Here is a 70,941-nt window from a genome sequence, read left to right as displayed (position 1 = left end):
AAACCTTTCGATTGCAGGTGCATAAAGCTCATACCGTACAGGTTATAGTCGATGAAAAACTGTAAAATGTACGGCACGTGGGTTTCGTGCACTTGGAACGTCGTTGAAAGGATGGTTCCGTTCATCAGCAACTGTGTGGCCTTTCGTATCAACAGCGGATTGTACATATGAACCTTGAGAAAGTGATGCTCATGCTTGTGGTAACCGTAGATGGGTCTGAAACGGGGAACGAGCGATTAGGAAGAGACTAACGAGACAACAACGAACCGGCCGGTACTTACGTTCCTTTCACCAGTGTTATGCTAAAGACGTGCATAGCCCGCGAAGTGGACTGCCCGAGTGAGATGTTGATTGCTTTGTCGAGGGCGGAAGCAAGTTGATAGATGCGTTGGTCTACCGTAAGCCTGTCCACGGTAGATCCCTCGTAGGGGATGTAGAAATAAGGCAAAACACCATGAATGTGCACGCAACTATGGGTACCGGTAGGGCTGGACCCAAACAAACGCACCACCGGAACCTGTTTCACTTCCGACCCGCGAAATTCCGAGTAGCAACTATCGAATTGCGGATCCGGTTTGCTCATGTAGTAATCGACACTCACGATCCGAATGGATGTTTTTTCGTCCTGATGGGGCATGGTGTCGTGGTTTTTTCGCCCTTTTCACGTCGAATCGATTGCGTCGTACTTTCCGGCGTTCAATTACCGCGTCCACAGCAAAGGGCGCGAGCGTTTGAAAGGAAAGTGACAGCCCAGCATCACTTGCTGTCATGTTGAAGGACTGCGTAACGCAACGCTAAACCAGCGCCAACCTCGCAGCTAGATTTGCAAAACTAATAATATAAAATTGAGCATTATGTTACGTGATATAAAAATCCCGTACGGTTTTGCCGACTTTTAATGGTAAAAGACCTCATTGGGAGAAAAATATATACTTTGAAAAGAGCCATTGACAAACCCCTCGGTTGAATGTTTTGATTTTGCAGCGTTACGGTTGTAACGTCAACCACCGGGCTTTTGATGGCCTAAGTAAGGGTCACCTTGAGTTTTGAAAATTCTCTTTAGTTCGACCATTCTTGCGCGGAGTGGTCGGTTAAATTGGCTGGAAAAGGTAAGTGAGTCGCTACGGTTTATTTGCCACGATAAAAGTAAGTTATAATGCGCCATAGTGCCTCAGATTGCGGACAACCTGGTTATATTGGCTCGCTATCGCCAACTTTGACCGGTCGAAGTTACTTCCTTCGCTGTGAACCTTTCGGGAGACCGAATCAGAGTCGTTTGAAAATTACCTCTTATTGGGTTTATTGTGCTTTTGAAAATTCTACGTGAAAGGTTCTTTCTTCCCAAAATAATCTGTCGACAAAGAATAATGCGTTCTGTGCAGGTGGCCTAACTGCTGAAGAGCAACAAATAGTGTTTTGATTGACGGTGGCAGAGCACGTGAATTATATTTAGCCGACAGACGAGAAACACCTGTGTGTTGAGGGAATGAGTGTAAGCGTGCATGTTTGTAATCAATCGGATCGCCCCAGTGGCCAACATACGAAGAAGAAGCGACACCATTGACACACTGCAACCTCGATCAGCTGAGCAGGCTGCGAACGCGCTGGCGATTTCTCGCCGCCTTTGATTTGTAAACATTCGCGATGGCGCCTTTCTGATAAGGTGAACCGGCATAACGGGCTATCAGCGAAACGGGCGCTTGCCACGGGCGGACGGATCAGTAGTGTTGCATCCGTTGCTCTTTGCGTAGTATGTCCGCGGTACCCCGAAGACTCTCCAGTGCCTTCACTTCGCTGGTGAATCCGAGCCTACGAACAGCGAAAAAGCCGAACGATCGCCTGATCGCCTGATTTTCCTTCTCCTTTTCCAGAGCGTAATCGAGGAAGTGACCGAATTCAACGCCATGGCCGACGGAGTGCTATCGATCAAGCTCGCCATTCACGACTCCAATCTCGGGGAGGGTGCCCTTTATCGGTTGAAAAAGAACTCTCTCGTCCATGTGCACCCCGGTGCATCGCTGCTGGGCCGGCGCGTGGCTCTCTACTGCAATTACCCGGCCGATGGTAAGTGGCGTTGGTGGCGTGTGAAACCGTTGAAGGTGACCCCGAGCGTGTACCATTCGTTACAGATAAGACAGCGTTCGATCGGAAAGCATACCGACGGCTTGAATGGTGCTCGTCCACGGGATCACCGATCGAGCCGGCAGCAGACGGTTCGAAGCATACGGCCATAAAAGACATCGATTATTACTGCAATGTGCACCTTACGCACTCTGGAGCGTACCATTTCTACGCTCTGTACGAGGAGTGCCCGGACGCGGGTCCGCAGGCCGGTCTGTACGTGCAAATCGAACCGCAGCTCACCGTTGGCAAGGGTGAAACGGCCGCCAACCTGCCGCTCGATGCAATCCGCTGTCAGACGGTAATCTCGAAGCTTCTGGGCCCTCTCGGTACCTGGGAATCGAAGTTGCGCGTGGCCAAGGAGTCGGGCTACAACATGGTCCACTTCACGCCGATTCAGGAGCTCGGTGGATCGCGGTCGGCGTACTCGCTACGAAATCAGCTCAAGGTCAATCCGGAATTTCACGATGCACCCGGCAAGGAGGTTACGTACGATGATGTGGCCGCGATTGTGCAGAAACTGCGCGAAGAATCACACGTGACCTCGATCTGTGACATCGTGCTGAACCACACCGCGAACGAGTCGATCTGGATCCGCGAGTATCCGGAGTGTAGCTACAATTGTTTCACCTGTCCGCATCTGCGGCCAGCGTTTCTGCTCGATGCGCTGCTGGCCCGAGTCAGTGACGACGTGAAGGATGGCATGTTGGCGCACGTCGGTGTGCCGGAGGTGGTGGAAACCGAGGACCACCTGCAGGCCATCCGTTGGCAGATTCATTCGAACTATCTGCCCCAGGTCAAGCTGCACGAACTGTTCCAGTGCGATGTGGATCGGTACGTGGCGCGCTTCAACGACGAGGCTGCCAAACGGAGCCCCAGTGCCGCTCAGGACATCCCGGAGGGAAACATTAAGCTGCGCATGGACACGGAGTATCGGCGGCTCGGGGCTGAGATTGACTTTGAGCGGGCCATGCGCATCTACAACGTGTTCCGGCAGGACAGCTTCGACGAGGACAGTCGCAAGCGGAAGTGCGCCGAAGCGTTCCGGGCTCGGTTGCAGCACCTGAACGAGAACGTTCGGCAGGAGATTCAGGATCACATCGATTACGCCATCGACAACTGTCTCGCCGGAACGCGCTACGAGCGCGTACAGGCGGATGGACCTCAGGTGAAGGGCATCTCTCTGAAGTATCCACTGTTCATGAAGTACTTTACGCAGTACGGATGTCAGGGCAAGTCGCTGAAGGACATCGAAGCCATGATGTACGGTGGGCCCGGGAAGCTGTTCATGGCCCACAATGGGTGGGTCATCAACAGCGACCCGTTGAAGGACTTTGCCCGACCACAACCCGGCACCGGGAACGTGTATCTTCGGCGTGAGCTGATCGCTTGGGGTGACAGCGTGAAGCTACGGTACGGCGACAAGCCGGAGGACAGTCCGTACCTGTGGAAGCACATGCAACAGTACGTCGACACGACGGCACGTATCTTCGATGGCGTTCGGCTGGACAATTGCCACTCGACACCGCTGCACGTGGCCGAATATCTGCTGGACTCCGCGCGGAAGGTCAACCCGGAGCTGTACGTAGCGGCCGAGCTGTTTACGAACTCTGACCACACGGACAACATCTTCGTGAACCGTCTCGGCATTACGTCACTGATACGCGGTGAGTAGCATCGGGATGGTGCTGTTTTAATTGGTGCACCCGTGCCGGTGGCTTATCTGCATTGAGGAGGGCTTAATTGCATCGTGGAGATTGTCGATCGCGAATTAATCACCGATCGTGTTCCGTGTTTATGCTTTGACTTGATCGCGCTCTCTGTCTTTCTTTCAGAGGCCCTGTCGGCGTGGGATTCGCACGAGGAAGGACGGCTGGTGTATCGGTACGGCGGGGCACCGGTTGGCGCCTTTTTCCCCTGTCCGAAGCGCATCCTCGCGCCGACCATCGCGCACGCCCTGTTCATGGACCTCACGCACGACAATCCGTCGCCGGTGGAGAAGCGATCGATCTTCGATCTCATCCCGTCGGCGGCCCTCGTGTCGATGGCATGCTGCGCGACGGGCAGCAACCGTGGCTACGACGAGTTTGTGCCACATCACGTGAGTAGTGCGTGGCCCCGGACAGTGAGTCGATTATATGAACTACGGTTTTGCATTCCAGATTCACGTGGTCGATGAGGAGCGCCAGTACCAGGAGTGGGGCAAACAGGTGGACAAGACTACCGGACTGATCGCGGTGAAGGAGGCACTGAACGTACTGCACGGAGGATTGGCCACCCGCGGGTTCGACCAGGTGTTTGTCGATCAGATGCATCCGGAAATTGTGGCCGTAACACGTCACTCGATCACGAACCACGAAACGGTCATTCTGGTGGCGCACACGGCCTTTGGCTACCCTACCCCATGGGCCGGGCCGACCGGGGTCCGTGCACTCGAGTTCGAGGGAGAGTTCAAGGAGATCGTGTTGGAGGTGCAGATCTACAAGAAAACCGGCCAAACGTTCGAGCGGCCCACGGAGTTCGTTAAGAACCAGGAGTACATCAACGGTGTCAACGAGTACGTGGTGGATCTGAAGCGGAATCTCAAACTCGCTGAATCGGACATCTTCAGCAAGGAGGCCGTCGTGAAGGGCAACGTAACTCAGCTACACTTTGCCAACCTCAAGCCCGGCTCGGTGGTGGCGGTTCGCGTTGCGCTAAAGGAATCGGTGAGGGCGCACTTTGATAACCTGCAGGCGTTGGTCCACGAGTTCCACCAGGACCGGGGCTCACGGTACGCCGAGTTGCAGCACATTCTCTCGAAGCTGGACCTGGTGGACTTTAACAAGCTGCTGTACTGCTGTGCCGAAGAGGAGCGCGACAATGGCGGCGGTCCGTACACCGTCGACGGCTACGGTGACCTCGTTTACTGTGGACTGCAGGGGGTGATGTCCATCCTGTCCGACATCGGACCGAACAACGATCTGGGCCACCCGTTGGCAAACAATCTTCGCAACGGCGACTGGTTGATCGGTAGGTTTGGAACTCGTGCCGCGGGGAGCCATTCTGATGCACTGCTTTCCATTCGACAGATTATTGCTCTCAGCGGTTGTTGAAGTACGAGAAGCTGGTTCCGATGGCCAAGTGGTTGGAGACGAACCTGCGGTCGGTGAAGGAAATTCCGCGCTACATGATCCCGAGCTATTTCGATGTGATCATCACGAACGTGCACCGCTTGGCGGTCAGTGCGGCCTGCAATCTGATGTCGGACTTTGTGCGCCACGGGTCAAACTTTGGCCGTCGCCTGGCGCTCGGTTCGGTGCAGTGTGTGAGCGTGTGCCCGTCGGCAAACCTTCCCAAGCTCAGTCCGCACGTAAGCGATCCGAAACCCCCGGGCCACTGTGCGACAATGGCCGCTGGGTTACCTCACTTTGCGACGGGCTATATGCGGTGCTGGGGTCGCGATACGTTCATCGCAATCAGAGGTCTGACGCTGTTGACGGGTCGGCACGATGAGACACGCTACATGATACTCGGGTTCGCCGGGTGTCTGCGTCACGGGCTGATCCCGAATTTGCTCGATGGTGGCCAGAACGCACGCTTCAACTGTCGTGACGCCGTTTGGTGGTGGCTGTACACGATAAAGCAGTACGTCGAAGAGGTTCCCAATGGGAAGAGCATCCTCAAGGACAAGGTGTCCCGGCTGTACCCGACGGACGACTCCGAAGCCAAGGCTCCCGGCGAATGCGTAAGTAATGACGGCAAGGATCGTGTGTGATCGTTTCGCTCACATTCTGTCTGCTGTTGTAGGATCAGCTGCTGTACGAAACGATCCAGGAAGCGTTGACGGTGCACTTCCAAGGACTCGCGTACCGGGAGCGGAACGCCGGCACCCGGATCGATGCTCATATGAAGGACAAGGGTTTCAACAATCGCATCGGAGTTCACCCGGAGACCGGCTTCGTGTTCGGGGGCAACAATGCCAACTGTGGCACGTGGATGGACAAAATGGGCTCATCGGATAAGGCCGGCAACCGGGGCGTACCGTCGACTCCGCGCGATGGTTCGGCGGTCGAGTTGGTCGGGCTGCAGATGGCGGGTTTGCGCTTCATGCAGCAGATGGCCGAACAGAAGGTGATTCCGGTGGCGTCCGTTGAGCGATCGTCGTACAATGGCACCAAGACGGTTTGGACGTACAAGGAGTGGGCCAATCGGATTGCGGCCAGCTTTGATCGTGAGTTTTACGTGGACGAATCAACCGACAGCTCGTACGCCAACAAGCGGGGCATGTACAAGGACACGGTCGGGTCGGAGATCCCGTGGACCGACTTTCAGTTGCGGTGCAACTTTCCAATCGCGCTGGTGGCCGCACCGGAGCTGGCCGACCCGAAGAGGGCTTGGCGTGCGCTGGAGAGCGCCAAGAAATATCTCCTCGGCCCGCTGGGCATGAAGACGCTCGACTACGAGGACTGGGGCTACCGGGGAAACTACGATAATTCTATCGACTCCGACGACAAAACGGTGTCCCACGGTGCCAACTACCACAATGGTCCCGAGTGGGTGTGGCCGATTGGGTTCTACCTGCGCGCCCGGCTTATCTTCGCCAAAGCGAACGGGGTGCTGAAGGAAACGGTGGCCGAGACGTGGAAAATCCTGCAAACCCACCTGAACGAGCTGCAGCGTTCCCATTGGCGCGGATTGGCCGAGCTGACGAACGAAAACGGAGCGTTTTGCAACGACTCGTGCCGGACGCAGGCCTGGAGCATGGGCTGCGTGCTCGAGGTAGTGCACGATCTGGAGATGTACGAAAAAGAGCTCTAAACACAGACGCTAGCCACCTATCTATACTGCCTCTGTCGCTTAAGAGCGATTAGATTGTTTTTTGTTTTTGGTTTAGTGTCACTCAATGCCATATTTACTCAATCAGATGTTGTTTATTTTATAGCGATAGTTTTGTTTTGTTGTTGACTGGATCGTGGCCGTGAGTTTATTAAATTAAATGCGAAGCTATATATTGTTGAATTTGTGGGACACATGGTGTAGAAGTTAAAATAAAGCATCAATACTCAATTCGCCCCCCGTGGTCACGTAACGCGAGTAACGCTATCACCATAGTAAGTAAAATCTAGTAATCATAGAGCGAACGTCAAACTTGCGTTCAGTCGAGTTGTGGAACAATTGGGTAAGTTATTCCCGGAAAATATCGCGATCAAAGTAATCTATCAATTTCGTAAAACGTCTCTCTGTCATCGTTCACCAGGAATGTCTGTTTTTCACATCACCCTTTTTAACAAATTCTTGTCGAATTTTCTGAACGTTGACACGTTTTGCGCCTTCTACGGAACGCACTTTTTCGGGGACTACGAATATTTCCTATTCGGTGTCGGTTCGTTCGAACGTGACAAAATTGCACCATGCCGAAGCACGGTGACGGGCACGATTACGACGTACCAGAGAGGGATTTCGAAAAAGGGCCAGAGTGGCTTTGTCATGGCCCGAACCATCGGCTGATAAAAAAAACCCGGCCACGATCCGCAACGCGAAGTGCATGTGACAATGTTAATTAAAACGAAATGCATCATCCCATCCGGCGGTAGCGGCGGCCGCGACTGGGAATCCGCTTGTGGGGAGGGCCGCGGATAGGACGTGGTTGAAACGGTGTGGTTTAAGCGGTGGTTTGCTTTGAGTAGGTCAATTTTTCGCGTTGGCCACTGCTGCTGCTGCTGCAATAATCCAGCGAAAAGTGTGACGATAAATTATCACTTTCCAATTACTATTAACAAGCGAGCGGCGACCATTCCCCCGGAAGGGGCCCGGGCCAGTCCGGGAAGGGTTCGGTTCGATTTATAGAGTGCGCATCGAATTTCGATTTCGTTTTTCGGGTCGCCACTCCGGCCCGGGACCGCGGGAATAGGTGAATATTTATGCAGTGGCATGACACGGAGAAATAAAGCTTTATTAAAATGAGTGTAAAATGGTCAGTCCGTGGCCTCTTTGGTCGCGGGCACCGGTGCCACCGGTTACTGTGTGAAGTTTATGCTCGTGGAAAGGGATTTATTTTGGTGCACATGTTACGATAGCGTTGCATAGCGGATTTCCATTTTTTCGGAACACCCGCCAGTTGGAGGTGTTCCCAGCAGCTGCCAATAAATAATAGTGATTTAAATAAACTGAAGATAAGAATGTGATCGGAAAACTGTGGGAGTTAATTGGCATAAGACGGCAAATGATACGCACTTTCCGAACCACGGATTTCGTTGGAACGTTTAATCGTTAAAACCCCCCAATAAAAGAACTGTTTTTTGATATCGAAAATCAGAGTTGCGTTGGCCACGGTTTCAATTTGCACCAGCATCAGCATGCGATTACTGCGAATGCAACTTCGTGGCCCCCTTTCAGCCATCTGCGGGCTCTCAACGATTAACACAAACCGAGCACGGAACAAAAGCGACCAGCTTCGCAGCGTTCCATGCGCATTAAAATCTGGTGGCGTTCCGTGCCGTGCCGAAAAACTGCACCCCAAAAGTTACATCATTTTCAAACTCAATTATCCGACTGCGATGGCTGCGGAGGCCCCCTTCGCTGTGCTGGCCAACTTTTGGCCCCCCCAAACCCGACGTGAGGAGCAAGAAATTAAATGTTGGAACGCTGGAACTGGGGCGTGAGGCCTTTGGCTGATTTTTCGGCTCCTTTTTTGTGCTCGCCCCACTGTTGACAAAAGTTCCTGAAATCCTGCCTGCTCCACGCGCGCTCCGGCTACGAGGTTTGGGGCCGTGTTTGCCGTAGCGCGTTTCTTGGGCTGCTTCTTAGAAGGCCGGGATTTGGTTGGCAGGGAACTGATTGGGGGCTAAAAAAAGACGTACACAACACAGCAGCCCCGGGGGCGTTGGAAGTTCGCAGCTATTCAATAATTAATTCTAATTACGATGTAGCCACGGTCAAACGGTGACTTCAGGCGGCTTCCGGTGTCACGTTAGCTGTTGATTTCTAACCTCGAAGTTGCCGCCGGATTGGCGTCGCTTAACCAACAGCACGGGAACCTTTAATGGGCGAATGTCACGGGGCGCTTTTCAACTGGACTCAGCGGAGACATGATGGGTTGTTGGACCGACCGACCAGCAAATAGGGCCCGGGGCGCCTGCCGACAATGAAAATAGAAAGGAAACAGTTGGAGCCCCCGAGAGCAAGGGGTTTTCCAGCGAATATTTTCGGATTCAGACGACGAGCGACGGAATTAAGGTGCAAATGGGACACATAATCAAATTATGTTCGAACGAACTCGCCCGAACATGAGCCACATAAAGTGGGACACAATACTATCGAGCGCGCCGGGGAACCCCCAGGAACACCACAGCCCTGGAGAAAGTTTATTTTCCAACCCAACGCCGGCGCATGCTGCGATGGCAAATGGAGTAGCAAAAGGGACCTGCCTGCGGTGCCTAACGGTGCCGATTGTGTGCCAGGTACCCAGCACTCCGCACTGGTACTACGAAAACCTTTTTAGCATTCGTGTCGAGCGGCGCCGTTTGCAAGGCTGGGCTGGGAACCGGTATCCTTAATAAGTGAACCGCCCAAAAAATGATGTCCAAAATCAATTTCTTTAAACCACATTAGTACGGGTCGGTAGCAAACGATTATCGGTCTGTACAGCTCCGTGCGCTTGCTTTGTTTTTAATGAAAGCTTGTTACTTTCGACGCAAAACAGCGAATTGGTAGGTTACACGTAAAAAAAGAATCATCAATGTAAATAAATAAATAATGAAAAATATATCAATGCTACTGTTTGTGAACAGTGTGCCCATTTTAAAGTAAATTTAAAGTGAGTCTACTTAGAATGTGGCAAATCTACATTTATTTAACAAAACCCGATTGTTGTTCTAAAACATCTAAGATGGCTAGGCTAGGGCGGAATGAATGGAATGATTGAATAGTTTCGATGTGATTAAGTTCAATTTTTATTATTTTTTGGAGTTTTGGACAATGGTTTTGAGTTCTTCTCAATTCTCTTGTGTAATGTAAGAAACCGAGTGGGAAGACGGTGGCCGCTCAAGGCAGATCCCATTGATTAGTTCAATGCCTTATCCCTCAAGTTCTTTTGTTGTCACTTTTGCATAAGAAACGGTTACCCCAGATACAAGCGATGGTCCAAGCGAGTGTCCAGTCGATAAAGGTAGTATTGGCTGCTTCCTGAAAAAAAGGAACCTTATTTGAAAACGAAGCCATGCGATGTGTCACGGAGTGACGATGTAGACGTCCGCCTCCGAACATCCGGGCAGCCAGGATCGGGGGCCAGTGCAGAACCACCCCGAACAGCCCCGGAGCAAGAAATAGCGTACTTAGGGAACGGAGCAATAAACACTTGACGTACGTGCCGAGGCGACAACAAAGTGCAAATCTCGAGCCCTGGCCGAGCTAACGTCGTCTCGCCGGACGCATCCTGCTTCGGCCGGATGATACCTGCACACGGATCAGATTCGTTCGTTGCTTCCGGCCCTTCCCTGGTGATCCGGGTGTAACGGGCCAATTGCATTCACAGTCAGCAATCAGCAGCAAGCTCCCCGAAGAGGTGGCCAGGAAAGAATCGCAAAGGTGTGTCTGTGTGTTTGGCTCGGTGTCCATGCTCCTGGTCCCGGGGAAACGGGAAACGGATCGATGGCCTGGGTGGGGATTTAAATGAAAATTGATATGGAAATCGTTTGCACGTGCCATATTCTCATGGCGGTTTGGCATCCAGGGGATGCCCGGCCCGTTTCGGGCAGCGGGCCAATCGGAAATGTGTTCCGGATGAAAGGCCGGCTCCCCGGGATTAAGCCGGTTCGGGAAGGCCGGTTGTCGAATGCGCTGACCAATCATTGCGTGCGGGCCGAACGGACGACGATACACCGCCCGTAATGGAGTCGAGAAAAATGAGCTAACGCCTATTGACCTCGCCGTTGAGTGGGCGGCCACACTTCCGGGTCTTGGCCACGAAAAACAAGCACATGCAGACGGGGGCGGTGGGAAGGTCAATCGTATCAGAACGGTTCTCATCTTCATCATTTTTGAGCCACCCCCCCCCTGAGCCATTGAGTCGATGAGGATGAGCTTCGGCCAAGGAGCCAATTAGGGGCTCAAGAGGGACCCCGAGAGGGCTCGGTGCGGACTTTCCGAGCTTTGTGGCAGCAAAACGCCAAGAAATGTATCCAGAGAACTGGGGCGCCGGATACTTTCTGGGAAGAAAAACGTTCCCGATCGCGCCGTGAAAATGGAAATTTATTCAATCATCTTCGCATTGATATTCATGCGTAATGAACCTCTCGAAATGTCGGGAGGACGCCACATCCAGGAACCCGCCAAAGGAAATGGCCAAGGTGCCCGGATCCGGATGCAGTAGACGTTCGTTCCGTCGGAGACAGTGGCCGCAGAATGGGAAAACTATGGGCGGCGTAACCTTCGCAGGGTGTGGTTGAAAAATCAAGGAATTAAATCAACGGAATTATGTAAGCAGATGAGGGGGCACCCGGGTGGCGGAGAAGACGTGCGCGCCCTGGCCTGATTCGGAATAAATTATGGGGCCACATCCCTTCGTGTGCGTGAGTGTGTCGGTTCCTTGATGAGGATTTTATAGAACCCGCCCGGGTGTGGGCGTTGTTTGCCGCCACGAATTAAGGACTGTTAACGGCGAGGGCCGAGACACACACACTCAGGGAACCGTATCGAATCCTGGTTGAGGACCGTACGGTTACGGTTTGTTTGAGTAACACAAGGGGGTCCAAGTTGACCCCGGAAGGCGGAATGGCTACAAAGTTTGCGGGCCAAAAGGTACGATGTTTGAACTATGTTTCCTGCTTTGTAGTAGTTTGTAGTTTGTGTTTATCGAGTAAGATCCGTCCCTGAAGTTGGTTGCCATTATTTTTGGAAAGTGTTACGTGACAAAAGTGAGTAATACTTTTTTCAACAGGTTACCCAACGCCGGTGGTTTCATCCGAAGGTCCTTTCTTGGGATGAAAAATTTAAATTTAAAGGAAGAAAAAGTAATGCCGACGAAGATGGCGTAAGAAAATGTGGAACAGAAAAAGCAGAAGCTCCATCACCTAGCGCGGACAGTAAATTGATTTAGTTTCAAGTGGCGCGGTTTGTTTGGCCTCGATCCGAAATTATTGATTGCCGCCCAGATATTGAATTGAGAAATGTGTTTTTCGTCGATCTTGCCTTCTCGGCATCATGGCCACGGCCACCAGCACCGCCGGCAGCAGCAGATGGCATAATTCAGATGGATTGCAGCACAATTTTTATCATTAGAATAATGTTGTTTACCGTCCGCATCGATACTTATGCTCCAACGCAAACGCATGGCAGCTGCCCAAAATTCTTCTCCGGGAGTTCCGACACGGGACTGCTTTTTGGCATCGAGACGGCCTCCGGCTGCTTCACGCAAATCGCAAGAACAATAATCCAATGATGCTTGGGGAAAAGTTGGGAGCGAATCCGGAGCGATATCGATCGTTACATATTTACGTTGTGCCATGCTCCGTGGGCGGATGAGTACGGATTGATTCCGACGCCCGTTTTACGACCTTACTCCCACAACCGAAACGAAACACAAAAGACGAAACCCCCGGGTGGTTCAATTTCTCCTACGCATTAGTCGTTTATTTTCAATTTTTATGAACCTTCACACATGAATCATCCTGCTGCCCTCTCTCAACCCTCTGCGCCACGTCACCCGTGATGATAATGATTTTCGATTCCGAGCGATCCTGACCTTCGACCCCGAAGAAGCCCCTGGAAGCCCCATATGTTGTGGCCGCTTGCCCTTCGGGGCTCTTCGACACTCCGCGAACGCTCCGCGACTCCGCCCAATGATTGTAGGTTTTGTTTTGTTAAATGTTTAGTTCCATTGTTTGTTTTCCGGTTTGGTTTCCGCTCACTTTTGATTTATACAGAGATTATTTGATTTATTCATCCTGCTCTGCTCCTTCCTGCGGCACCGTCGACCGGTGCCGTTTCGGACTAAAATATTTCAAAACAAACCGAACGTTGAGTTTCTCGGTGATCTAACGCTTACGATACGGATGTCTGCAGGTGGAACGACGACGCGAAGGAAGGTCGTTGCGCCGGGATGGAACCTTAACTCCTTAGGTTGGTATCTGTGGGAAATTCGACACGACCAGACGAATTGAGTTCACTGTGTTCATGTTTTGGTTTAATGAGATTTCCTGTATTGCCTACGATTTCGAACTAATCTTTAGCCTTTTCTTACAGCTTAACTCCGCTCCACTATAGTGTCGTAGTTGCCTAACTCAATTCGTATGGATTCGCTAAAAGGGAAGGAAAACCGTGGGACCTCCGTGCTTTCTTCCCTCTCTCTCAATAATTACACTCCGTTCGTTTGTTTGATTCAATCATCATCCGCTCATCATGTTCATTTGGGTGGTTTTGTCACCCATTCTGTTCTGGTTTTAGTGTAAGAGTTTGCCAGCGTCCGGCTTTTACTAAAATTTATTACAGTATAAGCGTAACGCTTCATGGGTTTTATCGCTCTGGTTCAACTAATTACTTTACACACGCCACCCGTTCCGACTGGGATCAAGATTCAATTCAAATTCGTTCGCCTGCGCACTGTACTGTCCTTCGGTCCTGCATTAGGACACACATTCCAGCATCCACCAGCATCCTAAAACGTATTCGCTGGGACTCTATGAATCCCGCAGTTTGAATCATTGTCCGGTACAGCCGCACCCGCTCGTTGCTGGCCCTTCACCTATCGTACTAATTATTAATTTAATATTATTTTATCTGTAGTTTTAGTACTATGAAGTAGAAACTTAACATTTATACATTTACAGTTTTTCGGAACGAAAAACACACAGCTCGGTGAGTGCCCGGGGTTAACCTGTCCGACAGGGACCGGCCTGAACCCTGGCTCCCGCAACCAATCCAGTGCCTGCCTTAGTGCCTCTAATTCTCACTAGACTTTTACGGGACACTCTTTCTCTCACTAGTCCAAAGGTCCTTTGCTGGAGATTCGGCACTGGCCCGACAACAACAACGTTCAGCGGATTCAGTGAAAGTTGGCTCGCAGTTCGATCAGCGCTGGCGATCATCTCCTCTGAGCCCGACTCTGATCCGGATCCGACGGAACGATCGGTGCGGCGGGTCGTAGTGGTCCGAGTGCACCGAACTCGCTACTCGGTTCAAAGCGGATCGCACGATGCCAAATGGGGCTGGCAAGTAGCGCAGCTTCCGGCTGCCGCTTTCCCAGATTGGCTAACCTTCGCAGGTGGAGCAGTAGTGTGGTGGTCGACGCAGCGAGCAGGAAACGGGCCGCTACGAGCAGGTTTGATATGAAGTAGATTAACTTACTTAGATTACAACTATTCAATGATACAAAGAGAAGGATAAGTGCTTGATGTGTCGGACACGGCACGCCGCTGCTCGTCTGCATGGCAGCTGGGTGTTCACCTATGAGGTCAGAAGAAGAAGAATTATTTGGAAGAAAATTACTTGGAACTAAAATGAATTTCCAGGATGAGTAGCTCGTTCCGTCGCCATGACGGTGACGGAGTCGGTACTTCTTTCTGGAATGACAGCGCCTACTAGCGACATGCTGTCAGTTACATGATTGGTTGGATGGCTTGAATGCTTGGATAAGTCTATTAGGAGAAGAGGCCACGGTCGAGCGCTTACTTACCGTTCAGAACGTGAACCTGTACACTGGCGGATATTGCACCGGTCGGAACGCAGGTGTAGTTGCCGGAGTCGCGCAGGGTGGCCCGGGTAAGCATGAGCCGGCTGCTGGTACCCCCCTCGGTCTTCTCCGTCTCGAGGCTAATGCCACCGCGAGCGGAATCAAAGTCAACGATCGACGATCCATGGTACCTAGAGGGACGATTCGGAAGCATTCGAAGTCAGGAGGAGCCCATGCTGAGCGGTCCGATTGTCGGCCAGGTATCACCTACCATGAGATGGACGATGCGTGGACATTCACAACACATGATAAGGAGATGGTGCTGCCCTTCTTGACGTGCACCTCCTGGGAGCCGATTATCTTTGCACGGGCCGCTGTTGAGAGAAAGTCTATAAGTGACGTGCAGCCGTTGCGTTGGGGCCATGTTTTCGAGGGGGGGCAGGGAAAAGAACGGACTGTTACTATTTTGGTGACACTCAGTGTGGTTAGTGGGGTAGAATTCAAGGAAGGCAAGGCGCTGAGGGATTGGATTAAATAAAAAAGCGGAAATTCAAACATCTAAACAACGGCGCGCTGCGGCCGGTCACTGCTGGTCCTTGACATCAAACGGGCGCACAAATTTGGTTGTAATTACGTAAAATTAATGCACTTCCGAGACTGCCCAGGTCCCAGCTGCAAATTCACGGTGACCCATCGGCTCCCTCACTGGTTCATTCATTTAATTGGTAATTCCGGAGAAGCGTCTGGCCACGGGGCCGGGGGCGATTGGTTCCGGACGCGGAGCACGAAAAGTGTCAATCGCGAATCAATCCCAGACACCAGCTGCGAACCATGCCCAGCCAGCGGTCCAGCTGTGGCCCCGTCGCACTTTTCACCAGCAACTCATGCGGAAATATGAATCGCTCCGCGTTTGCCGGAAAAGCTGCAAGCTTGATATTTATCGTCGAACCTCGTCGAACCACGGGGCATGTCGACAGCTAGCCTGCAGGACCAGTGGACTCGCGCGGCCAGACTGGAGAGTGCGCGAAAACTCAAGGGTCGATGCCACTCAAGCGGGCACCCGGCTGGAAACTGAAGAACGATGAATCTGGAATTTCCCTTTGAATGGTTTCCCCGAATGCAGTGGTCGCCCCTCGTGGACATCATCACCGGCGCACGGTCCGTTGCGCCAGTTGAAAGCTGGCAGGATCAGCTTTCAGAAACTGCAACTTTTTGCACATTCTCCAGCAGCGGTTTTTTTTTGTCCCCGTTTTTGTTTTGCAAAATCTGTGGCCATCCAATCTGAAGAGGAAAGTTTGGAGAACATCGCAGAACCGGACCGGAACGGCACTGGGTCGAGTTGGCTGCAGTAATTTCGACACGTTTCACAATCCCCACACAGCCGTTCGACTTTTGAACGAATGACGACGACGACGACTGGAACAACTGGCACGGAACCGGATTGCGTCCGTTCGGTCTGTGCGCTGCGATGATGGTGCTTGTCCGCTGCAAAGGACATCCCCCTTGCTTGCGCACCGATCCCTGGTGTTGCGCAAGCAATTGACCATCAACGCCAACGTGGCGCGGCGTGTGCATGTTCCGGGGGCTCTGATCCGGATTTGAAGTCCGGCGTACTAGACACGCCAGACGGCGAGCCGGCCAGGGCCGGCTCCTATCTGTATTGATGAGTCTGTTCATATGACAGATTTGTTACGGTGGTTTTGCTAATCGAACTACGGTGGACAAACTGGCACGAAACTATGCTACGGGCACCGGGAATGGGTTGGGTTTTCTCGAAATTTTCGTTACGACAAATGGAGCGCTGTAACCGTCTGACCCGAACCTCGACTGATTGACGGGAACGCCAACCGGCCAACCGACAAAGTTTCCCCCAAAGGCATGAACAGCCGAGAAGAATGTTTAATCAATTGGCCGGAGTTCGGCCGGAGCCGCATGATTAGCCCTCGAAGTCCAACAAGTGCCCATGGAATGCCAGTTAATATTCAATTGAGTTGGATTGCTGCTTCGCTGTTGGCCCGGAGTGCCGACTTTTAGACACAGCAAATACTTGCCGTCGTGCCTGGTGCTGGTGAGCCGTATCGAACTATTTGGGCACGAAACTTTCGAAGCTATCGGATTGTGTGTTTATTGGAAAAATAGGGCCATGCAAATGGATGAATTCCGCATGAGAGGAACCGTGCGTAGGTTTTGCTGCTGGCCCTTTGTGCAGAAATCAGTTTACATGAACAATGTGCCTAACCATGATTTCTAAATCGTATTTATTCGGAATGCTTTCACAATACCCATTTCCCATTTTGTTCGGGTCTTAATCGATCGAGGACGCATGGTTTTGATATTTTTCGCAACACGCAGGACCGGAGCCAGATCGTAGCCAATCACATCCAGGTCTCGCCAGCACTGCTACTAGCAAAGGCCAATAGAAAATGCTGTACGTGGTTAGCCCGAAAGAAAGAACACTCAAACCTAATAAAGATTACCGCACTTTGTTAGCAGCGGCGAATGCAGCTTATCGATCTGCGGAACGATGCTTCGGCAGCGGCGTCGGCGTGGCTCACGTTCCTCATTAGAGAGTGGCACGCCACGAAATTTCCGATGCCACCCAGAAGTGTGATAAAAGACGGATAATGGCAAGATAAAGCAGTGGTTGGCGCGCCCGAAAGGGGGCGAGCGAAACAGGACGCGGCTGGCCCAGTCTGGCTAGGACTCGCTGTAACAATAATGGAGCGCATTAAAAGTTCCGAGGAGCCGAGGAGTGGAGCACTCCCGATTTGTCCCATTGGCCGAGGCCATGCAACAGCGAAGCAACATGCGTGCAGGACTCACTCCAGGACGACGTGCCGGCGTGGCGTGCAACCCGGCGCGCCCGATCGATGATCTTCGCCAGGATAACGATAGCGTGGTCCTGTGGGTTGTTGGGGGGGTCGCCGCACTGGGAACAAAAGATAGACACAAACGCCATCCAAAACGGCAACAACACTAACGACAGAGAGAGAGTGAGAGAGAGAGAGAGAGAGAGAGAGGGAGCGGGTAAAGCATGACTGAACATAAAAATGCTTATCCCTCGCCTCGGATGCTCGGCGCTCGGTTTGCGCTCTGGATTATGAGCTTTTATTTCGCCGCAGGACGCAAGGGAGCAGCGGGGCGCAGGGAGCACCGGGGGTTGTACTTTTTATATCTTTTAATATATGATTTACGATTGTCGTTTGGTGGAGATAGCACAAACAATAAATGGTTTTAAAAGCTACCCTCGACGGAGGGCGTCCAAGGAATGAGTCCTCGTTGGCGAATCGATGTCGTTGTGACTGGGGGACGGTTTGCAAACAGACCCCACCAGGGGGCGAAGAGAAATGAAAAATACTTCAACCAACCTGCCGGCCCGGCTTGTGGGGCGGCGTTCGTTGTGAATGATTCTAATGGAGTTATAAAGCCGCACGGGGCACCGGAGGCCGGAGTGGAAAGATTTCCGAGGCAGCGCTCTCCGTGGGCTTCGGATGCGATCGATTGGCGGCTTTATCCTTTTACGTGTGGGACTTTTCTCGCCGCCACCCCCCCCCCCCCCCCCCCCCGGCGGGGACTGTTTATAAATCATGATTGGATTATACTGCGAACGGTGCGTGCGTGGAAATACGTGTGCCGCCGATGGTTGGCCACAGATTTGTCTACGTTCATTCAACAAAGAACTCCCCCCGGGTCAGAACCGGGAGTTGGAATGATGGCAACTTCATTTCCAACATCCGGGGACAAGACAGTAAATGAGCCCGACTAAGCTTGGCATAGAAAACGGTTCGGCTGTCTACGGCTTGAGCCTTTGGTTATACATTATTCTTCGAATGGATTCGGAGCTTTTGTTCTAAACATTCGCACGTTTGTTTGGAGTAGTTAATCCGCTGTTATTTTCACCCTTCACAGTGCTTGTTGATTGCTTGTTGAATCTTAAAAGGTGATGAGCCAACAACACAAAGTTTACTTTACATGTTATCATTAAGAAAGGCTAGAGTTGTATATAAAACTATTCGAACTCATTGTTTGTATCCCCAGGCGGTAATCATTTGATTGATTTTGTTTCTAAAATGACAGTTCGAACCCTGACAGTGCATCAATTATTCGTATAAATATTAGGTTTAAATAACACCCATCAATAAACTTACAGCTTGAATGATTTGATTTATTGTTATTCCGCAAAAAACTTTAATTTCGAAAAAAGAGTGTTGTTGTTTTTGCCGCTTAAATCATGTAACGGAAAAAATCGCAATCGTCAGGCGTTTGACAACCAACTGACATTTGATGACTACCAACGCGTTTATGAATCAAAGTAAACATTGATCGTTTTCAGCCATTTCACGAGAAGCTTGTAGTGTTACCGAACAGTCCAATTGAAACTATATTAATTCCCACGAAACGGTTAACGGTGAGTTCAATTTTAATTGAAATTCCTTAAACACATTCCATTTCCGGTGTTTGGTCTATTTGTCTATGATTCGACGCTATCATCATCATTGTACATTTCCCCGGGTCGACGGCCAAAATTGCAGCGTATCGTAGGGGTCCGGCTTTTTGTTTAGACTCCATTACTACTAAACGAGTCCATCTGAGTACGCAGTTAGCCCGGTACGTGATGACTGCAATCTGCTCCGACGACCCCGAGTCCGAGCCTCTCTCCCCGGGTTTTCCGGGAAAATTGCAAATGCATCCGTTTGCCCGAAAAGTTGCTGATGTACGCTGAAAAGCAGAGCCCGATTCGGGAAATAGACCGACTTTCGGGCTTCGAAGTGGGTGTGTGCATCAAACCGAAATAAGCACCGGTATGAAATATTTTGCATAAAAGTGAAACATTAAAGAAACAGCAAACCATCAATTTTCGTACACTAACTTTTTCGCTTTCGCCCAGCCTAGGGATGGATTTTCCGGACAGGTCCAGGAATGGTACCGAGCTGAGAGCAGGCAACACTATCTGGCCCCTGGCACCCTGGCCCCGCTCGCATCGCCATCAAAAAAAGGGGTGAGTTCTTATCCGGTGTTCCTTTTATTTGGCGTTCAATTGAAAGCTCTCTTCCGGAGTCGGCACCCGGGCCCAGTCCGGACCTTTTTCGCCCGGACTTCGTATCTCCGGAGGGGTCTTGACTTTTCCATTCATTTTCCCCCGCCGTTCCGGGTTCCGTAACGTATCATTATGTTTTTAGCATTCATAGCTCATACATAAGGCAGCGGCGAGTCGGGACGTGGGGCGAAAAAGTTCGCGAATGAGGCCGTTTCGTGCCGGGTGGGGACCGGGGCTCCCTCCCGGCCGCTCCCAGCGTACGCTTAATCGCACGTCTTGGAAACAAATAAATCCTTTGCCAAGTATCGTATCATCACAACACTCGCCCGGGAACCTCGTTCCTGTTCGCGTGTGTATCGTTTGCCGGAACACCGGAACACCGGAAGTGCCCGAACCCCCGGGGTAGTTTTTATTTGCCTTTTGTTCGCAAATGGCCCTCACCCCGTGGCCCCTCGCGAGCGGAAGCGTGAAGAAAGGCCAACCAACGTGAAAGGAAGCAATCGATACGGCCACAACGGCACCAAGGACGCGCTGTTGACTTTGTAATGGGCACGGCACGGAAAAAAGTATGTTGCCGGCGCACGTAATCGAATGTTGACTGAGAGAACAACAACCTGCCTGCCAAGCCGGTCCGGGTACGTACCCGTGACTCTGTGGCAAAAGTGTTGCTTTCTTCGGCTATCGGTGGCGCCGGTGCCCCATCATTAATATCACTTCACGCCGCATAAATTAGAACCGACAGTGATAGTTCCACGCTGGCTGGGGCGCCGGCCTGTCCGGGAGGAAATATACTACTTTAATTTGAGTTTAATTTGCATGTCAACCTCTCAACCGGCTCAAGCCACCCTCCCGCCCCAGGGTCTGTCAGAGAACGTTATTTATCGGAACGTTCGTTCGCCGTCGGTCTGTCGGGCGTTCGGAAGGACCTCAAACCAATCGGCGTGTGGCGCATTGTGTGTGTGCGTAACTCGTCCGCACGCCAGCTCCAAAACCCTGTGCCGGGGTCCGGGTAGACCCGTCGGCATGTTGCTTTCTCGATTGACAATTTCAATTTTTATCAGCCGAGACCGACGTTGTGTGTTGCGCTTTTTTCGCGCCCTCCTATCGTCAGGCCACCCGGTTGCAGCAAGGACCCTGTTTGGATCCGGTGCACGGTTCCCACGGTCCGGTCGGTCGGTCGGGTTGGTCTGTTGTGTTGTGTGCGGGCGAAAAGTGCCGAGCGTACTTTAATGATTATAAATTGAAAATGAATTTTAATGAAAACATGCAACGCGCTCTGACGCTGCAACAAATGAACGTGGGCCGGGCCGTGGAAAGCGGGACCAGCGCTCCCTCCGCGAAACGCGAGGTTTTTATTTTCCCCGTTCTCGAGTGGCGTTTTTGCCGGACGTCCCGGTTCCCAGTGACTGCCGCCGGTTTGCTCATTTTCGTGTTTTCCTCGTTAGTTTCCGCGACGACGGCGCGACTTCTCGGCTGGACCGGCTGCGTTTGATGTAGTTCCGGCGTGTGTTTTGATGTTTTGTGCCGCCCCCGGGGGGGGGGGGGTGGCACGTATTATTTTTGAATCAACCGACACGATGAAAGGCGGACGTAGTGATAAAAAAGGAACAGACGAGGATGATAAGCGTCTTAGGGTGGATCGGGCGGACGGCGTTAAGCCTATCACAAGTCTTTATTTGAGTTTTATGGACTTTATAAGGTTTGAATGTGTTGGTGAAGTGAATCAGTGTGTTCAGGAAACTGGTTTTAAATGCATCTCTACGTTACTGTTGATTTTTTTACAACCTCCTTTTAGTTTAGGTTCTCCAATTTAAAGAATAGTGAGAGTCACCGCCTGTGCTCTCATTGGTGAGAAATTCCGTCTCACTATAGAAAACATTTGGATCGGCTTATAGAATTTAATTTAAAAAAATCCTTTCATTTTAGATACTGTGGCCCAGACAGTTAGCTTCGAATTCATTCACCACAAACAATACTTGCCAGCCAGCGAGTGGTCAGCGACTGGAAGCCCAAATTGTGTGAAGTGGTTTATGTTGTGCTCATTAAAAATGCCATAAAGGAACCACAAAAAAAAACACACGCGAACTGCTAATGAATCGCTCCCAGAGGCAGTCGCAGCAAAGCTGGATCCGTAAAACCCACCGAGAGTCGGGATTGCAGAAAATATAAACCCCCGTCCGGTGTGTGTTGGGTGGCGCATGATGGATGCTCTTTCTACTTCCTTTGCATAGGTCCCAAAAGAGGGCGAACGGGCCAGGAAAGCCAGCACAGGGTGGTGATTTTAATCTCGTTACGTTCCCACTCCGTCGGTATCAAATTCCCACTCCGTCGGTATGTGGAGCGGTACAAAAGAATGTGAAACATTTTGATAGTGTTTGCTGGGTTCGTACTACTTTTTCTGTAATCACCCCGCTTCGGCCGCGCTACTTCTTCGGAACTCGCCTTCTCCGGTTTCGTAAGCTGTTTCGTAAGCCCCCCGTGTACCGCCGGGCAGTAACTCAATTTTGCGCTTTCCCCACAATGAAAAGCGTTCTGCGTTCTGTGCTTCTCCTTTGTCCGACTGTTTATCTTAATCATTGCGGAGTTTCGCCAGTCGGAGTTTTCTCGCTTTCCGGGAGGCCAGCGGACCGATTGCTAACGATAATGAAATGTCGCTTTGCACCTGCACCACCGGAAGCCGCGGGTCATAACTCAGAGGCAGAGCCAGGAGCCAAAGTTCCTCCTCCCACTTGGGGGTCCGGAAAACACGCGCTGCAGGGTCCCGATCCACTGAGTACGCCCGTGCCGGCATCCTTATTGATGGGGAGCACTGGTCGACCACTTTTTGCCACTGCCGATTGTTGGCCAATTTAAGAGCGGGTGACAAAAACAGCCGACCCACAGGCTATGCCTCAGAAAGTCAGCTCTGTTAATTCAACCACCGAAAGGCGGATGTTTAATGGGTGGAAAATAAAGTTATGCAGTTCCCCCGGTGGGTGTATGGGTGTTATAATATCATTATAATTATCCCGTGGATAGTCCGGAACATGGCCACCAGGCAGGCAGGCCGGCAGGCGAAGCTACACGAAATTCAGGATTTTGCATTGTGCATGTCGACCCCGAATTTCCATTTTTTGTGCCGCTTTTCTAGCCGCCCGAATCCCGAATTGTCCCCATCGTCGTAGTCGTCGTGGGCCCCCGGAATTCGGATATCCGCTCGCTATCGACCGAGACTTAAGGGAGGTAGGCAGATCACTACTGGGATTGTAGTTGATAAGGGTGAACTTTTCACTTCGCGCACGGCGTTCGCGAGAACTTTTGGCCGCGGTGCGCGCAAAACAAATTGAATCTCCGGAAGGTGAGCTCCGGTCCAAAGCCTCCCCCAATTTTCTAACTATTTTCAGGCCGGCGTGTTTTCGAGAGAGCCCAGGTGAGCCGAAACAACAACAAACTACATCATCGTGACCCAACCCCGGCCGGCGGATGGTTTGGTATTTGATAAATTGCTTAAGCAAATTTTAAAACGAACACCGGACCATAAATAATGCCATTAAAAATCACTTTCACATGGAGCCCAGTGGATCGCCCTCAGGGAACGCCGGCCACGGTCGTCGGCTCTAACTCGTTCGGCGAAATAAACAAAACGAAACTTCAAAAACTATACGTGCGATGTACGCAGCAGGCTGTGGATGTAATGCGTTTATAATGTCGGGGTTCACGGGGAGCATCCTGCCCAGTGCAGCCATTAACGAACCGGGCTTTTGGGGATTTAGAAAAACTTTGTCCATCCCCGGGCCGCCCGGGAAAGCTCTCCTGAGGGAAGATAAGCCACCGGCTCCGGATCCGGAGATCACAGATCACACAGCCCGCCGGGGGACTAAATTAGCCCCAGCGTGCTAAGCGAAGCGCGATCGATTGTAATAAATGCGGCGTGATTAAGGTGGATTTGATTTATTGGACACGGAATCGGATCCCCAATCGGCCGCGTGGTCTAATCCGACCCGGCGGCGTGCTCCGCCGTATGGTGCCCGAGCGTTTTTATGTACCGCCGGTGGCCGGATGATAAGTTATTTTCCGGTTCGTGTTGCATCGACCCGACCCGGCTGGCTGGCTGGCTGACCGGCATGTCACAGCCCCGGGACTGCCCCGGGAGCGGATTAAATGGGCAGTGTTCAATTAAACGGGTTATAGTTATTAACTGCACCGGTCGGCCGGTCCAGCGCCTGCGAGAGTTTGTTGATGGTATTAAACAATTTATCGGCGAAAATCGCAGGTGCAGTTTGCTAAAGTCCACCAGCCATCGCGCCAGGTGGACTGGTTTTTTGTGCTTTGTTGCTCGCGCGGGTCGGATAAATCCGTGAGTGAGCACGAGGCACGACTCACACGGCGTGGGTAGATTTTAAGAGCATTAAATTAAGTGCAATGATCCGAGTGTGGACCGGTGCAGCCCGTGATCTCATAAATAGTGCATTCGGGCCGCTATTTTACATACCAACCCGGGCGGGGGTGGCTCAATGGCGATTTATGCAAACGGCGCGGAAGTCACGAGAAGATCTGCACGGTGCACGGATATTTGTCAAAACGAGCTCGAGGCCTCGGGCTCGGCTCGGAAATTGATGCGCCGTCGGTATGCGCCTCAAGAAGGTTCGTTGGTTAGCATAAATCCTCTATTAGCGAGGTAAATTCTCGCCCTAATTGGGATCTCATCATCGGACCGGGCCGGCTTTGAAGTTGGCACACCTGCTTCCGGGCCAAGGCGAAGATCGCCCGGCACACGTGACGGGAGGGATTAGTTCCCGGGAAATGTCGCCAACTAGCGGACGGGCTGGATTATTTATTCAAATTTATGATCGTTCCCGGGAGGATTGGCGCTGATGGCGATGGTCGTCGCACGGCAGAGCGCACCATCATTAGGAGTGCGGGGACGCTGAAGCGCAACATATTTATGCACACGTGCTGTGGCCACGCTGGAACGGTCGCTTATTTATCATTTGCCATTGTTTTGACGTTTAAGTAATTGCGATCTGCATTCGGTGAAGCGGCACTAGGATCCGCTAGCGAGCTAGCTAGAGTGTTGTTGGAGTGCCATTTGTGGTGGCATCAATCCTTCCGGCAAGGCAACTTTTGCCGTGCCTTTTTTTTGCCGTCCCCAGCCGTGTGGGGGATTGAAGTGAACGTAAGCTCCACACGTCGTTTAGGTTTAGTGAAATATAAATGTATACTTAAGCCGCGCTCGGGGACCGAGTTGGGCTCTAGGAGCGCTCCCTGCTGGACCCGTTTCGTCCGTTACTTACAGGGAGCCGGAGCAAAGGATAGATACCCGCCGCCGCCGTAGTTCAACAGATGGCGGGTGGCGTGGTGGTTCGGGAACTGCCTTGATCCGCCCGTTACAAAAAAAAGCGGAACTCGCGAACACAATGGCAGAGCATAAGGAAAAAAAGGGAAAACAAACCCTTTCCGAGATTCCCACATAAAGCGAATGATTTATTGCACACACTGCAGCAGTAGCAGCAGCAGCAGCACGGATTATGTCGCCTGTTGTTGCTGCGAGGGTTACGATTTCGCGTTCGAAAAATGAAGCCCTTCTCACTTCTTCTGGCCTTCTAGGGGGTGGCCTTCGGGGGGTGGAAAGCAATAACAAACTGGCGGCTTTCGGTAATACGGTGTCCGCCCTCTAAACTAGCGGCTCCCGCAAAGTTTCGTCCCCGACGACTTACCGATTCGTGGACGGGAAGTTGCCAGCGAGAGAACTAGTTCTTGGTGTCACCGATGGTTTCTATTCACCCAAAATAAAAACTCGCTGTTCCGTGCCACTCACGGTACGCGGTCGCCATCCGCGCCGGCGACCGGAACATTTGCATAATAGATAAAGTTTCCCCACCGTCGGTTGGGGCAAAGAAGTTGGGAAAGCGCTCGCGTCTCGCTGTAAACGTCACGCATCCGACAGCCCGCGCGGCGAGGTTAAAAAGATTACGAATTATTCATATTTTCATGTCATCTTTTTGCCGGACGTCCGGCACTGACGGGTTCGCGATATCGTGCCTCCCGAATCGCCGATCGCTCAGTTATTAAACACTTTTTCCTACACAATCGACACAAATCGCCCACCACGAGCAACTGTGGGGCCGGGAAAAATAGGAAATTGAAAACTTCCCTCGCACGCGGGGGAAGGTTTCTTTCGTTTCACTTTTTGACGTGGACTAGTTTTTCCGTTTTCTTCCGCCCGCTTCCGCGTTTGGCCGGTGGCCGGCTGGCGCCTGGCGTTGGCGATGAATTATGGCCATTATTGTTGCTGTCAGTGGTCCGGGGTTTTGAAGCAGCGCACAGGACGGGCGAACCAACGGAACGGAACGGACGGAACAAATTTGTAACTCGTTTGGCTATCGCACTCGGTTTATAGCCGGTCACCGGACCAGGGACCAGAGTTGGGTGCAGTGTGGGTGCAATGATTGTGAAGAATTACTTTTGCGAATATGAATAATGGTGCTCTGCATTCAAATGAATCATTCCGCCAAAGACCGACCCATAGGTTACCCCCTCGAGGCAGGAGTCCTTTTTTTCTGGGGACACGACGGAAACTTTGTCCCCTCCTGAAGACCGGCGGATAGAAGTCCGAGTGTATCAAAACGGGCGGCCCGATCCTTATTCGGTCGCCCACCCACCCGAGAAAAGTGGGTGTGTAATTTAAGGGCTGCCAACTTGCAGATAACCACACCAAATAACCTCATTTCCTGGGGTTGGCAGCAAAAAATCGTTTATCGCGTGCTTATCGCCACCGAAGCACACACACATGCACGCACGGAGGATGTTTCGCAATCATTATTTAATCCTAGCTACGGAGGACCCTCCGGGGCCCCGGGGTCTTGGGATGTCGATTCCCGGCGAGGCTCTTTCTAATTTTAAATTTTCACCACCATGTTTTGCGCCATGTTTTGGGCCCGTTGGCCCCGGCCCGGGGGGCCATCGGTTGGTTACATTTTCACACCACCACCACCATGGCCGATGGAGGCGCCGGGTAGCTCACCATAAAGTTGTTCAACTTGCCCCTCCACCGATGGGGCGGATTTCTTTTCATCCTCTGGCTTTGGCTCCGGTGCCAAGAATCGAGCCAACGTGGGCATGGCGAGTCGTTGAGCTGTTTAAAAACCTTGGTTTGCGTCGGTAACCCTTACGCGCTCGGTGCGAATCTTGTTACCCGGCCTGCTTCGTTGGGCGTTGGCACGACACGACATTGATGACAAGGATCTGCACCGGTCGGCAAACGGAAAACTAGAACGAAGAATCATGACCCGCCAGCCAACAAGGACACTTCCAACACGTCGGCCCGGCTATTGACTTCCGGCCACCTGAGATGGCGCGTCCATTGGACCGTCCTTTCTCGTCGCGTGGAGGACATTTCGGACCATTTCGCCGGCGCCGGTTCGAATTACACTCCTTTCAGCTTTTTTTGGCCGTAGCCAAAGTGTCCTGTCGGGTGGCAGCGGCTTTCTTAGCCGCTTAGCGCTCGTCACGGCGTATGTGGTGCTAAATGAGTGTGACTTGGGGAAAACCCCGGCCCAGAGCCCGACCGGGGCGTCGTGGCGTGTTTGCAGTGGGAAAATTAAATGACAACGACACAAAAGCAAACGACAGACACTCGCAGCGCCGCAGCTTTCTTCCGTAGGACGTCGTGTGGGGTGGCTTAAGGCTTAAGCACAAACAGCAAATGACTAATGAAAATAAATGGGCCCCTGATAAGGATGAATGGCGGGCGGGAGGGAGTGGTGCCGGGGGCCTCATGGGTTGGGAAATGAGAAAAAAAAAAACGGGGCGAGGCACACGCATGGGCGAGGAAGATGTTATTTCAGCCGAGTTTTCGAAAGTCATCACCGCCACGAGAGTGCCACGGGGCCACTTGCTTAAAGCCAACATGATGTGCCAACTAAGAACGCCTTGGGAGGGCGCCTGCCGGAAATCGATTCCGCCCGTCGTCGTTCGGGCGTTCCGGTGGTGTCGATGGGCCCGCGCGGCCGGGAAAATTAATGCCATCTGCAAACAATTTGTAGCAATTGGAGGACATTTTATGGCCCTTAAAAATGCGCTTCGGTGTCCGGAAATGGGCACACGGACCCCGGGCCCCACTTGTTATCATAATTAAATTTCTTCACCCGGCGGAGTGGCGGCAATTTATGATGCCGAGCCGTGTATTTGGGCCGATTTTTCGGAGTGAAAGTTTTTGTAGGAGTGAACGAACGAATCGACGGGAACGGCCGATGCGTTAGGGTTCTGTCACAATATCTGCGATTTTGCGGCCATGCAAGAAGCGAACAGGTGGGATAGGAAGGTACGGACGAGGGCGAGGGCGAGGTGTGGATTGAAGCTGAAAATATATGATCCATTACCTAGTCCACCACCGACACCGTTAAAGTGCTTTCCTCCGGAGCTTGGCCCATACTTTGAGAAATCTTGGGCAAACTCTCGTTCGTCTGTGTGGCATGCGGGCGAAAAAGAAAGAAAACAGATAGATAAACAGAGAGGCAGAGAGACAGGCAGAGCAATAGAGACAGAATCAGAGAGAGAGGGAGAGAGAGAGAGAGAGAGAGCGGGGACAAATGTGGATCTCAGGAAAAAACTCAGGAATTGGAGGAAAAATGAAAAATTACTTGTTTTGCTGGGTGCGCAGGGTCTGCAGGGACACCGGAACGGAACCGGGACGGGATCGAGTGGAACCCGGAAAGGTTGAACATAAAATCCTCGCCTCGCCTCGACGCGTGTGGTGGAAGAACGGAACGGAACGGAACGGAACGGAATTGAGCCTTTAATGGATTTCGAGGAATGCCTAGTCCGGGTTGCGAAAGAGGAAAGATTTATTTCCCGCTCGGTGCGCTTTCTTCGGCGACGGGTTGTGGCCGGGATGTGAGACATTGTTTTTCAGGAAATTTATCTGTTATCGGAAGGTGTCAGTCGGTGTGGTTTGCAAAACTAATGTTTTAGTTTTGCTTCCCCGGCGGTGCCGGTGCCAAAATAAATCAGATAGGGGTGACTGATATAGTGTGCCCGAGATATGGCCGCGTATGTAAAATGTTCGCTACCGGCGGCAACTGAGGCCGGATCAAACCGATCCGACGGTGATTGGGAACCTTTGGAGTAAAGGTTACGCAACTCCAACAGACCGGCAGAGAGAAATTTAGTGTATGTTAATCAATTGGTACGTGCTGTTCCGGAAGGACATCCCGCCGTCAGTATCGAACTCGAAAAGTTGATTATCAAGATTCAATTCTTCAATGGGTTCCGTCGCGTGGAAAGGAATACAGTCTTTTTGCCCCCCAAGGACTCTAATGCGCGTATTGTCCAGAGGCATCTTCATCCCGTTGTTAGGGGTGCTCCTGCTAAAAGGAAAGCGGCTGCCCGGTGAAGGTCGGAATAGGAAGCCCCGGAGCTCGGCAAAAGAAAAAGGTCACAAAGCTTTTATCCCGTCCACAACCACGTTCCACGTTCTTTATCCTTGACCTTTGGCCGGCCCCATCGACTTCCTTACGCCGCACCAGACAGTCGGTGGGATGCATCTCGGTGGGATTGTTCATTGTTGAAGATTTTTTAACGGAACTGTGGAACTTTCTTTTCGGACCACTAGACCAAAAATCGACCGCTCGCCATTGTGCTTTGGAAACGCCCGGGGAGCCGGAGGTCCCTTTTATTCACTCACTCACACAGGCACACCCCGGACAGTTTGGTTCGAATGGCCCCGGCCATTGTTCGCCACTGTTTAAGTCCCTTTTGCGTTTGGTCAACACACTCTCCCGGAGGAGTCCTGTGAAACGAAGCGGAATTAAACAAAATTCGTTTGCAGATCAAATGTTCCGGCCAAGCGGATCGTGCGGGAGTGTAGCAATATGTACGTGCCGGGGACTTGGCCGGAAGTGACGGGTGGGAGGGCGGTGGTAGTTTTTCAACTATTAGTATTTTGTTTGACTTCCGCGTCCTCGGAGTGCTTGTGCTGGCTGGCTGGAGGTCAAAAATGCCAAATAGCTTTAGCCGTGGTCCGTTGAAGCCGACCGGATGGATGGACTGAATTGAGAGCGAACGTATTTACATTTTCGTTTTATTGGAGTTTTTCCTCCGTTCCGATAAACATGCAACTGCAATTATGAAATAACAATTTTGCTCTAGTAAAAGGTTTCTCAGAAATCGACATAATAACTAGGATGGACTTTGGCGCAGATGCCCCTCGGGTGCTAAAAGAACGTGCTAGAAATGGGTCATTCCCTTAAAAAACGCTACTACAGTTCCGGGAAAAGAAAAGAGTCTTTAAGTTAAAGCAATGCCAGCGCACTGGCATTCGGAATGAAGGTGGTTTCTAGAGTCACATGAGTGGGCAAAACAGGAAAACCCAAAACTCGGACACGCACACCGGTGAAAAAGCGTACAAAAAAAAATACAGTGAGAAAATGCACAGCACAAAAACTAAATAGAACTAGGACAACAGAAACACAGAGAGCGCGAGCAAGAGAAAGACAGAGAGCGGAGAAATATATAAGGAGAAAAGAACAGAAGGAGGACAAGGAAGGCGCGCACCCTGGCGTGCCGAGGCCGCCGCTACTGACCTGTGACGTCCAGATAAACGGCAAGATTTATTTTCGGCTCCGTGTTCACCTGACACTCATAAATTCCGCTATCTTTCTGCTGTGCATACTCAATTTTCAGATCCCAGTCGTCGGAGTCCGGCGGGTGGATCACGGAGAAGCGCTGATCGCCGGTGTAGGTGTAGATGTTGGACGTCAATATGTGCAGATCCCGCTTGCGCATCCAGGACACCTGCAAGAGTGGACCGGAAGAGTGGTCCATGGAACGGAAAGGAAAGTCATTAAGATTATGAGTCGGTTCGATGTTTTTGTGCCGCTCCAGGCCGCAAAGAGCTGGGCCTCTTAACATGGGCGAGGATTACGAATGGGCCTTTGGTGTGGATTTTTTTGCAATGCGCATTACGCTGTGTTAAGTGGAAAAAATATTCGACAGAATCGGAAAGGATTAAACGTACCATTAAGCCGACCATTACCTAATTGCGGACCGGCCCCGTGCGGCGGTGGCCGAATGGATCTATCTTGTGGAAAGTGAATTGATATTTCTTGGCTACCGATAAGCTGATTTGCTGGCGCTGGATGATGGGAGCTCAGTTTTGTTGCCCTCACTTGCAACGCTCGACCCGGCTAGAGCCTAGAAGGTGCAATGTGCCAACCTCAAAAATGTTTTGATTGATGTCTTTAATTTATTAATTGTACGGTTCACCGAATCCTTTAATCTGGCAGGCCAGGGTAATTGATTATGGTCGACAACAGCGAATGCCACCAACCACACCGAGGCGTCGATGGCCTCGATTGATTATCCATTGGCGTGCCTGTTATGTTAATAAACATCACCTTGCCAATAGCCCCGTGAAACAAGTAAATCCGCTCTCGGTGGCTCGGGCCAATTACCTTGCCCAACACATGATGGCCATTCTGGTCGACCCGTTTGTTAATTATCACTGGAGTTGGTTTAACCCATATCTACTTCATTCACGAATGTTACTGTCTAATGAGGGTCTACGAGTGAAGGGACAATTCTTGGTTTTCGCCTCAGCAGGACATTGATGCATCATATTTTCGGGATTATTTCCTGATCATTGCGACACATACTCTATCCATAGCATTCCGCAACCATTACTTACAGGAAATGACGTAGTTGGAAGAATAACTAAAGACTCTACGATTTATAATCGAAATCGCAATGTTTTGGCCACAATTGCAACATACATTTTCTCTAAGCGGGACGGGCGATCGAAGACTGCTTAGATTATTAACCACCAACACTATTACTTGTACTCGCGCTGCAATTTAGTAAAGCGTCTATAGTGCTTAGTTGAAAAAAAGACGGTTATATATGCAGGTTGAATGCTAACCCCTTACGTTACGGCGCATTCATCGCTCTGATGTAACATGATCATTATTTTCTGATTTCATTTTCAATCTCCCCGAAACCATGAGGAACAAAATATTGCCAGCTACGATGCGTTTGTTTACAAACATTCTTGGAACGTCTCTTGGAGAAATCAACGTATTCTAGGTTCAAAGCAATCGAAGTAATCGAAAAGTTTGCGACTCCACCGACAACGGCTAGGCGCGTTGTAACAAAAGGAACCATCATAAGGACATCAGTTCAAATGGATCTTCGAATGCCCTCAAATCATCCCGCTTTGGGCGGGGGTTTGCTGCGGGTGCACTTAGTTATCCATTAAACACGCATCGGGCGCATTTATCTTATCGCTTTTCCTCTTTATTACGGACAGAGAAAAGAACTCGAGGCCATTAGATATCGCAGGAACAAGCGGAAGAGCGCGTTCCCATCCCAATGGATAGCGCTCCAGGACGGCAAGGCTGCACGGATCCACCGCGGGAACGGACTGGAGCCCGGGTTCGGTCCGGGCATCGCTACGTTCGCACACGTTACACACGCCGATCAATTAATCATTTGTGCGTCATAAAAGTTCATGAAAAATATTTTCTCACTGGCACATGAAAAATTAGTGGCGAAAAGTGGGAGCCAAAGGAATAACGGGTCGAAACTTCCGAAAGTGGTATCCGTATTGACCAGTACGTTGCTGCTGTCGGAAAAGGAGGAAAAAAGTAACGGATCATACATCACAAACGGCGACGAGACCCGATACAACTTGCATGAGGCGCAGCCCACGCTGGCCCCGGTTGCAGTTCCGGTTGCATACATTTTTCGTGTCGCCAGATGCCCTTTTTTTCTAGATCGGCCCCATAGACCGGACGAAACAATAGGGCGGACCGTGGCTGCCTTTTGGCACACGTGAATAAAGGATTGTAGTCCTGCCGTTGTTCTATTGGCCGCAGCGTCGTCGTCCGGCCATCGTCAAGACTAGAGCCCTCGATCGAACAAACAACATGCGACGCGGGTGTCCCCCCCGTCGGAGCAATGTTTTCGAATCGACCGAGACCGAGGCGGCAAAAAAGCTCCACCAGGCTCGGTGGGTAAGCTCTCGATGATACCACCAGCCGGGTCGGGTCGTGACGTGAACGTGCCGCGTTGGCCGTAAAATGTCGCTGGCATGACGAAAGGTGACATCGCGAACGTGAGGTCAGACCAACATGCGATGCTGATGATGTGGGTCCTGTCCCGTCACTAACTGGCGCAACGCCGATACGCCGGGGCGCGCAGCACAAGAGCAACACGAATTGATGAATTATAGACTGAATATTTATTTCGAAATTTTCCATTCGCATCCAAAATGGCGCCCGTGTCCCGGGCGGCCCGTTCCGGCTTTCGTTGGCCACGAAGATGCGCCTCCCGGGGGAGAGGAACCCCAAAAAAAAAAAAAAAAAAACCGGGACGCGAAAGTCGATGAAATGATGGGAAAAATGTCAGCTCAATTTGATTTTCCGGTGAAGTGACAATTCGGATTCCTGTTTCGCTTTGGCCACATCCACCGTCCACACCGTTTCTCGTTACTGTCCGCGTTGCCGGATTATGTGCAATCCGCCACAACGCCACACGACGGACAGAACCGATGTAACTGATGAGTTTCTCTTCAAGCAAACAAAAAAAGGCGGAAAATGCGTAAAAAATAGCACGCGGCCCAGTGGTGGAAAGCGAATAAAAATGTTTGTCCATCACGTCACACGGTGACGAGTCCAGAGGGTGATGGATAATTTGTTTATGAGTGGATCGAACCATAATGAAGTTTCGAGCCCGGGTCCTTCCGCTACGTGACCGACCGGCAGTTGGCCGGCTGACGAGCTTTAAATTGCTTAAAGTGCTGGGTGTGTGCTCAGAAATTGAATTAAGTGCATTCCGAATGGCTTCCACGCCGTTTTCCGGGTGATTTGTGAATATTGCAATCGACCGTGAACCGGGGGAACTCAGGAACGCGGGTGAAGTGTGCGTGTTTACACGATTTTTCAGAGGCCGGGCGTTTCCCCGTTGATCCCGACGGAGGCTTTAAACCTTGAAGGCGCACCCGGTGTGCGCTTTATGTGATTATAACGATTTTAATTTCATTAAACCACTCATTATGGCCTCCTGTGGACCGAGGAGCACATACACGTATAAATTCACTTCACGCCACGGACACCGAGGGCACCGAGGGCCGTCAGCGCCACGTGTGTGATGATGACTTCCTTGGACAGGGCGAGCGAAAAAATTAACTCAATTAATGTCAAGCAATGGGGCCACGAAAGTTGTTTGCCGACCGCCGACATCCGGCGGCCAGTAGGTACATCGTGAGCGTCTAATTAATGCCGGTGGACGAGTTCGCTGGCAGGAGGAAGTTAACTTTACGTGACGTCGTTCCGAATCCGACGATGTGGTGCAGGAGAAACGACCATTCGCCCGCGCAAGTCCTGACGCTGGCAGCGATGGTCTTCAATCAGTCATTCGTTTATGCGAAAGATAAATATGGCCGTCCCGGGTTCCGCCGAAAAATGCTGCCAAAAGGCACCGCATAAGCGGCAAACTTTTGCTGGCGGAACGAAATTACTGACGCGCGCCAGCCCTGGTGATTACTCTCCCATGGTGGCCACATAAGCAGTGCCGGGGGCCATAAATTGGGGCCCAGATGAGGCTGCTTAGCCGGTGCGGCACCGGATCGATCGCAAACGCTGGTGGCGCTGGCGCTGAGACGTCCTGGCGTCGATTAGGAGGACGAGCGCTTGATGAGACGTGGCCCGCGGGAGAATATTTCTGCTTCGTCCCCCCGGGGGGGCACACACTGATGTATTATTTTTCAATTATCGGAGATTTATTTAATTAAGAAAATCATTTACGCTTTTATCATCTGGATTGCGCAATCGACGGTCGGTTGTCTCTCTGGTTTCCGGCGGCTGCTGGGCACAACCCCAGACACCCAAACACAGCTCGCAATCCTTTTCAGGATACTGGCTGGCGGCTTCCGGCTTAAGCCGTGCTGACTGTTCCGGCCCCGAAAGGCGACAGTTCTGACGGCCCGGCACGAAATCGATAATTAATTTCATCAATTTAATGGTTTGGCAGGGCAGTGGTCCCTGTGTGTGTGCTGGGAAAAAGAATCCCGGTCGGTCTTTCTACGAACGGCCGTTGGCCGACTTATTACAGGAGTACTGGCCCCGATGTCTGGTCCGACCAAAAGATGGTGTGTAAATAGGAAAAAGCTTTTCTTGGTCTTGCGAAAACTGCACTTACTTTACTCGTCGGATGTTAAGGCCGCTCCGTAAGGCCCCCGGAACATGCACTGCTTCTGCTTACACAACTTTATTTCGCAAAAGAAATCCGGACCCGGTGCCCGGCCGAAGCACCTCGCAAAAAACTTATAAGATAAAGTAGTTGACCTTTACCATTCGGCTTCGGCACAAATTGGCTCGAGCCAATTTAAGTTTAATGTGGAACAAAAAACCAACAAAAAATAGAGTAAAATAAAGGCAAAGTCCGTGGTGGGCATTCTTGGGGTTTCGATCCTACTGCCGATCCTGGCTGGCGGTCCGTGGTTTCCGCTGTTTTTTTTTGTCCTGTGGCAGTGTTTTATGTTTGTGTGCTTTAGTTTTGTGCCCCCTTATTGCTGAGTGGTTGCTGAGGGCCGTTGATAGTAACTTCCCCACTGGGAGCCCAGCAACTGCACTGCCATTTACTGTTTTCGGCCAGTTAAGTTTCTCTGGCGGCAATATAAGCTCAGCAGACCGCCCTGGTTCATTATAAAGCGTAGCTCCACGCGGCTGCAATTTGTTCTTGGGCATTTACTGTTTGAAACACAGAAATTAAGCGTTAAGCGCTCCTGCGCTCGAAAGTTGTGCAGAACACAGTGTTTAATCTCTGATTTTGAGAGCCGGCCCGGGCCCGGGCCCGGGGATTGGATTTGATTGGATTATGAAAATCATTTTTAATTATTCAACCAAACCGGCGCCGGAGCTGTTGTGGCTGTAAATTTTTGTAACTTTTTTATGGAACGAAACACCGCTTCACTGTCCTATAATAATGTATTTCCGACACCGAATCCCGTGTGCCGTAAACAATTTTGAAGAAAATTTAACGACCATAAACTCGCGTCGCCAGCGTATTGTTTCTCAGCAGGCGGCGCAATTTCGCAATACGCAAAGCGCACGTAACTATGCCGCGAAGGATTCCACGTGTGGCGCACGTCACCCGGGGCAGCAACCGGGCGCCTCCATCGAACGGGTAAAAGGTTGTGTCGTGAGTAATTAAGTTTTGCATCCTCCAGCGCGCTGTGGAGACGAAATTCTTGTAAGCTCGTTCACGAATTTTTGACCCCCCCACAGGGCGCTCCGGAGCGGAGCTGAAGAATTCAATTAGTAGCCGGCGGGGGACTGGGCAAGAACATTTGGGGCCATGCATACGAATTCTCTTGAAATTATTGTCGACTCATGCCACACAGGAATGCGCCGTCGCCGTGGTAAGATGCTGCCCTTCTTAAAGGGAAGCGCTCTCTCTCTCCTTCGTGGCCACATGTTGCCGGAAGCGTCCTATTCGGGTCGCTTGAATCGAACCCGTCGGATCCTGCGATGTCCTTCGCACGGCAGACGGCAGCGCACTGATTGATTGGTTTAATCATCTGTTAAACCGTTTATATGCGAATAATTTAACGCGCTTCGTGACCGGAGGCTAAGCTCGTCCCGACGCAGCGCGATTCAGAGCCGAGGTCATTGATGGATTATCGATTTTCCTGTCCCTCCATTGGTAAGATGAGCCGGAAACGGCTATAATACCCGAGCTAATGATAGATTTAATGTCGTGACAGAATACGTTTGATGGGAGTTTTCGATAAATTGAGTGAGTGCCGGCGTCACGCATAATTATTAGGGGGCCAGCGACATTAGGCGACCAAACGGGAGGTTCAATTTGCAGGCATAAATTCAGGCATCAGCATCACTTGCCAAACAGCTTGCGAAACATGGCCAAACAAAGTGCATTCCGGTTCCGGTTGTGGAGGAAACGTTTACCCAAGGCACTTCTCACTTACATCCCGGGCGAGTCAGTACTTGGCAGTACTTGTGTGTCGGGACAGTTCTTACGATTCCATTATCACTTCGCTACTCGCTAGTTGAGTAACTTTCTAATGTATAAATTAGGTCCCGGGGATTGGCTTTGGTGCAGAGTGGCGTGCGCGTAAAATGAGGTTTAAGGCAACAACCGGCGAATAAAAAACCCGCACACCACGTCCTCAACATATCTTATGAGTTATGACATCGTTTGCTGGTCGTCGTCGTCGTCGTCGCAAAGCCACTGCAGACCACCCCGAGGCCCGGACCCGGGTTTCTAAGTTTTCCAAAGTTGTGCCGCCGCCGTGCGCCGGGGATTGAAGATTTGGTTCGCCTCGTTCGTGCTTGTTTTGCAAGGGGTCGAAACAGCGCAGCGCACCGCACCGGGCGGCAAACGGGAAGCCCAGGACACGCTGAAATAGCGGAGAACATAAATTTTGCTCGCCGATGTCTTTTTGGGACGCGAGCGCGCCCTACGTAGTCATTTGGTTTCGCGTTTGGCGTTCGCTTTTTCCACTTCTTTGTTTGAGTTCGTGTTTGTTGAGATTCTTCAACCGACGATGGTGCTGGTGGTGGTGGTGGCCAATCACGGCCAGTCCAAGGGGTGCGTCCGCACAGCACACACACAGGCACACGCGAGGAAGCAACGAGGTTCAACATGATTTATTTTAATGTATTTCCATTTAGACTATTTCCTTCTTTTCGGTTCGATTTCGGTTGTTGGGCTGCGGTTGATTTGGACGCGCACACGTACCGGGGACACGACTACCGGGGTTTTAAAAGGCGAAAAACTTTTCTACTCCATCGTCCTCGGGCCGGGCAAAAATGGCCGCAGAAAACGCAGTCCGCAGTCCCAGGCTGCGTGCTTTTTATGGTGCACCGTCGTGGCGGGGCTGAAGTTTTACAAGTCAACTTCCATCTATGCTTAGAGAGACATGCTTTGTGCCAAGATTTTTTTCCCGCCCCACAAGGTCCTGCTGCCGATTGCTGTGTGCCAATTGACAATCGGTGTGTCGGTGTGGTGGTGGCCAAGTGAAATGTTGATCCGAAGGTCTCAATTTACGAGCATTCGGCACGCCACCAGGTCCAGCGCTCAGCGTGTGAAGGTGACGAGAATGCAATTTCCAACCCCATTGCCCATTGACCCAAGCACCAGGACCAAGCCGGTGACCACACACATACGTACAGCGTAATACACTGACGAGGGGCCGTTAAGATAAATCACTGGCGTGTCATTCGTGTTCAGCCAGAAACCGCTGACAGTGATGTATTATGGTGAGGAATTTATATCGGCCATTCTTAAAATGTGCGCTTGCATCCATCGAGCGTCGTGCGTGCAGCAGCCCGGAGCCAGGTTGCTCCTCTGGGCTATAAACTGTGCGCGAATCGGTTTCAGGCTCGGAAATATGGCCCTGTGTTTCAAGCTGTTCTGTCCAACATTTAAACCTGCACCAATGCTGCCACGGTTACCTAGCAACCGACGGTCATGCTGAGCAAACAGCGCTTAACATTGGAATTTTTGTATGCTCTGCATTTCAATCACGATCGATGGGCTTGTTTATTTAAATTACATAGAAAAACAGTGCACTTGTTGACAGTAAAAAGGTTGTCGCAAAGCCACGCCATTCACGGAAATCGAGAACTGTACAGTGAAAACATCAAACAATGTCACTCAAACAATAGCTTCAAACAGCACAGTGCATATGAAATATCACTCCACCAATCACACGGCGCTCTATGATTATGACACCCGATGCGGTTTAGATTGACGCATAAATCCGATGCGCCAGCCGGCCAGCCAGCCAGCCAGCGACTACGCGGTGCTGTGACATGTGCTTTGATGGATTTAAATGAAATATGAATCAAAGCGTGCCTTTGTTTTGGTCATCAGAAAAAAAATGGTACATCAATGGCCTGCAGTTTGTTTTTATATCACTTCTCAAAACCAATCTTATTGTGCAGCGCGGGATGAAGCGTACCTGGGGCGCCTCCATTACGGGACGACGAAGCATGTAATGAGCTAGTTTTATGCCACCGCCGGCGACGAGAGTGGGCTCCCGCATTGTTCCCGATAACTGTGCTGCCTCGCTGTTTGCGTTGAAGAATCCAATAAAACGATAACACGCAGCATCGTCCTTTTGCAGTCTTTTCTGCTGACCGTCTCCAGCGCGCCGTCCCTCGGCAGTGCGAATGGTTTTATTTTCAATTAGGATTTACAGCACTTTAAACTCCTAATGACCGTAAAATTCACTGGGTATGGGTATTACTGCCACTCCGCAATTTCACGCTCCCATGCCGGTCCGCTCCCGACAGGAAGTCGGCCACTCTCGACGCGCTCGACGATAAAGCTGTCGCGCTGTCGTCCTTGCACCTTTCAGCGCCCGGCCCGGCCCCCCTGTTCTGAGCGTGTCCGAGCGACGAACAAACAAAACATTATGGGCAACATCTTCTCATTTGGAGAAAGTATACCTTCCCAGTGCCCGGAAACGGCACGACCCGCGCGGCAAAGATTTAATTTTTATCACCGTCTTGCTTTCGCCGGCGTCTGTGTCATTTTTAATATCCTGCTTTGCCCGCGCGCGCGAAAGCGTCCGTTTCCGGCGGCAGTCTGTCAAAGGTCGTGGGACGGTCGGAGAGAGGGAAGGGAGCGCGCCCGTGGAAACGATCATCACCGGAAGTGGCGCTAACGGAGAGGTGAGAGATTCGAGACATTTAATGGCGCTGCGCAAGCGGAAACGCGTTCGCCAAGTAGCCCTTGCGGCGTAAACAACCGGCGATGGCGGAACCGGTTTATCGCACAACACGAGCCTGTCTCACCTTAATTGGCTTATTACGAGCGAACGATGAAATATGATTTATCAGCGCGCCAATGTCAGTGGAAACCAACTCCGACCGACTCCGAATCCCTGCACGAACGGGAAGATGGTAAGTTTCTTTTACACTAAAATTTTATTATCAACACACTCGGTGGGCGGACACGACCGCACGGATGGTTTCAGGAGCATAAAAGAAACGAGGGCGGTAGCCACCCACAAGCATGATGCGTGGGTGCGATAGTGGGCGGCAAGCGGCGTTTCAATTTGTCAAAAAGATATTGTCACCGCAGCGCGCGCCTGCTCGTAAATCTGGCCGATGCCGATGGCGACGCCAACGATGTCTAATTATTTAAACAAAGCCAAACAGTCGACGGCGAATTAGGGACCCGATTCACGGTTCGTTTAATCTTATTTCGAGATTTCGGTGGCATTCTTTTCGACTGCATGCTTCTCGATTAAGATGGGTAAGTGTTGAAATGCTTTGATCCTTAAATGCTGTAACGTTTCCATGAAACTATTAAAACATCGGGTGGGCCATCCCTGTATCTTTGACATTAGCTGTCAGATTGACAAATGTCAAACGAACGTTGGAATGTTTATGTTTCCGCCGTACAATCAGACTTTTCGTTAAATGGAGGCCCGCAACAGACTCTAGCCGGCCTCAAGAACAATAATCGCCAAGATTGATTGGAGATTGCCGCAATCATTAGCCAAAGTGATGGAAAACGAAACCGGGAAACGGTTTTCCAAAGTGATGGAAAACGTCCGTTACAATGGTTACCAACTCCTGAGGTGGCCGTTTAAGCGATATCCGTTTTAAAATTAGATCAGTTTAGTTTAGATTAGATTAGCGATTAGAACCAATCTTCTTGGACCAAACTACTCTAATTTTCAAATGAACAACAAAAAATAGTGTGTTAATGTATTTTTTTAAACAAAACAGAGACTTCCAAATGCCTTAGATCCTGTGAATATTAACAAACTTTTTACCCTGAGAACCGTTATGTTTCCTGTGTGTGGTCGTCGAATAAATCTCTAATCCGTCATATGCCATCATGTTAATCGCATGTGAAAAAGAATTTGATCAAGATGCACCCATATCCGTGATTGGGCACGTGCGCTTTAAAGGGCTTTGCTCGCAATTTACACTCCGCAACGGTGCGCTGCGCTTTAAACAGATGTGCCACCCCAAATTGGCGGAGATCTAAACGAATTATCCCCGTGCAAGACTTTCCATCAAGAAGCACCGTGCTCCGTGGCTCTTCGTTCTTGTCGTTCGGTTCAATTTATCTTGATAAGAACTAGCGTCCTCCTGTGGGAGCCACCAAGAAGTCGCTCCGGATCTTACCTTGGCAAAAGGACATCTTCGACGGGTGCAATCCCTTTCGTTTCAGACGACAAACGTCGAATCGTCTCACTTCAATTTGCTCTACATAATTATGTAGAGCGGTGAGCCCCTGGCTCCGGTGAGCCGTAAAGGCATTGCGAAAGCAAAATATTGACACGCTGGCTAGAAGAAAGTAACACGCACCTACACCCTCCTGTCCCCTGTGTCCGTTCCCTGCTGTTTGTTTTGATAAACTTTTCCCTCCGCCGCTGCGTTGAACCCGCGGGGGGATCAAAACACCCAAATGTTGATCGATCGTGCAGCTTAGCTCGAGTTGGCAACTTGGCCGTGCCAGAAAGTTCTTGGTGCCAAAGATGACTTTAAGAGTGAGGCGGAACTTTCGCCCACGGTCCCTGTTTATTGGAGTGGGAGGAAGAGTCAGCTAAATTAATTACTTAAAATATGGCCAACGAAAGAAAATCCCCCGCGGACCGGGCCAAAAAACAAGTGGACAACAGTCTGTCTTGTCAGTTGTCACGTGGCCAACCCCTGCCTGGACCTGACCGCCTGGCCTGGCGTTCTTAGACTCACTCTCGGCACTCGGACGTTCCAATTTAACGGTTCACCTCACTTCAATTGAAACGATTCTTAACGTGGCGCCCGTTACTCTTCCCGTCGGGGGTCGGTGTCGGATTTCGGAAACAGCATGTTTAGAGAGAATCCACCCGGCGAAAACGGGACATCCCGGCGCCGTTTAGGGGTGGAAAAAAACGGAATGGCCAAAATAGATAATGGCGAACGCCGTGTTGCGTGGCCCGACGAACGGCGGATTCGCCGTTCCGCCGTTGTTTGGTGATGCAAATAAGCCCCTCGGACCATTATTTGCGGCGGCGGCGGGGGCGAAACGATGGGCAAAGGAAGATGATTTTTGGTTGTTACGTGAACATGGGGCCACCACCACGTTTTTATGCTTTCTGTCCGAACGGCAGAAGCCGGTCCCGTTTTTTGTCATCCGAACGTGTTCGGCGAGACGACGAGGACGGGACGCATTCTTCGCTTGACTGAACGATGACCACCACAGCGCTCGGGGCGCTCCGGTCCTTAAGCCCCTCAAGCGGTTTATCTCGCTGCGACTCGCAGGGTCTCTGGTGGGTCCTTTTTTATCTGACACACCCCAATGGCGCACCAATGTTTTCCATTTTCATAAATTCAAATTAATGCTCACCTCGGCGCAATGTGCATGCGCTTCGCGTGCATTCTGGCGTGCAGTTGACACCTGCCTGCAGTCGAGGCCACGTCCCCCCGGCCACAGAAGCTTTCTCGCCGGTCCGTCGTTATCGCCTTCCCGAAACCATATCGAAAATTCGACGGTGTTTGAATGAAATTGTCACCATTTCGGAAACGACCCCACATTTACATTCCGACGTTTCTGGGGCCCGGTCACTTATTAAGCAATTTTTCACCGCCACAAAACGGGGCCGGGACACACGTGGGACACGTGTTGTTTGGTTCGGATCGATCGGAACCGGCACCGGGGCCATTGGGGTGTTGATTTCACCGTAGCTCCGAAGCGGACGGACAATTTCGGAATTTCGCAATAAAAATGAAGCGATTACGGGACACGATATTGCGCCAAGGTGGGCTCGGTCGGTCGGTGTCGGAGAGTCGGCGACAAATTGCGGTCGTTACAAAGTGAACCCCAATATTACTTTCTTGACAGCTTCCGGTTTGGGCCGGAGACCAGAGTCCGAATGGCAGCCGTAAGCCGCAAACCGAGCTGTCAGCATCCGTTACACCCGAACCCGGAGGTGGACCCCGTTCCCGCGGACCCCCACCAGCCCGCTTTCATCGATTTGTCGCCCCGGCATTGAAAAGTTCATTAGCAGATTGTGGAATGGCAGGCATTTTTTATGTGGCCTGTGTGCGGTGGCGGTGGTGGCCGTCAGCCGGACACCCGGTCCGTTGTGTTTTTTTTTATCCTTTCGAGCGTGTAGCTGACGCATGGCCATTTTCGACCGATTTGTGTCGGAAAATGCTAAAATGGCCGTTTGGGATGGTTTTCGGACATGGGCCCGCGCTCCGGGATCGTTTGCGATAATGTTTGCGGACCAAAGCAAACCGAATTACTTAAAGCTTATTGGTTTTACTGCGTATTGATTTATCAAAAACAAGGTTCCCTAAGTCTCTGTTGAGGGCCCTCGCTTTCGTCCCTTTTATTCGGGGTCTTTTAATGTACCCTGAAAAAAGGGCACCACATTTAGAGTTTGGTTTTTGGAGTTTTGGAGAGTTTACGAAGCTCTTGAAAGGCTTTCGAGCTTCTTTCGCCATGGTTACAGCTAATTTAGAACCTCGCCGGGGAGCTAAGTGGTTGGCCTCAGAGTGCCGGAGCTTCGATCGACTCAGCAGAAGCACTCGGTTCGCGCCACGGAATGTTTCGTAATTAAACAGTGGTAAAATTGGTAACACCTTCGGCCACCGCGCTCCGGAGCTCCAAGTGCGCCGTAGGGACTCCCCGCAAAGGCCACACCGAAGCCCCACGCTGTGTACTACCTGGCACACCACTTTGTGGCCCGAAAAGGAACACGAAAGTTGTGCTACCAGCGAACGGGGTTCTCGGTCGGAGCCCCAGCATAAACAAATGGGTCGATCTCGGGGCCGGGCTTCGGGGAGTGTGAAAAAAGTCGTGAGAAGTGGTAAATTGAACTTTCCATGTTTTCGCCGAAGTAAAAGTAAAAGTTTAAACACAGTTTCGGCCACCCGGTCCCCGGCTGGGGTTCTAGAGGGCCCCCAAAGCCAACACCGAAGTGGTGGCCAACCAACTTCACACAGCACCCGCCGGGAGGTGCATCGGTCCGGGCAATCCTGACGGTCCGGTTGGTGTGGTTCGAGGCCCACTCTTGTGGTTTTATGTCCGGGGGCGGCCATCTAGAGGCCACTGGCATGTGTCCATGTGCTCTCTCGCTCTCTCTCTCTCTCTGCCTAATGATATCATTATCCGCATTATCGGAGAAAGTGTTTTTGGGAGACCTCTGAAAAGTTGTTTGCCTTTTTTCTCTCACTCCCCTCATCGGCAATTTTCCGATGGGCAACCGATGAAACCCGAATCGAAACCATTCGATGGCCGGGGGGGGCCCGAGAGAAAGTTGATTAATTACCCAAGCTCATCTTGAAAGTTTTCCCCTTACGTCATGGCCCGTCAGCGAACGCCAGCCACACCGGGGCCGGGTTATCAGTCTTTGTTGTGCAATTTGTACTTTCAGCGAAGGCCCTGCGAATATGGCCCAGCCAGCCTGTCTCGTATCGATCCGCGTGGAAGCAGATTTATTTGCTGCTGCCGTGGCCACCAAGTTTCGTAGCATGATTTGTTTACGCCAACCGCTTATTAGCACGACGATGGCTTAACTTCGGGTGCATTGTTTCGCTCGCCTGCGCTGCGGCCTTTCGAGAGTTTTCAATCGGAATGATCAGAGTAGGTGAAGCTCATTTGTGGTGAATAATGGTGCGGAGTGGTGAGATTTATAGCAATCATCGAGCCACCGCGTGTTGTGGTGTGTTGCTGTTCGGTTCTCATAGCAACAACCGTTCCAAGAGCGAATCGTGATCTTTGGTATCAACAACCTCGAAACTATGCGAATACTAGAATGTCTACGAGGGCTGTTCAAAAAGTATCGCGACTAAAGTATTAACATTTGCTACGATTGTAGGGGCGTGGTGCATTATGAGTTCTTGCTACACGGTAGAACGGTTAATGAGGAATATTAAACAAAACCACAAAAATGATTTTTTGACGTATAGGGTGTCCAAACTACCGTTCTTTTTTCATTTAGTTATAATAAAAAAATGGCTGAATATTGGTTCTTCGGCGTTGACGTTGGCAGAAGTGTAATAATATCTTATCGGGATCGCTTTGAAGGGTACAAAATAGGATATTCATGAATAAATGCATATTTGTTTAAAAGAAAAACAAAAATTAGCGATACGGTCTTAACAGACCACGTCAATTTGGCAATATGTTTAAGTTTTCTCAAAATCAACTCCAAGTTCGTTGTTCGTCCCCGAGACGCTTGCAGGACACACTTCTTTCGATTGTTTGTTCGGGCCAAAGACATTTCCACTTTATTGGACATCAAACGGGGCTCACTCTGCCATCGGAAAAAGACATCATAAGCGTAATGGAAATGTATTTTATTAGACTTTGCCCGAACAGTGCAGGACTCTTCGTGGAAACGGTCTACCGGCCGGTAGCCAAAAGCTCTTAGCGACCCCCGGTGGAACCGAAATGCAATAGCACGATGCGGCTTCTTTCGCGCTTCGGACCTCCTCGTGTTATTTATGCTTTCCCTAACGACCCCCAAAAACGTTTGGTCCGGCCCGGTTGCTAGGTTGAAGCAAATTATGCGCCATCGGTCGTTGGCTTTTCATCAATTGGCCGCACTTCAATGAAGCCAATAAATGCGATGCTAATTTTAGGAGGCTCGGCGCTCTGTTACTTGGCAAAAATCGATCGGTACAGAAGCGCCTCGACGACAGACTAACAAATAGGTTTTAGAATGGGCAATAATTAATTTTCATCACGCTTTCTATTGTTTCGTGGGGCTCGAAACAGGTCAACCGGACCGGGGACAGCTGAACGCTTTCTCAACAGCGCCAATTGGGTCAAACGCTGTAACAAATCCCATGCCCATCGATCGTGGGCTGCGAATCTGCGTCACGTCCTGCCATTAGGAGGCTAACGAGCAGCGTAGGCTCGCCGCGGTCATTAGCAACTCCGTTAATCGATTGACACGTCATCATCGTCGGGTCACGAGTTACAGATGACGCTACGAACGGCGGGCGCCTAATGTGCGTCTTCTTAATTCGTTGCGTGAGCTCTAAAAAGTAGGCCCACAGCCCACCAAAAATCAATGTTCCCTGTTACTGTCCCAGATCCGAGTGGCCAGCACCGCAACGGGTCGGTCCGGTCTGGCGGTAAAGGATGAATCTAATTAAGAGCCGAGCCGGACGTTTGACAGGCCGGCCCACCACCGACGATTTCCGGTGGTTCCGTTTCGCACGAAGCGGTGGACAAATGGCACCACACCGGATGTGTTGTGTCTCCTGAGAAAGCACTCCAAACGCCCAAATCCCTCGACGTCCGATGCGTAAGAAGCCCAGGCTTCCGGTTCCGGCAGCCCGCAAATGGGCGGCCCCAGGAACGATGGCGCACGATGGAATGCAGCAGTCATCGGGGCGTGTAATTAGAAGCGATTCGAATTCGGCCAGAACGGTAATGGATCTTTGCATTGTGCCGCCCACGGAGCAACTGGGTCAGTCAGGCTAGTGACAGATACGCTTGCTGCTCGCCCCGGTGTCCTGCCAGTGCCGTGATGAGCTTACATTTTTTTTCCTCCACAACTCTGGACACCCGGACACAACACCCGGAATTGGCGGGAAGTTTGTAATTAAGTTTGCAGCATAAAAGTTCACCCGGGGTCTGATTAGCACCTTCCGCCTTCTTGCCCGCTCCGCTTATTAAACATGTAGGCCCGATCGCACTCCGGGCCGCATATTAAGCGAGACATTTAAAAGAAGGCGTTCGCAATAACAAATTACACCCGATAAAACGATAAAAGCCTGACGGCCGACCGTAATGTGACAACGGAAGTAGCAGCCCTCATTCGGGGCCACCATTTCCGTCCCCGCCCGCGGTACATCAAAAGAACCGGCGCGGCCGCGTGGGTCGCGATTTTCGGATTTCGGTGGCGAAACTTTCGTGGGTGCCGCGATTTTTCGCGAGAACAAAACCCGAGGCGTAACCAAATTTGTTTACACGAACGCACGCGAGTTTGAACCGAGCACCGAAATGTGTTGAATAATAAAGCGAGTCAAATCTAATCATGTTAACGCGCGAGTTCCTGCGCCGAGCACGAAAGCACGTGCCCATCTCGTGTGCCCGCGAAGCTCGCGTCGCGTAATCAATTTTAAATTAGACACGTTCTCGTGACGGCAGCCCCGTGTGCTCCGAGGAAAATAAGAAAAGGCTCCCTTTCCTTCACCCGTCCCGTGGAGGCGAATGTATCTCAATCTAAGCGTATGTCTCGAGCGTGGCTTACGTTCTGTCACTGACTCGATAATTACCCAAAGAGCAGTCTCCGAGGCTCGGGTTCTAGGAAGGATCCTTACGGCAAGGCAAGTACCCACCGCCGCCGGCACCACTCCTGCCTCAGGTTTGCTTACGGACACACCAGGGAATCGATGTTTTGGCCCCGTCACCCCGGCCCGGGGTATGTGTAATCTTCTTTTAAGTACCAGATTTAACGCAATTTAGTACACCTGGCTACGGCTGACAGCGACCGACCAACCGACTCCGTCTGGGGGTCGTTCCCACAGGGACGACGCCCGTCCGATGTGGCCTTTCACCACACGTCACCGCTGGGGGTGAAACAATAGGTGAAGCATTACACTTTAAGGACACCGATAAGCTTAGTTTGAATATTGTAAATGTCATTTTGTCACGTCGTTCACCTTACACGGCGGCGGCCACACCGGATCGTATTCGGATCGCACCGTTCGGTAGTGGCACCCATGCTTTAAGCTGCGCGTGACAAGCGGATTCGGCGACGGAATTGGATGGGCCACACATGACACATTACTTTAAACGTTAATGTTCGCATGAAAAATAATAAAATCACGTCCTCGGCGTCGGAGGGCAATTTGTGGTCACAGAATGGTTGTCTTCGAGACCACGACTAACGTTCGCCCGGTGGCACTATATTTTAATGGACTTTCTTCTTACGTCTTCAGCCACATTCGGTTCGGTGTTGTGATGTGATGTTGACCTCTAATTTCGGGTACAGGGGATTATTCAATTTTCCGGCTCGGCCCGCAGCGGGCATTCGAGGCGTAGCCATCTTTGCTGCTCCCCAGCAAAGCAAAGTCATAAATGTCACATTCGTACCAACCGGTAATAAAAACCGGTTCGGCAGTTCGCCTACTCTAGGAAGGCCATTACTATTAATTTAATTAACTGAACCCAACCGGACGGCTCGACGGGACGATAACGACCGACTTTCGCAACAACAGAACGGCGAGGGCGCCGAAAGTTGACCAATTTTTTAACGAGTTATTTATTTTCGCCCAAGATTTACGGTGTGCCTTGCGCCGGTGATAAGAGCAACAATCAACACCTCGCCAACACTGGGTGTCTCATCTGTCTTCGGCCCGGGCCGAGGCCGTCCCTTTTTCGCATCGAAGGGGAGCGAGAAAATTTCCGGTCGTCTTGTGGCAATCCGATAATGGGCTGTTGATAATGGAATAAATGAACTGCGAAGGAAGTTTCGGGCTCGTTCGGGTACCTTTTTTTCCGCCCGCTCGGTCTGTGAATGGGTCTGGGTGTTTGAATCGGTTGTGCAAAGTCCCATCTGTGCACCGTCGTGAGGTTAGTTCGCTTTAGCACCTCAACCCCGCGTTATAAACACTCTCCCCGTGGTGCCGTGCCGTGGAGTTGTTTCATTTCGATTTAGGATTTTGTTTTTCTTCGCGAATCGGCGGCTCCCGCGGTCCGGCCCCGGGGGTTGAGTGGAAGAATTTTAATCCCAACGACCACACAGGAGCAATAGAAGTGGCCAGTGGCCCGCCAGCAAGCCAGCCAGCCACAGCAAGTGGCTTCACAGGATTACGCCCGATGGCGCACAGTTCGCTCGTAAAATCGTTAAGTCCCTACGGATAATGCCCATTTTCCGATTCCCTTTTCCCTCGCTGGCAGCTGGACCGAACGATAAAAAAAGAAAACAATAGGAAAGTTTGGGACGCTGCTGGCCCCGATCCCGTTCCCGTTCCCGTGTGGCAGAATTGGGAAACTTTTCAATCGAAACGAATCACTCGTGGCCGTCATCGACGTGCCGGGCCAGTGTTTGTGGTCCATCGCCACGCCTTTCTTCCTCTTACTTTTTTTCAATTAAACGATCTCGTCAATGGATCGATTTTAGCACCCCGGCGCCCCTCCCCCGGGTTGATGTTGTCGAGCGGAGCGTGGGGGAAACTTTGGCCGAACGATTCGGCCAACTATTTCGGCTTTCCGTGCGGGCTGGGAACGGGACCAAGTGGCACCGGGGATTAGTGGTGGACGAGTACGAGTCAGCGTAATTCGTTCTGCATTAACATCCGATAAATTTAATCCTCTTGGAAACTTTGCGCGCTCCGCCACTCCGGGTCCGATGTTTTTTTGAAGGTGTGGCCAGAAAGGAGTGCTTCGGCCGACTCCAACCGACTACTAGTTATTGCCACGCGTCCGACTCATTGGTCACGGTGTCGGTGCTGCAAGAGAAACTTTTCATTATCCTCCGGGTGAACGGGTCCTGCGGTGCTGCGGTGCTGGGGTGGGCCCAAAGTTTCTCTCATCCGCTCAGGCCGCTGAATGGCATTACACGGCACGACACGGATCTCGAACGAGATGATTCGCTGACGATGATTAACGGTGACGGTGTAAAAATTCAGGCTGCGGCCAACACGTTTGTGCCAATATTTTGATTTCCAATTTCTAATGGGCCCCGGTTCGTAACAGAAACAGACAAAATGGCGACCGTCGGCGGAGTACAATATTGCGTTCATGGCGCACCATCGCAACCGGAACTCATTCTCGATGGCTGGGTGTGTCTCTCGAATCGTCCTGGTTTTGATTGTCCCGGCTTGCGAGCTACGGCAGACCGACCGGCAGCTTCCGACTCGAATTCCCTCGGGTGATTGATTTCAATCAATTTCACCGTTCGTTACCGAGACACAGTGCGATTGCAAGCGAACGGAGTCCTTTTCGCCACTTCGTGCCACTTAATCGGGCGAGGAATGCGTGAATTAGAGACTCCGACTGGAGCATCGTTGCTGGGCCAATACTCGCGTCTCGGAGACCTCGAGCTATGGTTCTCGTTACGGCGAAACGTGTAAAATAAATTTCCATTTTCAATTATGTTTACGCTTCGCACTCACACTCGATCGCTTCGCCGGAGAGCAATCGGCAAGGGGTGTTCCGACCGGGCTCTGGATTCGTGGTGCACCGTGAGGAAGGTATTTCGCTACAATGTTCGACCGAGTCGAGCACCCGGGCAGCGACCGGGTTTTTTTCACTCCACTAAATCCGATGGGCAATCGGAACACAGCCCACTCTAGCATAGCGGGGCCGACGGCAGGCGTGACCAGTGATTGTTTGCTTGGTAAATGATTACCAAACAGAGTAGTAACCCGAGGCGGCCGTCCCGAGTGTCCGCGATTAGCCTCGTATGATGGGCAGCCCATCCGTGGGGGGCCGCGTAATCCCGAGGACCCAAACCCACAAAAGAGGCCCACACACACATTATCCGAGTGGAGAAGAAAAACAAGCCATCAGCGGACCCCGGGCCCGTGGACACTAATTAATTCCTTCACCTCGGCGGGACCGGACCGGGAGCCTGCTAATTGGGCATCGCTTTTTGTTTGGTCCAGGGGTGATAGTGAAAACTTTTCCCGCACACGCAATCCCGGGGCCAGGGTCCTTGGACGCATCATCATCATCATCGTCATCGAAATACTCATTATTTTTGTTTTCGATTTCTTTGAAGGCTGCGGCTCGTTTGCTGCGTTTGAAGCTTGGCTGTGGATCGCTGAAAATCCTCGGACGCGATGACGATCGGAATCCCGGGTTTTCCCGGGCGGCCCCGACCGTTCGCTTGGCGCACATTAACATAATCTCACAAGAGCGGATTTGTATCGTCATCGAGAGCCAGACAGAGAGAGAGCGAGAGAACAAAAACATTAGTCTGGGCCCCGCGTATGTGTGGGGCCGGGAATTAGGCAGGCAGCAACATTAGCCGGCCTGGCCCGTTTCCAGAGTGAGGCTTAAGTGCCGCCGCCATCACTACAAATTGGTGCCCTCACACAGCTTGACCCTCCGGGTTTTTCTCCAAAAGCGGCTTCCAGCGTTTTTTGGTCCGATTTTTAAAAGGGCCACTCTTTTGCATGACCATTAGCCGGAACGGACTTGGCAGCGCCGAACCCACGGACCCACGAGGGCTCTAACGAACGGATCGGATTGTGATTTGAATGATTCGATTTGTGGAGCAAATTGTTTTGGCCGCCCACCCGGCCATCGGGGACGAGGGACCCGAGGGCTCATCAATCATCATCAGTCGTCGTCAGGAGCCTTGGAACGCCTCTGATGTGGCCGCTGTTCTGTCACTGATGACCGGTCCCACCAATCCGGAAGTTTATAATTCCTCCGTCGGGGATCATTTTTTCCGGGACTTTTCAGCACCCTTAATGAGCCTAGAAACTATCCTAGGAATCGGAAATCCCGCGCAACCGAGCCGTATTTATATGCAAATTAAAGTTTCGACATTCGGAAGCCGGTCTTTGGTGGATGATAATTTCTTTCCCTACGCTCTCTCTCGCTTACCTTAAGAATGATGAAGCACTGAGGCCACGGCTCGGCGGGCGATGCGTGATGTTTTATTCATCACGCAAAGCCGCTTCTTCGACGCTTCACACGCTTCGCTGGGTTCGTTTTGCCTTTTATTAGCTCCTCATGGTGGCCGAGACCGAGAATTGATGAATATTTTACGCTCGAAATTGGGACTCCTTTCTGCCGACTTAGCGTGGCGCACAATTGATGGAAATGCATCAAAAAATTACAATTTCCCAGCAGCTACTTTGCCCGAGGCCCGAGATTTGCAATGCAGCGCTTCGGCTTCGGGGTCACCGAAGAAGAACTCAACTTCTGGTGCCCTCAGACGGAATACGTTAACAGTTTCGTCCCACGGCGTAGGCGCACCACGGTATTTGAGCGGAACTTTTGCGGACTTTTCAACCCCGCACCGCCGCAAGATCCGCCGACACTTTTGGTTTGAATAATGAACCCCCGTTCGGCTGCTGCTGCGGCACGGAACACTGCGCCACGGTCGCTCATTATCATGTCCTGGCTGGGTTTAATCCTTGCCGCGGTTTTTCTTCTGCGCGTTATCTCCGTCGGAGGCCGAGAAAGTTGCCGGGCGCGCGCCAAGTCATCAATCAAAACCGGCCCCGGGACCGGGTAATTGTGTTTGAAGTCTGCCGACCGACTGGGCTGGCCACACAAATCAACGATCTTTATTTTTTGGCAGCCGCAGCTCGATGAACTTTCACGTTCTAATTACTCTCTCTCTCGCTCGGGGGAATCGTCGGGCTGCTCCTTATCGTGGCCAGAGGCCAACCGCGTTCGGTTACATCCGTCCGTCCAGAGGTCCTTCGGTCGAAAGCCCGTTGATAACGATGATCCTAATATCGCTGACACTTTGCGCGCCGGCTGGCCGGCTCCGGAAGTTGGCCACGCTGTCGCGACGATAACGAACTGACGCTAAAGTCCCGCAAAACGGCGACACCACTAAACGGCCACATTATGGCACGGGGCACGGGGCACGAGAGCGGGGTAATTCTGTTTGGTGGAACCGGCGAAAATTTAATTTTCACTCCTCCGTAACCGGTGCCGGAGTGCCGCCGGGAGCCAAAAGATCAGCACCCGCTGGGTGCTTTAATTGACAGATGTGGAAATTTCGGACTCATGCAATTCGATTATCCACCACGAGGACCTCCGAGGACGACGGCGCCGTGGCGCGTCGCAACAGAGAGTTTATTTTCGTGAACGTTTCTTAGATCGCGGGGGTCAAAAGGAGTGGAGTGGAGTGCCCCAGGTGGGCCCTTCACGGCCATCGGTCTTGCTAACGACGTCTAATTGACAGGAAAATGAGCTCGAAATCGGTTATGCAAAGCACAGCACGGAACGGCCGAGGCCAGTACGCAGCGTACATATTTTCCCAAGGATTGATTGCACAATCTTGGCCGCCGTCAGGGCCCCGGAAAAAGAAGGTACAATTTTGCGCGCTCTCTCAAGGTTGCCGCCACCCGGAATGCCCATTTTCCGCAAATAATGGCGCCGACGTGCTCGTTTAATTCCTTCCCAGTTCCGTGGCTGGTGCGTTTTAAAAGCGTAACGTCCGCTCCGGGGCGTCCGCTTTTCACTGTGGCCGTTCGGTTGCCGACGTCCCGGAATGGATCACGTTCCGCGCTTCCATCAATCCACCGGCCGCTCTCCCGGGTTTGATTCCTTTTCAGTTCGAATTCGGCGAACTTTCGGCCGAGCTCCACAAGGCACAAGCGGCAGCGGTGGAAAATTGGTGAAAACACACCGCGCTCGCCCGGTAATTATATGCACTGCCCGTGGCCACGGCGCAATGCAACGTGGTGCGCACTGCAGAGTGCACTCCGGTGGTGGGGAATTAATTATGCAAATCATTATTCATGGAAGTGAAATGAATTACGCCGCTTCGCACTATCCACACTGTGACGGTGACTGCGGCCAGGACGATGACACTCCCGGACGACGACGATGGTGACGACGATGATGATCTGGACTGCATCTTTTCCGAGGGCATGACCATTCCCTTTTTTGCGCTCCCTCCCTCGGTCCAGCCGATGATGGAACGCTTCCTGGCGCTGGTGGATCTCCGGAAGAGGCTAAAACACCGGATACGGCCCAGTGACCAGAGCCGACCACTTAACGGCGTTGGCGTTTTGCGTGCATCCAGCACCGTTTGAGGTTAAATATTTATGTACAACCCATGTTTCTGCGGCTCGGTCGGTCGGTCGGTCGGTTGGTCGGATGGCAAATAAAAGATACGCGCCAAGCGTGACGGAGCTGGACGCGATGGACGATCTCACCCTGGCCGCCGAGGCCGCGGGCTAATGCAGTTCCTCGTTCGCTAATGGCCACGGAAAAGTCCGTTATCCCTGCGGCGTCCAGGATGGGGCACATTAAAAGTGGACAAAGGCTCGAGTGTTTCGTGGCCGGCTTCGATTTCGGCCGGCGCATCGGTCGTTCGGTAACGCGACCAATTACCACAAGGACCGCCCCAGCGCCAGCGGCGGACAGTGTCGCCGGTGTCAGAAAATATAATTTATATCGTTATTTCATGACCTACCGTTCGGTCGCCTTTGTGCTTCACGCGGCATTTCAGGACGGCCGTGTCATCCACGACGGTCGTGACGTTGCGCGAGTTGACGTCGTCGAAGTAGGGCTTTTCCGTCCCGCCGGCCCCGGTCCCGGCGCCCGGTCCGCCAGTCGAGAGCCCGGGGGAGCCACCACCGGACACCAGCGCTGCGGCCGATGCTGACGATGACGATGATGCTGCCGTTGATGTGCCACCGACATGATGCTGTGCCGAGCTGGTTGACGTAATTCCTGGTGGGGCAGAAGAAAAAGAAAGTGCACGGTGCATCAAACGTCAGTTGCAATTATGCGCAAATTGTTGGGCATCATGGGTCCGGGCAACGCGTGCCACAGTTTCCGGCAGCGCCATGATTGTTTTTACGGGGCCCAAAATTACATCTCGTCTTTCCTGCACAAAAATGGTTGAAATTAATTTCGCACAACTAATCTAATGGTGGACCTACGGGTCTTACCGCACCGTAGATCGGGTTGATCGATTTAGCAACGTTCAGTCGATAAGGTGCAATCGGGAGAGATTTATCTGATTAGAGGTGCAAGGACCATGGAGAGTTCTGACGTCCAGCGCGACCAATGATTAGATTTGCGTTACATATGCGCACCGATAATGGTGGCAAATGGACTTCGGTTCGTTCGATGGCCGATGGTGAGGACAGATTTTATAAATTACACTGACGATTGGTCGTGACGACGGACGCACAGGTTGTTTAATTGAAGTGGGCCCAACGGGTCTGACTTCAGGAGAGCGTATGCAACGGGCTGTGCTGATGGTGTGGTTTGAGCTTGGACCAATTTTTGGATTAATTAAGCAAATTGATCAAACGTACCGCATAAACATTCAAAGGGACCACGATCAAGCGATAGTGGTTAATGCACCAACAACTCACAATATCTTATCTTTTATGAAAAGTATGTTTGAAATCTTAGATTGCAGGTTTGTCGAGTTTATCGTTAGTGTAACATGTTTTTGTACTATCGAATGGGATTTGCACTGCATTTTGTTATCTCCGAATCCGACGCAGTGCATTGAGCTGTCAATATTGTTTGATTTTTGTTGACCATGGTCAACGGTTCGTCGGGAATCTATAACCGTAATAATAATTCTTCGTAACAACTAGGGTGGCTTTATTATATACGGTGAGAATATTATTTTCTTTTCAACGCACTTCCTTCAATGGTCGTAGCTATGAGATATTTCCAAAAACCGAGTTTTATCAAAGTTTACTTCGATCTAATTCGCTCGGTGCGCGTCCTGCGTTTTTGACAGTTAAAGCTAGGAGGGCAAGCGAAGCCGGAACGACAGCGTCTCTAGCGGCACATAAGGCAACCATCGTTTGCCGCGCTTGCTCTGAGTATCAGGAGAAAGACACATCACACTAATAAAGTGAATGTTTTAAATAACAGTTTCTAGTTGTGCTTCAAACACCAATTATTTGGGGTGACAAGACGTGATCTCGCTCGTCAACTTTATAAGCCCTTCAACCGGTGAAAGGGCTTCCCTTTGCCGTCGTAGCATATGGCAGACTCAGGTAATTTCCCTTTGATCGTACCGCGTATTCGCCGACGAGAAGATTTATTCAAGTGATCGTCCTGAAAAGGAGTTTCACCCGTAAAATATTAACCATTTATTTTTAGCATCAAATCTGGCGCACCGTCACAGAGAGATGGTGAGGGTTTGCGGTGAACTTTATATTTTAATTAAGCCTAGCGGTGGTGCCGGAACACTACCTTCGGTCTGCTGGTTTCTTTTTTCGGGAACCCCTCTCTGCGTTGGGGAGAGATTTTTGTACACATCACGCGCCCTAATGAATTAATTTGCATACGTGGCCGGATTTGGTTACGCGGCCGCGGCTTACAGGAAAGATGAGAACGCCGAAAAAGGCGAGCAGCCCGCTCGGGCCCCAGACCGCCGTGGTAAACGTGTCGAGTTGCAGGTTAATGTCACGTTGTTAACCGGGCCGGGCCGAGTGAAGTGGTCAGGCCGAGCCCGACTTGCCGACTGTTGTGCTGGATAATGTTTACCTTTTATGAGTGTGCGCCTCTGTGTCCTTGTGCTGGCCGGCTCTTGGTACGCAAATGTACACCTGGGAAAATTCATATCCTTGTTGTGTTGTCGGTTTTTCGGTTACCAAGACGCCTGCGGTGCACCGGGCTTCCGTTTTAAAGACTAACCGGAGCCGGCTGGGGTTCCTGCACGGTTTAAGAACCGGTGCGGTCGGCGTCTTGGTGCGAGTAATGTGAGAAAGCTCATCAAAACCATGATCCGCATATGATACCCGGCCGGGCCCGTAAAGCCACGCCACGAAACGAGGAGAAACCTCGAGGGAAATTAAACGCCGGCCAACCTTTGAACTTACGGGCCGATATTAAAATGCCGCTCATCCGAGTGCCGTGCTTCATTTGTCGGAGTAATTACATTGCAATTACGGCACGGCAAAAAGCTCGCGGCCGCTCACGGGCCGGAGCTACATTCGAGGACCTCTCCACGGTTTGAAGAGATAATTATCGGTCCCAGGTTTCGGGGTCTCGTAAATGTTGGCCGCGTGTTAATGAGACGGCCATGGTCGATCGATCGGTAAAACTTTTATTAGTGTGAAAACAGCTGTGCGGTGGCGTCGTCGGCGGCGATGGTGATTACTGCAGCCGTTTATGGGGAATTTTCATGTTTTACTATCCTGGCGTTATATTGCCGACGCCTCGTTTTCCCGAGCGCCCCGGAGATGGTCGTAAAGTGGTGAAAAGAAAATCGGGAACAGCTTCAATTAATCGACACTCGGAAATGGGCGGCTCGTCGCCCGGTTTCGGGAGTCAAAACGGGACGCTTGCCACAAAGTAGTTCTTGTAGCGGAAGGAACTACCGACGATGGCGGAACAGGCGTGGCATCGGCAGTAAAAAGCCACAAGGCGAGAGGGAGAGTTTTGCTTGATTTATAACCCGAAATTGCCAACAACATGCTACTTATCGATCATTGGTGGTCCTAGAACACGGACTGGCCCGTGGACCAATTTTACGATGCTGTAGCCCGCTGGTTCGATATGCTCGCGCTGGGTCCTGGGCCCGGCAATAACTGACATCCTGGCGCTTGCCGAGACCAGGGTGACGCATGTGTAATTTGGTTGCCGGTACATAGCAATTTCAGCTGCTGTCGTCAAACGGCGACGTTCATTGAATCCATAAATAAATATTGCCTCGTAATCAGAGTGCCGAGCTATGATGTCCTCTCCGCTGTCTGGGGCTCCGGGTTCGCCAGAGCGTTTAAACTTAATTCGCCCATAAATAGGGAGCGGCCACACCGGAGGAGGATATTGGCTGCCGAAGGTTGTGTGTCCTCGCTCTCGACAGCTTCTTGGTCGTGCGGGAGCCATGGCGCCAAAATAGGTCCAACTTGGCAAGACGTAGGCCTCGGTGCGCAGTGTCCACAGGGATGTGGATTTAATGTCACACAATTTAATGGCGGCCATAATTTACAGGCAGATTTTCCAGCCCATCGACGCACCGATCCGGAAGGAAGTGTAGCCCGTTTGCTTCGGCCCGGGCCCGGGCCTGGGTGCTTCCGGTGAAAGGGCATAAACCGTCACCCAACTCGCGTGGTGAGACAACAAATTTATGTGCAAAATTGCATACCCACCGTTGCAGTAAACGCCTCATCTTCGGTCGGTCAGTGTGAGGGCCCTAAAAAGAAGCGCAAACCCGGCGTGAGTCCTTTCGGAACGCTGCTGACTCACCAATTCCACTCCGTTTCGGGCCCGTCGAGCAATAAGGGGCTGAGCAATCAACGCAGAAGTGAAACGCGCGCCAAAGTTTGCTTAGATTTCATTTTCAGACTTTTGACGTTGGGCAAGAAGTTTGGCGTCTGTTTCGCCGCCGCCGCCGCCTGCTCCGATTCGGCAACACGTCGGCATAATTAGCATGGAAATTATGGAAAGTTTTTCACTTTTTCCGCTCTTTTGTTTCTCTTTTCTGGGGTGGGGTCCTTACGGGAGAGGTCCTCCAAAGGTGTGCCCGCTGTGGGAAGCTGTTTCCCCCTTTTTTTCCCGGGCTGCCGCCTATTGCTCTACTCTAGAACAATATAAACTTTGTGGGCGCAATCAAATTGCTTCATTTGGCTTCCTTCGGCCTACGGGGAAGGAAACACTTTTCTATCCCTAATTGTGCCACGGCCGGGCAAATAGACGAGGCAAGATGGGTGCTCGTCAAACACGGAGAAAGGTTGAAAGATTATTGCCGACATTGCGTTATGCGCGGCTCGGTTCGGCTCGGCGCTTGAGTTTTGTGAAAAATAATGATTTCCAGCAGACCGACCCACCGATCGGCTGACGGTGCCGTTCAATCGGGGCGCGTATCAAGCACAAAAACTTGAAACAAAAATGCCGGCCCCGCTAGAAGCAAGTTTAGCTTCAACAATTCATTAACTGTTTGTTTCCATGCGCCGTGCGTCGTAATATTGCACACATTGTTTACCGCCGGCCATGTTGTACTCATGTTGGTGGCCATGTTTATACGAGGCTTTTAAAATTTTAATTGCACCCACAAGTGTCCGGGAAAAGCCGGGCCGGAAAGTTATTTCCGCCTTAAAATAGCACACACCCCAAAACCGGTGCCTGTGTTTGGCGAAGAAAAGCCCCAAAACACATTGCGTTGTGCGCGCATTTTAAATGGCCCCCGTCCGGCCACGTGTTTGCTTTACTTCGAATTTCCCTTCTCAACTTTTCCGAGCGGTCCTCTTGTTGGCCGGTGGTGGTGGTGAAAAAACATGGACCCAAATTAGCCACCGTGTAGTGTCCGGACCAGGGGGCCAGGTGGGCTTCAAAATCGATCCACACGACCAACGCACCGTGCGCCGGGCTCGATACATTATTAAACGCACAAAAGTCCGGAGAGAGAGGCCATCCGGGACCAACCGTAACGTACGGCCCGGTCGCCGGTCAGGGCCCACCCCATCGGGGTGTATGTTTATTTGATTATCTGTTCGGTGATTAACTTTTCCGCACGAAACAATCTAATGAACACCAACAACAATTGTTCGCTCTCGGCGCGCAGCAGCATCGGAACACAATGTTTGTCGGTCTGGTTTTCCCGGACCGGCGGGTCGTGTGCTGGGTGGGTAATGAAAAATGGCCGATGCGCCACTGTCTCTAGTGCGTGTCCGCCGGGGACTGCGGATTTGTGGCACGCAAATTGGCAAACCCACGGTGCCACGGTGCTCCTAGGTCAAGAAACGCCGGCCTTCCCATGCTCGGCTCGGCTCGGATGCTGCTTGCCGGGAGTCCCACCGATCGAACCCTGCTCCGAACCCTGCTGCTGCTCCGTATCATAAGAAATATTAATGATACGCTCGATGGCAGCGCAGATTATTCCGACCACCGTCGCTCCGGCCGATGGCGAGGATTTGGTGAGGATTTTCGAAGGGCCCAGCCAACCGAGGGTAAAACGCGGCACGGCGAGCGAGGTGGATGAAAAATGTTTATTACGTTCCCGCTCCGCTTAATCGCACCCCGGTTCGGGGTCGAAAAACCCGAAAAGTTGCCAATCCCAGGACCACCGGGACCCTCGTTTTTGGTGGGACCCCGATAACACAGCCCGGTGGGAACCATTTAATCGCCGGACGCTGCGCTGTCTGGCCCGGGCTCCCGGAGAGTAGATTATTTCCGGCAGTAAATGAGATATTTTGAGAGCGCATAATTATTAATGAAACTCATGCGTGGCCCTCGTACGGAACCAACGATTTGACGCATGGTCGAAGCGAGCGAAGAAAATTGAATTGGAGCTCACTTACCTCGGACGGGAATCCCGGCGGCTGATGGGTCGGCCGGGGCTTAGGACTAAACCTGCCGGCGGTTACAACTAGTCCGCGAGCGAGACCGTGAATAATGAGATTTCGGCTGCCGAAGCGCAGTGCATCAATGTTTGCTAATTGTTTGCGAATCAATCTTCTTGAGCAAACCGTCGCCATGAATCTTGAGTGTTTTGATCCTGGATTCGGAATCTATCCGAATTGCTTTCTACACACAAAATGGTCGTGCCAGATATTAACTCATCTGGAGGCTTGACTTGAACTTGACTTTCGATCATGAAAACTAATCTGGCGATCCGGACGGCGGAACGGGAACGGGTCTTTTTGCAGCCAGCCATCCATTGGCAAAACATAAACCATCTAATATGCCTTCCGATACGAGACACTTGATAGAGTTGAAGTGGGGGAGGCAAAAACAATTTAGCAGCAACCTATCAGGAGCTGACCATCTGGCAGCCTGAGCGATCCAATGAACGAACCGACAAATTACTATGCTTTGTGATGGGTGAGCTCTAAAGGAAGACCCCAGCCCGTTCCGTAGTGCTATCGATAGAGCTATTTATGGAGCTATTTACTATCCCAAGCTGCAACACCGGCACATCACAAAACTGCACGCAAGAACTATGCTGGGGATAGTAATGTTTTGGTTTTAGTAAAAACATGTCCTGTCGATTGCAGTCGATCGAACGTCCATCTCCCGTCTCGCCTCTCGAAAAACCCTGCTCCAGGGGCCAGGAGTGGCAAAGATTCCAAATATGCAAAAACGGACCACTCCAGCAGTGATTGAACGGTACAAACTCCGGTGTTCATTCCGGTTCCCCCGGAGGCCGGTCGGTCGGAAGGATTGCTCTACACAATGTTGCGTGTTCCGAGCGGTCACTTAAGCAAAACAATTTGAAGGGCGTCACTCAGTGGTTGTTAATAAATTTTTGCTTCCAATGATTTGCCAAGTTTTGGCCAACACAATCCACAAACACGTCCTTCATCGAAAGCCTCCACAAATTTCTTGTGGTGGAGCGTAAATTTTGTAATCTAATCCGAGTGCTGCTGCGGCTGCCGATGATGGGCCCGTCGTTGAGACTACGATTATTTTCTGGAAATTTTGCCGATCACCCTCTCCGGGGGACTTCCGGTCCGTGTTTACTTGTTGGATGGGCAAATTGAATTAGAAATTATCCATCCCTTTTCCGGTTCAAAAGCCGGCGGCGTGAAAGATTCGCCCGATTCAGCGTTGGTCAGCGAGGCCGCACGTATCGGGACCGTACATTGTTCTGTGTTGCTGGCTGGGCTGGGAGTGAAATTATTTAATTATTTAATCACGCCACATGAACGGGGCCAAAACTTTCTCTTCTTGGGGCCCATTGCCCCGATCGGGCGGACAAAGTGGCACCGCTTCTCTCTCGCTCGCTGTCTCTGTTCTACTTTCTTCATAATTTAAATAAATTACACCCCAAAATCGCCCCTAAAGATGCTGCGCCGACCGACGAAACCTTTTCGGGGTCCATCGAGAGCCCTTAACCTGGCCCCCTGGTCAGGTTGGTCCTTTTGGCGACTTGAAAACTTCACGGCCCCAACATTCATCTTCTGCAGCAGCCGGTTCCCGGGGAGCTTGTTTCGTCCTCATACCCGCATACTCGGTAACGTGATTCGCTCTCATCGCCCACAGACAAACTTTTCTTCAATTACACGCTCCCCACTCGGGGTCCTCGTACTGACTGCTGTGTCTCTTGTGTGGCGCACCTCCGTCGCGCGCGATATGGTGCATGCATAAGCTCTTGAGACGCTTACACACCTTTGGAGACCGCCCGCCATAGTGACCCCGAAAGGATTACATCTTGCGCGGGGTTTTAAGGACAAAGTTTACCAGCACACCCGCTGGGCATCCGGTGTTCCCGGGAGTTAAATGGCGGCATGCTCGGGACAAATTGGTCGCAAAAAGGAGCGAGGATTTTGGCAAAATGTGCATGCATTATGCATTCATCTTACGCAAGCCACCGGTCGCAGCTCACGGTTGTCCATCTCGAGAGATGATCGTTCGATCTACCGCCGCCGCCGCCGTGCCGTGGTCGTAATGAATACTCTCTTGTGCTTGCGGAGGGAGCATTGTTCCGGATTAGGAGGTCAGCCTCCGCTCGGCTGCCGGTTCGCTTTCGAAAGAGCAACTTTCGCTGTTGACATGCCTCGGACTCCAGACTCGGACAAAGGATCCTTTAGTCATCGTCACGACGAGGAATGACGAGGAGCACACTCGCCCCGGCCGCGCTGTTATCACGTCTTTGCGGCTATGAATTGATGGCAGATTAGCGATGAATGGCAGCGAAAGCGGCGATTAGTGCGGTACGGATTTAGTACCATCCCGTTTCGGAAGACGACTCGAGCACGTCGAGCTGAGCTGAGCATAATAGAATTTTTCGGTCCAACAAGAAAAAAGAGCTTCCACGAGACGCTCTGAAGCTGGCTGAAAACGAAACTTTGACGGCGCAACTTTGTAATCGTGTTGCGTTGCGGTACATTGATCTTTTGGCCAGAGATTTGCGGTAAAGTTCGAATGCGGAATTCGTCAAACTATCGTCACGCGGGTGCATTGAATCCTGGCGAGCATTACCATTTGGAGGTTGAAACTTCAACCGAACCGCAATTGTGGCTCGGGATTTGAATGTTTAGGTCAGTTATTTAACTTACTCAGATCAGTTATTTAACTAATAAAAGCTTGAAACGTGATTATATATCCGCTAACGCGACATATCCGCTGACAACCGTTCAAAGCCTTCTTCGATCGCTTCAAACCATTGACACTTGTTTGAAACTTTCAAATTGACCGTTAAAATGAACCGTTAGCAGCAAATGAAAATTAAATAAAACGAGCCAAACAGTTGTCACACTATTCTCGGTGCAATGGCGGAAGATTTAGTGCAATTGATAAGTTTAAATCAGCCCCCGGTGTGCCCCCAAGTTAGTCGAAACGGACCACAGCTGTGCCTCGGGAGAACGGTTCCCATCATTATGCGCCAACATAATTATGGTCCGGGTCTGGGTCCTGGTGCCCCCCGAACCTGAACCTCCCGGAATCGTTTGCATCCCTTTTGCGTTACCGCTGGGGGCGCTGAAGCTGTGAAATGTTGCCGAATCGGCACATTCTGTGTGTCATGGCAATGGCGTCCTGTACCTGAACCGAACCACATCCTCGGGAACACCTGGACCCTGGCCGCCGTCCGCCGGGTGGGCGTGGGGGGTGATTGCAAAAATCCAAGAATTTCACCATCTCGAGCACAGACGTGGTAAAATTAAATTTTAATTACCCTCCCCACGGTCGGGTGAGGGTCGGGTCAGGATTCTGGGAGGATATCCGTCGGCGAACCGGATCCCCGAAACCGGTCGGCCTGGTCGGTGGGCGAAATAACCGTGGGACGACGACTGACTGTGAAGCCACAAATATGCGGTTCCCAGCTGCTGCTGCTGCTGCTCCTGCACGGAACGCTGCAGCAAACCCCACGCAAATAATCCGCTGCCGAATGGTCGTTGGCGAAAATCGCAATCGCTTCCGTCTGATGAGGCCCAAAATGAAGGGGCCTGGGCGGTGCGAATCGATCCGAGAGAGACCCGTTGATGAAGTTGGCACCTTTTTTGTTGCCGCCTTCCGAAGGAAGGGTATTATTTCAAGATGGCACGGGCACACTGTAAATTCCACCGGGATCGAGCGCCCGCAGCGGCCGGGCTTCCGGGAAAATATCAGCAACTTTCCCATCTGCGAATGTGGGCCCAACCTTCAAAAGCCCCATGATGGTCTCAGGGGAGTGGTTTTCGTATTTATGAGTTATCGTAACCGGCCAGCCGACCCCTTGAAGGAGATCGATAAGCCGACCGGCAGATAAGGGTTTTAATTTTCCCCTCCGCAAAGTGATCCCTTAGGAAGTGATCCTGGCCACGGATCGGAACCGGAAGCCCACACACGTCGGTCAATCGGGTACGGCCTGAATTATTGAGAAGATCATTAAAGGGCTCGGAGGGAAATTATTCTACGCGTAAGGCCTCCGGCATCCGAGGGACGAGCCGGCGAGTCCTGATAAGCGATAAGCTCAAGTCCGTTGGGGGAGAACTTCCGATAGCTGGCAGGCTATAGAAATAGGAAAAAAGGTGTTACTATCTTCTAGCTCACGGGTCAATCGAGATTTCCGGAACTTCCAGGTCCGTAATCCTTTATTGGAGTGTGTACTGTGTAAAATAAACTACGCGCTGTTGTCTTCCGCAGATGTTATGCTAACCCATAAACCACTCTGGAACCATCCTCTACCCTTCTAAACCGGAGCCCGGATTCGTCTAAATGGAGTCTAAATAATTTGTATCAATATGTTATGTTCGTAAAAATTCCACCCCAAACATCGCGTCTGGTTATAAATACGATCCGGCCCCCAAAATTCCAGCGTGATCACATTCGTATGGCCAAATCCGTCTCAGCATAATCCGCCGGCAAAACTGCGACGGCGGCAGCGACGGCGATTGATACGAAATCAGATTTAATGTACACGCGAAAAACTTGCCGCCCAAAACCCGGTCCCGGGAATAAACAACGCACCATTTTGGCCCGTATCGCGCCTTTCGGGGGAGGAAAATAAAATATAAAAACGCACGCACACATACTGGCACCGGGAGATACCCGGGTTGTCCCGGGCCCTCCATTCGATTTGCAACAAAAACATATTCATTGCCACGTGACCTGCATATGGCGCGCGTAACTTGCGCGCGCGCGCGCCCGGCGGGGTTTCGGTTGCCAAGCTTAGTTTTTATCGTCTAACGTTTCACGTGTCCCGGAATCGTCTGGCGTGCCTCGGGTGGTGGGGGCCAAATTGGCTTTTACTGAAACCGCGCCATCTTCCGGCCCGGCCGACCGATCGAAATGGAATAAATCAGATTTTTTGGAGCGCCGAACCTCGCCGGGCAGCGTGTGTACTTTTTTGGGCCCCAACAAAATTGTTGCTAATTTTTATTCCACCCGGCATTCCATCAACCGGGCGGCGGGCGGCGGGCGGCGGGCGGTGGTGGCGGCGCCCGCGGGTTTGGCAGGCGTTCGTGCCGATCGGTGAAATTGATTACAGTAAATGAAATTGCTTACCGCGTGCGGCCCGCGGGGCGTTTGGATTGATCGAATCTAAATGTGTCCGTGGACCGGCGGTCCCGGGAAGGGGCGGGAGCACCACCAGCATCACAATAAATCGAAATCGAGGACGCAATAGTTGGGGCCAGGAAGTTGTCGATGCGAAGTCGCAGGCTTTTAACAAACCGCTCCCGAAAACGGTCCGTTTGAGGTTCGGTGCCGTAAGGCTCTTCTTCACCGTGGGTCCGACGGAGACAGACTGAGAGAGAGGCCGGAAGGCATTTTCCATTTTCCGAACGCCAACCTGAGCAAAGTTCACATCAAAGTCGGCGTGGCGGTGATCCCCGGATTGAGTTTTGGTCCTCAATCACGCCCTCGGAAGGCAAACATTTCTTTTCCGCACAGAGAGAGAGATAGAGAGAGAGAGAGAGAGAGAGAGAGAGAGAGAGAAGCCGGGCGGTCCTCAGGTTCGTGCGTTTGAAGGATATGTGGCCTCGGGCTTTTTGCTAAAAATGAGTTTTTCTTATGTGCTGACCAACGCCAGTCACAGTGTTCGAAAGTGGGTCAGAGTATAATTAAGTAATCAAAGTTTCACCACGCGGCAACCGCAGAGCGGTCGGAAGGTCTTCGGAGGTCTCTATTTGCTGTTTTGAGCGCATCCAACGAAAAGTGTGAAAAGTGTGTATTGAATAATTTACTTTTCGTTAACGGGAAGCTTGCATTTCAACTCAATTCAATTGATAGTTCTGGGAAAACCTTGATTAATTGTATAAGGGTTTTGAAATAATTCATGGCCCAACTACAACAACAAAGCATATGACTGCTTTACTGAAAGTATTATCCGTCGTTGATCACTTCTTTCTCCCATATCTCAGATAATTTCCGAATACCGTGTCGATAGAGTTCTTCATCTGTAGAAGCAATCCAATCAGATGAATTTCGGATCAATAACCAATCAATTTGATTTTCAATACTTTCAAACATGAAAGCGTGACGTGGTGAATAATTGTGGTGGTGAAAATTACCCAAACTCAACAGTGATGATAGTAGCTGTCAAACACGAATTTTATAAATCAAATTTTGACATTTAGTGTAATAAGTTTGTCGTGGTTTAATCAGGAGAATCAGAGTTTGTATTGAATTCTGGTGTGATGTTCCAAAGTCGTCTTGAATGCCTTGAACTCAAGGAGGGATTAAAAGTCCTCATACGTAGCTCTTTGATTTGCACAGACAGTTTACAAGGTTCATATCCACTTCCGGTCCGGTAGTATATCTTCACCTCGGGCTCGGGTCTACCTGGGGAACGTTTCCCGATGCTTTCATCAACCAGCAGAGCAATTGCTCATCCGGTTCCGCCCAAACACCGACGATGGCAGTTGATAGCACACACCCGGAGGCCATAGACATGTTGTTGAACGGTTCTATCAAAACGCCTTTTTGCTGCCTTTTACTGCATGCATGCGCCACCGGTTCGCAGAAGGATCCGGGCTCAAATTGGTTGCTAAATTTTGCAAAAGTTTTTCTAGTGCCGCAAACAGTGAAAAGAACGGAGGACACAAAACACTCGCCAGTCCTCGCTCCGAGGCAATGTATTTTCGTGGATTTATTTGTTTTATTTTCTCTCGCTCCTCTCGCTGTTGGCGAACGTGCCAACTCTGGGCCAGAAGCTGGCCCGCTTGGCTGGCTGGCTGGAGCTGGCAGAATTTCGCACTCCATTCCCACCAGGCCGGTCGAGAGCTTCACCGAGAGAACTGATGGACCCTCGATACCATTGGCACCATGGTGCACTCGAAAAAAAAACCCGGCTGCTCACCCCAAACGGCTGCCGGTCCTTTGGCGACAGATAAACCATCTTTTACCGTTCTCTCGTACGCGTTCGCCGGAAGTCGATGAAAACCCCGACGGAACCCCGGTACCACCGGGTTGGACGAAACGCGCTCGGCAAACAACGCGCCACGCAAACGGAGAGCAAAGGAAAGAATTATTGTCCTACCGATTGAAATTGTTTCTGATCGCATCCATTTAATGTTACCCGGAGCGGCGAAGGACCGTGACGGTGGCGCGCCTCGACGGGCCACTCTTTCGCACTCGTGCGTGAGTGCGAGGCCATGTTGTCTCGGTTTTATTTTTCAACATTTTTTTTTGTTTTCCTCTGCCAAATGGCTGCCACTTCCCTTGCAAACGCTGAAGGCAAACAGATTTGTCCGGAACCCGGATCTGTTTATCGCAATTCGAAACTCGCCGGGCTTTTTGTAGCGATTCCAGCGCTCGCATTCAATTACCTTTCCGGTGGTGCTCCCTGGGACAAGGGGGCACGGGGAACATAAAATACTACGCGACAAATAGGCGCGGCTCGGATGTGGTGCTATGTGTTTGATACTTCCGGTGGCAGCGACTACTGCAGCAGTCACTCAGACCGGATAGTGAGGCATTTATGTAACTCAATGGGCGAGAAAATTACGGAATAAGCCGTATGGCTAAGCCATGCATACTCCGCGTATCTGGACCATTGCGTTTCGCGCGATTCGCGATGTCTCAAATCAATCACAAATGATTGGATCAGTTGAAAAACGAGCTAATCTGTGCGATGGAGGCGCCTGGTGCTGCTACCAACGGCGAGTGTTTCGTGTAGTGCAAATTGCCTACATTTAGGCGTACTCCGTGTACCGAAAATTTAACTTTTCGAGAGGAAACTACCTTTAATTCCTTAAACTGGTGTAAGCGGAAATATCGTCATGGCCACCGTTTAACGTTTCACGTCGTAATAATGAAGGGTCTGTGGTTGCTATTAGGCAGTACTCACCATAATGATGCTTTTTGAGGCCGTCCGCTGGTCGGTCCAGGTCGGGAGGGCGGCGGTCAATTCCTCCGGTGCCGGTGCCAGCACCACCAGCACCGGCAGCTGCGGCCGCGGCCGATGCACTTGCACTGGCCGCCGCCTGCACCACCACCTCGTGCACGTTGAACGTCATCAGCAGGAAGGCAACGAGCAAAGTTCGCAAAAAAGTGGCGCTCGATGGCGTGGAAAGAAACGGATTACACTCGCCGGCCGTCATTTTGCCGCCGCCCATAAATGTGCCCGTGTCCTTAAGCGCCGCCGGTACCATTAGCGTGATGGTGGCAAATCTGTTCCGCTCCGGGGTTTGTGTTCGGAACGACCTCTTTCGTCCAGACGCGACGCGGTCGTCGGCGCGAATGGAAGCGACTAAAATTAAGCGCCGAAAGTTTCACGCCCAACGTCCGTATTTCTTGTGGCGCGCGTCCTTTTCGTGTTGTCCTCTGCCGACCTTCGAGCGCTTGTGGGGGTCGCTGGGCCGGCCGGGGACTGGGGGGGTTCCTTAACCTTTTCACCTATTTTTCACTCCCCGTCCCGGGCGACGACGGCGGTGGCGGCGGCCGTCTTCGACGAGGCCGCTAATTTTGACGCTTTTTCGCACCGTACACTGCACTCCATTTCCGTTTCCGAGTTTGGTTCCGTTCCGTTAATTTGCCTCCCGAAACGGGGGCCGCACCCAAACTTCCGTCTCCCGCCACCGCCCCCCGGAGGCAGGGAAGTAATTTTTTTTCAGCTTAATGTGGGCTCCCGGGCTTCGCCGTGTCCCATGATAAATGCTGGAAAATGTTGCAAAAATTACAGCTCTCCATTTGTCGTGCAATCCTCTCCACGTACGCTGCGACGGCGGCCCGAGAGACTGGCGCAGGGTAGATTTTATTAGATTCGTTGAAGTAAGTGTTATGGCGACGCTTTGTTTCGTCGTCCTTTATGTCCTTTCATTTGACGCTTTTCGGTTTTGTTGCTTCACGCCACACCCGGAACAGAGACACGCACACAACGACACCAGAGAAGGGGGCCAGCTACGGGGCTTACCCTCGAGCCGGCGGCGGCACTCTTTCCATGGTCGAATTTATTACCTTCATTAAAGATATTTGTATTGTGTGTGTTTGTGTCTGTATGTTTTATGTTCTATTTTTGCCTAACAATTTGCATGCCTCGGTGCCCTCCTATGGCGTGTTTGCGCCGAAAGTTGTTTTCTCCATCGTTTGCTTTCATTTTTGAATATTTTACGCGCGTATTCTTTTGTGTCCTGCGTCAATGGGCACCACACGGAGACACGGGCACGCACACCAACGTGGGAATTCCCTTTCTCGGGGCCCGTTTTGTAATATATTCGTGCGCTTAAACCACCATTAAAACCGACCAAAGTTTGAAGCTTTTTTATAATAACTCAACACTACACTCGCTGCAAAAGAAAGGAAAACAAAACACGTGCACCGCTCATTATTATGACAGCTTTGACAGGCGGAACAAAGGTTACTTTGTTTCGCACTGACAATACGCTCTGAATCGACGCGGATTGGAGCTGCAAATGAAGGAACCTTTTCTTTCGCGGGACTCTGTGGGGTTTTTTTTGCTAAACAAGCGAAACGAAGAAAGGTTCCAATTCCGCCGAGGATTAAGACGCGGCCGTTCAGCATAAATAAAATAAATCACAATTTTCACTGAATTGACAACAGTTCACTCGCTCCGCCGGCGGTGCCGCTGTCTGTTCCGGTTCGAGCTCGGTTTTTATCCTGCCAGGGACCACACCTGCATCACAAGGCATCCGTTCCATTCCATCTCTATCTCTCTCTCTCGTTCGCTGCCACTTCCGGTGATTGTGACTAATGGGCACAGATTTTTCGTTTGCACTCCTCCGTTCGTTCCGGTGGGCAGTGCCGGAAAAGGGATCGATTCCGCCTCCGTTCGTCCGTCTGTCCACGGCCTGCGATCTATTCACCGGTAAAGTGCCTCCGACGACCCGATTCGACCCTAATGGCCACTCACGCCGGGCCGGGCCCTTTTAACATCGTTCAGCATCTTCAGCCACCCGGCGCTCCGGAGGCCGCACCGTGTTTCGATCGCTTAAAATACACTTAATTTAATTTCATGACCACTCCGCTGAACAACCGCCGGTGCCGGACTCAGTGGTGGGACCTTATTTTTTCGTGTTTATGCTCCGCGACTGCATTTCCAGACGCGAGTTTTGGGTGGGTCCTTATGGCGCACACACTCGTTAACATAAAATCAATCAAAGTTTTTCCGGTTCATTTACTGCTCCAGCGTTACGAGCTGCCTGTAGCTAATTCCCGGCTGGAGCCCTGCAGGAAAAAGAGAAACAAGAAAGACAGAGTCAGAAATTAGTGTGTGCCAAAACGCAGGGGCCAGAGGTTTAATATTGCGCTTCAAGGGAGAAAAAAAACTTTTTAATTAAACGCTTTCATCAAGATGGTGGCCGCGAGTGGCGCGGCCACGCGGCCAGTGCGTTCAGTCGAAATTTTCATCAATTATTTCGTTTTAAAACGCTTTCCATGTTGGGTTGGGACGCACGAGAAAAAGTTTGCTGCGTGCGTCGGAGCTAAGATCCCAGGGCCAGGAAGGCACCAGGCGTCCTCTGGCTGGATATGAGTTTGCAGTGAGTTTCCTTTTTTCCAACCCCGGGGGGCTTTGCCTTTGGACTCCCCGGACGAAAGTGAAAAAGCCCCGGGGAATTAAAGGCCCTCCCCAAAAGCGTTACAAACAGCTGATGGAAACGCAAAATTAATCTCCATTCGTACGCGCCCCGTACGCCCAGCCGTGGCCCCGGTGCCCGGTCGAACCATCCATTTTGGGCTGTAATTAATCTGCAAAAGGATTAACGAAATGGATGGAGATCACGGACGATGGAGGCGCAGAGCGAGGCGACCGGCGAGAAAGAGTGTTCAAAGGAGCATCGAGTGTTGGCTTGGCTGAATGGACACGTGCGGGTGCGGCTGCGGACAGATGTGCCTTTGGCCATCGCTCACACCCGCGTAGGCCGTAGGCTACGGAGCCTAAATTGTAGGTTTCAATGCTTAGAGCTTGTGGTTCGGCCGGAAAGAACAGTCGCCTTTTTTGTGCTGGCCGCTTTCGTTCCCGTGAAATGCGATGCGACCTGCAATTAGAGAAAGGTCTCTGTCACGAAAGAAAAGATAAATAACTGCAATGAAACATGATTCTACGGGGTGGGCCGGACTATTTTGCGCCACATTCTGTCAAGATTGTTGCTTTGGACAGAAAAATATACAAGATCCAAACCGCCTAACAGTATGCAACCCAAAATGCAGAATGGGATCTAAA

At 51.4% G+C, this 70,941-nt stretch overlaps 3 protein-coding genes across 3 annotated transcripts in view; 1 reads left to right on the top strand and 2 right to left on the bottom strand.

The window, feature by feature from the left end:
• The window catches only part of LOC131211600 (DNA polymerase zeta catalytic subunit), a 9,834-nt gene extending 9,197 nt beyond the window's left edge, over positions 1-637 (bottom strand). Inside the window, exons 1-2 of the mRNA XM_058205148.1 lie at positions 282-637; positions 1-216 (exon numbers count right to left, since the gene is read on the bottom strand). The exon at positions 1-216 is cut by the window's left edge and continues 1,176 nt beyond it. Coding sequence (XP_058061131.1) covers positions 1-216; positions 282-637 — 572 coding nt within the window. The remainder of the gene's footprint in view (positions 217-281) is intronic.
• A 454-nt stretch (positions 638-1,091) lies between these two features.
• Positions 1,092-7,183, top strand: LOC131211439 (glycogen debranching enzyme). Its single transcript, XM_058204898.1, has 7 exons — positions 1,092-1,109; positions 1,872-2,064; positions 2,130-3,788; positions 3,957-4,222; positions 4,284-5,133; positions 5,193-5,848; positions 5,911-7,183. The coding sequence occupies exons 2-7, from the start codon at positions 1,905-1,907 to the stop codon at positions 6,919-6,921; spliced, it is 4,602 nt and encodes a 1,533-aa protein (XP_058060881.1). The 5' UTR covers positions 1,092-1,109; positions 1,872-1,904; the 3' UTR covers positions 6,922-7,183.
• Positions 7,184-14,182: 6,999 nt separating this feature from the next.
• LOC131211591 (homeotic protein female sterile) lies at positions 14,183-68,087 on the bottom strand. Its single transcript, XM_058205127.1, has 7 exons — positions 67,609-68,087; positions 53,893-54,152; positions 30,371-30,581; positions 28,169-28,252; positions 15,042-15,159; positions 14,774-14,961; positions 14,183-14,544 (listed from the first exon to the last, which is right to left on the bottom strand). The coding sequence occupies exons 1-7, from the start codon at positions 67,910-67,912 to the stop codon at positions 14,183-14,185; spliced, it is 1,527 nt and encodes a 508-aa protein (XP_058061110.1). The 5' UTR covers positions 67,913-68,087.
• Positions 68,088-70,941: the final 2,854 nt, after the last annotated feature.

This window comes from Anopheles bellator, chromosome 2 (assembly GCF_943735745.2).
Source record: "Anopheles bellator chromosome 2, idAnoBellAS_SP24_06.2, whole genome shotgun sequence".
Lineage (NCBI taxonomy): Eukaryota > Metazoa > Arthropoda > Insecta > Diptera > Culicidae > Anopheles > Anopheles bellator.
The sequence above is the reverse complement of the archived record's forward strand: the minus strand, read 5'-3'. Positions and strand labels throughout refer to the sequence as shown.

What these genes read in the sequence shown, in the direction of transcription:
- LOC131211439 (XM_058204898.1), top strand. Translation starts at nt 1,905, where the DNA reads ATGGCCGACGGAGTGCTATCGATCAAGCTCGCCATTCACGACTCCAAT. An exon ending in CTGCAATTACCCGGCCGATG is followed by an intron (nt 2,065 to 2,129) that starts GTAAGTGGCGTT and finishes CATTCGTTACAG; the next exon opens with ATAAGACAGCGTTCGATCGG. An exon ending in CCAAGGCTCCCGGCGAATGC is followed by an intron (nt 5,849 to 5,910) that starts GTAAGTAATGAC and finishes CTGCTGTTGTAG; the next exon opens with GATCAGCTGCTGTACGAAAC.
- LOC131211591 (XM_058205127.1), bottom strand. Translation starts at nt 67,912, where the DNA reads ATGGTACCGGCGGCGCTTAAGGACACGGGCACATTTATGGGCGGCGGC. An exon ending in CCTCAAAAAGCATCATTATG is followed by an intron (nt 54,153 to 67,608) that starts GTGAGTACTGCC and finishes CTGCCCCACCAG; the next exon opens with GAATTACGTCAACCAGCTCG. An exon ending in ACAGGTTCACGTTCTGAACG is followed by an intron (nt 14,545 to 14,773) that starts GTAAGTAAGCGC and finishes CTGACCTCATAG; the next exon opens with GTGAACACCCAGCTGCCATG.